Source organism: Zingiber officinale, chromosome 6B, assembly GCF_018446385.1.
Source record: "Zingiber officinale cultivar Zhangliang chromosome 6B, Zo_v1.1, whole genome shotgun sequence".
NCBI lineage: Eukaryota > Viridiplantae > Streptophyta > Magnoliopsida > Zingiberales > Zingiberaceae > Zingiber > Zingiber officinale.
The window spans coordinates 76,835,831-76,907,919 of NC_055996.1; the positions used below are offsets into that span (position 1 = coordinate 76,835,831).

The window sequence follows — 72,089 nt, forward strand, 5'->3', positions numbered from 1 at the left end:
TTCACCCCTAACACACAACTCAAGTTCATCGATAATAACTCATTCCACTAGAGAGTTATTACCGCACTACCGCACCAATCCCAAATTACATTATGGGCTCCTTCTTATCATGAGTGTGTTAGTCTCCCTGTGTTTAAGATTATGAATGTCCACTAATTAAGTAAGTTACTGACAACTCACTTAATTAATATCTAGCTCCAAGAGTAGTACCACTCAACTTTATTGTCATGTCGGACTAGGTCCACCTGTAGGGTTTAACATGGCAATCCTTATAAGCTCCTCTTGGGGACATTCTCAACCTAAATAACTAGGACACAGATTCCTTCTATAATCAACAACACACACTATAAGTAATATCATTTCCCAACTTATCGGGCATATTGATTTATCGAGCTAAACCTCACCCTTTGATAAATCAAAGAAATAAATATTAAATATATGTGCTTGTTATTATATTAGGATTAAGAGCACACACTTCTATAATAACTAAGGTTTAGTTCTTTTACTAAGTCAGTACAAAAGAACATACCTAAATGATCCTACTCAATACACTTAAAGTGTATTAGTGTAATTTATTAGTCAAGATAAACTAATACTTAATTACACTATAACTATACTGATAGTTTGTTCCTTTCTATCTTAGTCGCGAGCAACTGTTTATAATTTATAGAGAACCGACAACATGATCTTCTGAGTGTGACACCACACTCCATGTTATCTACTATATAAATTAATTGAACAATTACATTTAATAAATAAATGCAGATATTGACCAATGTGATTCTTTTATTTTAATAAATAAATGTTTACAAAAGCTAGGCTTTTAGTATACATTTCAACAGCGAACACTTCATAATTTTATTTAAGGCAGGTGACCAACTCTTCCTTCTTCTCCACCTACAGGTCGACGGCGATAAAAGTGGTTGCTTCCGGTCGGCTAGGGTTGATCTGAACCTCCTCTTTTTCTTCATAGACCAATGTGAGAGGCTTTTCAGTGATTGCTTTCACCTTCAAGCGCGGATTCTTCCGAGCACTTCTCGCTTCAAACTTGACCATCTCGACGTAGCATTGTCGAACAGCCAGCTGATCGCCTTTGATTTCGCTTACCCGGTCGTCTACCAAGAACTTGATCTTTTGGCAGTAGGTAGACACCACCGCCCGGAATTCGTTGAGGGATGGCCAGGCCAAGATGACATTGTAGGCTGACGGTGTGTCCACCACGATGAAGTTTATGGTCCTGGTCTTCCTCGGTGGCTATTCCCTGAGCGAGATGGCCAATCGGGCTGTTCGAGCGGTAGTACCTCGTTACCCGTGAAGCTGTAGAGTGGGATCGTTATGGGCAGCAACTCAATTCTATCGATTTTTAATTGATCAAACGCCTTCTTAAAGATAATGTTCACCGAACTCCCTGTATCAACGAAAGTTCGGTGAATAGTGTAATTAGCAATTATCACCCAAATGATAAGTGCGTCGTCGTGAGGGATCTCAACTCCCTCTAAATCGCTGGGGCCGAAGCTGATCTCGGGCCCTTCGGCCTTCTCCATGCTACATCCCACGACGTGAATCTTCAGTCGCCGAGCATACGACTTCTTGGCTCTGTTTGAGTCGCTGCTGGTCGGCCCACCGGTGATCATGCCTATTTCTCCTCGAGCAGCATTGCTTCTGTTTTCTTCTTCCCGAGCGGAAAGTCTATTTCGCTCGGCTGGGGCTCGGGCAAGATCATCATTATCCCTCCCCTGGTGCTGATCGTGTCGTTCGAGCGCTCTTCTTTCGTCCTCTCATCGTCCGACAGATCGTTGTCTATGTTGTCGATCGGGAGTTCGAGATCGGTGGCGGTATCCTCTTGGCGTTGATCGATTATCGATCAACATTAGATCATAGCAATCACATGTGTTGTGCGTTGCCGACTAATGAAAGGAACAGAACATTGGCGTCCATACCTTTCCTCTTGTCGTCTTTGGAGACCACATGCTGCATGGCATGTGTCCTAGCCTCGTAGTGTGGTCGTGCTCCCTCCACTCTTGGCCCTTTGGGCGGTTGGTGTTGCTCGTCGGTCCCTGCTCGGGCGCCTGCATGGGTTCGACCGACGTTTCCTTCTTCCTCGCTACTTGGGCTTCTTCCACGTTTATGTATTAATTGGCCTTCCTGAGCAGGTGGTCGAAGTCCCTGGGCGGCTTCCGGATGAGCGATAGGAAGAACTCTCCTTCCACCAACCCATGAGTGAAGGTGCTCATCATCATCTCGAATGAGACTGAGGGGATATCCATGTCTACTTGATTGAAACACCTGATGTACGCTCGAAGCACTTCTTTGGGCCCATGCTTTAGGGCAAAGAGGCTAACGCTCGTCTTCTGATAGCGTCGACTGCTGGCAAAATAGTGCTGGAATGTAACTCGGAAGTCCTTGAAGCTACGTATTGAGCCGTCCGACAGTCTTCGAAACCAACGCTATGCCGAGCCGGAGAGAGTAGTGAGAAAGACTTGGCACTTCACTCCATCCGTGTACTAGTGCAACATGGCCGCATTATCAAACTTATCCAGATGATCATCTGGATCGGTCGTTCTATCGTATTTCCGGATCACTAGTGGGACATAGTGCCTGGGTAGGGGGTCACAAAAGATCGCCTGAGAGAACTGCAGATTGATCCGCTCGGGCGAAGCGTGACTTCTGGGCGCCTTCCTTTTCGCGCATCCCGAACGTGAGCGTCGTCCAAAGATGACCCCCTCTCCTGGTTTTCCTGAGCTATTTCTGAGGGGTTTTGGAACAAAGCATGATGAAATGGGATGAGTGCGGGCGGCGCTTCACCTTGCATGCCGGTCAGCCCTCTATTCTGCCCCCATATGGAAACTAGTTCCGATCGGTATTCCAGTCCCGCTCGTCCTACTATTGACGTCGCTGGCTGTTGTACTAGCCAATTAGCTAATGCCTGCTGTTGCTACTGCTCGAACATCTTCGTCACTCAGGCTTGTACGAGCATGTCGAGCTCCTCTTTGGTGAGCGTCACGGTTGTGAGTCGTCCAGCAACCTCCATCTTCTCAACTCGGATGCAGGTTAAGTTCTCACAGACGGCGCCAAGTATGATCCTGTCCAAAAGTCAATGAGATGGAAAGCTGGGGATGTGGCGCTCCCATTAACCGCCTGAAGACTCCACTCGGACCGCAACACAAATTACGTCAGTGCCAAGCTATGGAAGGGGTCCCCGGCGTTGGCCCTCCAACGCTCAAGTCAGTCACCGACGATGAAGTAGAAGGCGGAGCAAAATGAACAGTAGCGAGAATAGTGTCTATCGCATGTTGCGTACCTCCGCCGATGCTTGGACCCCCCTTTATATATACCTCCTATAGCACACGTGCATGCTCTCCAAGGCGAGCATGCTTTCCAAAGTTTCCCCTGAAAAGACTTGTCAGTAAAGTGTCCCTGACACAGTACCTTAACGGGTCGAGCATATCTCTGAAGTGACAGTAGAAGTTTCCGTCGTACGATCTTCTGGTTGTCTATGGCCGGTGTCGACGACACTAACTACCAAAAAAATATCGATGGATACCAAAAAGAGTATGCTGCTAGTGTTAGAGTGTATACTAAAAGCCTAGCTTTTGTAAACATTTATTTGTTGAAATAAAAGAATCACATTGGTCAATATCTGTATTTATTTATTAAATGTAATTGTTCAATTAATTTATATAGTAGACAACATGGAGTGTGGTGTCACACTCAGAAAATCATGTTGTCGGTTCTCTATAAATTATAAACAGTTGCTCGCGACTAAGATGGAAAGGAACAAACCATCAGAATAGTCGTAGTGTAATTAAGTATTAGTTTATCTTGACTAATAAATTACACTGATACACTTTAAGTGTATTGAGTAGGATCATTTAGGTAAGTTCTTTTTGTATTGACTTAGTAAAAGAACTAAACCTTAGTTATTATGGAAGTGTGTGCTCTTAATCCTAATATAATAACAAGCACATATATTTAATATTTATTTCTTTGACTTATCAAAGGGTGAGGTTTAGCTCGATAAATCAATATGTCCGATAAGTTGAGAAATAATATTACTTATAGTGTGTGTTGTTGATTATAGAAGGAATCTGTGTCCTAGTTATCTAGGTTGAGAATGTCCCCAAGAAGAGCTCATAAGGATTGCCATGTTAAACCCTACAGGTGGACCTAGTCCGACATGACAATAAAGTTGAGTGGTACTACTCTTGGAGCTAGATATTAATTAAGTGAGTTGTTAGTAACTTACTTAATTAGTGGACATTCGTAATCTTAAACACAGGGAGACTAACACACTCATGATAAGAAGGAGCCCATAATGTAATTTGGGATTTGTGTGGTAGTGCGGTAATAACTCTTTAGTGGAATGAGTTATTATCGATGAACTTGAGTTGTGTGTTCGGGGCAAACACGGGATACTCAAGCTCATCGGAAGGCCAAAACCAATTTCTACTCTAGGTCCCTGTAGTAGCCTCATTATAGCCTCAAGTCCATCCAAATGTAAGGCTCTTTTTGGTGTCCAAGAAGTGGGCCGGTCCAATGCTTGGTGACCAAGCAAGGGCTGGCCACATCCTCTCCTATAGGGGTCGACCCTTTGCTTGGTGACCAAGCATGTAGGGGTCGGCCAGAATATTCAAACAAGGAGAGTTGTTTTTGAATTTTTAAAATCTTCTCTTTGTAGAAAACTATAAGTTTTAAAAGAGAAATTTTAATTTTTTTAAAACTTTCCTTATTTGAATTTGGCCACATGTTTTAATAGAGGTTTTTAAAAGTTTTAAAACTTTCCTTTTTTAACCATCCTCATGGTTTAAGAAAAAAGGGAGATAAGTTTTAAAATTAAAATTTTCTATCATCATGTTAAAAAAGGAAATTTTATAAGAGAGTTTTAAATTTAAAACATGGTTTTAATTTTTAGAAACTTTCCTTTTTTAACTCCTACTTTAGGAAAGAGAGCTTGTAAAATTTTATAAGAGTTTTTTCTCTTGTAAAATTTTATAAAAAATTATTATTCCTTTCCTAAATATGATGGCCGACCACCTTGCTTGGTGCCCAAGCAAGGGGTCGGCCAAACTTAATCCTAAACCATATAGGATTGATCACAACCATTGATTGGTGATTGATTCAATCAAGAGGAAAGAAAAGGAAAAATAAAAAGGGAAAAGAAAAAACTCTTGGATGATTTTATTTTTTGTAAAAGGTTTTTCCTTATTTGCCTTGAGCAAGTAATATAAAATAAGGGGTGAGAGGGATTTATGAGACACAACTCTTATTCTATTGCTTGGAGGTCTTTTGATGGCCGACCCTCTCCCTTCTCCCTTTCCCTTTGCTCTCTTCTCCTTGGTGGTGGTGGTGGCTGAATCTTAGAGGAAGAGGAAGGTCTCTTTTGGGTGGTGTTCATCTTGGAAGATCGTCGCCCACACGACGTCCAAGGTGAGGCGAGGAATACGGCAGAAGATCTCGAGGTCATTAGCTTACAAAGAGAAGGTATAACTAGTAATTTTCTTCCGCATCATACTAGTTATTTTCTTTGTAAGAATTCTAAATACAAGAGGTAATTAGATCTTGTTTATCGAATTTATTTTTCGATTTTGTGTTTTCTTCTTTTTTGAATTTGTGATTCGATTGTTCTTTTTGGTTAACCTAGAGTTATTTAAGGAAATAAATATTAGCTTTCCTTAAAAGGCTTTGCCTAGGCGGTGGTGGTTGCTCCCATATCCAAGAAGGTCATGTGCCTCACCAGGCAGTCTTGGAAGCCAATTTTGGAAATTAATATTTATGAAATTAATAACTTAGGTAGATTTGAATCAATAGTGTTAAGTTCCACTTGCAATTCAAATTTAAACCATTAAGAACAGATAAGTTAAATTTGGAATCAATGATGTTAAGTTCCATCTGCGATTCCTTATTTAACTTCTGAATAACACAATAGGTTATTTAAGGAAAGGTTCGACATTTGTACAAAAAATTTTATACAGTATAACCGGTATGTTTTCCTAGGATTAACTAACAATTGATATCAGAGCTAGGGTTTACCTCTGTGTATTTTTAGAATTCAAATAGGTTATGCACATGTCATACATAATTTAGGCAGGAAAATAGTAGGATGTGCTAACTCTTTGGTTGCATGCTCCAACTATTATGACTTATTGATATTGTGTGTGATTGGACCCTTGGACATGTCAAGGGCATTATTTGTGTGCATGATTGTATGTATAAAATACAGCAGGAGTTGTATTATTTTTAGAATTTTATTTTTTTTATCTAGAATACATGTACATTCCCTCGTGGAATATAGGATCGATATATGTAAAATTCTATTTTTGTTGCGGATCGGATTCTTGCGAGGCGTGGTACTTTTGGTGCACCAGAGGCGCAACGGAATAAGAAGCAAGAAGGATGCGACAACTCGACCCAATGGCGGTGGCTAAAGATGGCAGCAGCTAGGGTTGGAGTATATTGAAGACAGTGATGGAAAATGTCATAATAGTTGGAAAATTAATTTCCAAATTTATTGCTTTTATTTACTGTGATATTTATATGCATGTGATGTATGCTAGGATAGTTTAAAATTCCTTATTTTAAATAACTAAGTGGGAGAGAGATTTATTTTAATAAATTCCACGGTCTCCATTACTGGTTTGTAAGTGATGCAAGCAAACTTGCGCGTTGGCTCTGAGTGCCTTCCTCCATATCGGATGAGTTTTTTTGCGGATCACTAGATCAAACTTCCATTTCGGATGACTATAGGAAATTAATTAAGAGCACAATCTTCCCCATCGGAAGGGGCATAATCTTATTAATGGACTTAGTGTCAAGTAATGGTATACACTTAGGCACGTCTAATAGTATCCTCCCCATCGGAGTCACTGCTATTATTTGTGTGACCGAAGGAAACCAACTATTAATTTTATTTGTCAAAAAGTTAGATTGACAAGATAATAAAATTAATGGGTTACACCCTCCTTTTACAAATGTTGAATTTGTATACGTCCACACTATCGTGGCATACAAAATTCATGGTGTTTTGAGGTGTTGGTTAATTTAAAATAATATTGTTTGAGGAATCAATATTATTCTAAATTTAGAGTCCTGACCAAAGTTATTTTTGTGATTCTTAGGATGTCTTTCAACCCACTGGCCATTATACTGAAAGAGAACAAACTTACTGGACCTAACTATATTGATTGGAAAAGAAACCTGGGCATTGTCCTTACTGCAGAAAGCTATAAGTTTGTACTAACTAAGGCTTGCCCTGATGCACCTGACGGTGACTCTACCCCAGAGGAGATTGAGTATCATAAGAAATGGGTAAAAGATGATGAGATGGCGTGGTGTTACATTTTGGCATCTATGCCAAATGTATTGCAACATCAGCATCAAGATTTACCAACAGCTTATGATATAATGAACAATCTCAAAGAACTCTTTGGGCACCAGAGTCGGACTACTAGGCAAGAGGTAATGAGAAAACTAATGACAGCCACCATGTCTGAGGAGACACCCGTAAGGGATCATATCCTCAAAATGATGGCTTATCTGAATGAAATACAAGTCCTTGGAGGAGAAATCGATGGGGAAACCCAGGTCGATATAATTCTCCAAACACTACCCAGAAGTTTTGAGCAGTTCCGCCTAAACTATAACATGAACAAAAGAGAGTATACGTTGGCGGAACTTCTGATAGAACTACAGACAGCAGAAGGTATATTTCGTCAAAGTTCTCAGATTCACTATACTGAAAATGGTTCTACTTCTAAGCCGAAAGGCAAGAAGAAGAAGAAACAGGTCTTTTCAGCGAAGAGAGTGAATAAACCTCAAGGACAAAAAGCTGGAATGAAGAAGCCGAAAGGCAAGTGCTTCATCTGCAAGCAGTCTGGACATTGGAAGGCGGACTGTCCTCGTAGGAATCAGAACAATAAAGGTATATCTCATACTCTAGTTGTTGAAACATGTTTAGCGGTGTTATCTACCAGCACCTGGTGTAGATACGAGAGCCACTGATCATGTCTGCAATTCCTTGCAGGGGTTCCAGGAAACCCGACGATTAACTGAAGGAGAGATTACCGTCTACATGGGCAATGCTACTAAGGTGGCGGCTGTTGCAGTGGGAGACGTCTACTTATCTTTTAATAGGAATAGAAATTTGGTTTTAAGAAATTGTCTTTATGTACCCAGTTTTAGAAAGAATTTAATTTCAGTTTCTAAACTGTATTTGGATGAATATTCAGTTTCTTTTAGTAACAATGTGGTTATAAAGAGAAATAAAGTGATTATCTGTTTTGGTGCATTGGTTGGAAATTTATATACTTTAAATCCAATTTCTCCCACAAAGCAAAATATGAAAATTAATAACACATCTTCTAACTCTAATAAGAGAAAAGAACCTTCGGAAATGAACCAAACGCATCTTTGGCATCTAAGGCTTGGTCATATTAACTTAAGTAGGATCCAAAGGCTTGTAGCCGATGGACTCTTAGGTCCATTAGAGTTCGAAAACTTTCCAACATGTGAATCCTGCTTGAAAGGTAAAATGACCAAGAGACATTTTAAGGCCAAGGGGTATAGAGCCAAAGAAACGTTAATATTGGTTCATTCTGATTTGTGTGGTCCTATGTCTATCCAGGCTAGAGGTCGTTTTGAATATTTTATCTCTTTTATAGATGATTATTCAAGATATGAATACATTTACCTAATGCGCCACAAGTCTAAGTGTTTTGATAAGTTCAAAGAGTACAAGGCTGATGTGGAGAAACGTCTGAGTAAAAGTATCAAGACACTACGGTCTGATCGTGGTGGCGAATACCTCTTAGGAGAGTTTAGGAATTACTTATCAGAGGCTGGGATTCAATCCCAATTGTCCGCACCTGGTACACCCCAACAGAATGGTGTGGCAGAACGAAAGAATAGGACTCTTATGGAGATGGTTAGATCGATGATGAGTTATTCAGAATATTCAAATTCGTTTTGGGGATACGCTCTGGAAATGGCAGCACACATTCTGAACTTAGCACCTTCTAAATCAGTATCTTCTACTCCCACAGAATTGTGGAATGGGCGAAAGCCTAGTCTAAGACATATTCGGATTTGGGATAGTCCAGCACATATGCAGAAACCAGATGCTGATAAGTTAGAATCTCGTACAGAAGTTCATGTGTTTGTAGGTTATCCTAAAGGAATGAAGTGTGGTTTATTTTATAGTCCTAAAGACCAGAAGGTCATTGTTAGCACCAATGCCCAGGTTTTAGAAGAAGACTATGTAACGACCCGCCTCCTACTGACTAGGCTGCGAGGCCGGACCGTTACGTTATACTGTGCTAAACTACTATTGCGGAAATCTGGATCTATTAAAATTTTGCTAAGCTGATTACTGTACAATCTGAACTTAACATTCTAGGTGTACCTAGAAGTTGTACACATGCTAGGGAAGAGAACCTATGCCTCTCGGATGACCTGCTAGCTGTAATCAGGCATTTCAATCGATCCATGGATCGATTGGCCTGTCGGATCGATCCAGTGATCGATCCAGCTTGATACTGGCACGGAAACAACCCTCTGGATCGGACGGCTGACCGATCCATAAGCTGTCGCTTCTGTACGCGGCTGGATTGGTCTACCGACCGATCCAGGAGCACACTGATCGGTCGGCTGACCGATCCAGTGGCTCACTGATCGGTCGGCTGACCGATCAGTGAGCTTCTGATACGTATTACTACTGCAACAAACTGTAAATTCATTTCACGCTTCTGTATGCGGCTGGATCGGTCTACCGACCGATCCAGGAGTACACTGATCGGTCGGCAGACCGATCAGTGAGCTTCGGTACTCTCTGTTCGCAGACGCCAACTCTCTGTTCGCGCATAGATCGGTCAGCTGACCGATCCTGGCGCACAACCCACACTCTGATCGGTCTGTAGACCGATCTGGGTTCTGATTTCACCCTGAAACTCTGATTTCAGCACTCTGGCGTGCCAAAACCTCACACAACAATTCTAAAATCAATGGGAATATATTCTAGCAACTATTAACCAGCATTCTAACATAATTACTAACAAACTAAATAAATCTCCCATGGTTTAAACATTCTAAGGTCTAAAAAAAAATGCATGAAAGAAGAAATACTAAGAATTCAACTATTTAAGCTTGCTAAAACCCCTGAGGATCTTTTATTCCAGTTCCTGCCACACACACCATCTTTGCATTGAACTCCAGCTTCCTCTGCTAGTCCATTTTCCCTTTACCTTTATCTGCAGTATAAGGAAAGTAGAATCTGTAAGCTTAAAGCTTAGTAAGAAACCATCTACCTCACAAAAACATGCATACGGTGCTAATAATGTTTTTAAAACATGCTTATTTAAAACATATGTTGAACATGTAAAAGATGGCATGGCATACAATCATCCAAACATGTATATCAAACTGAACATAGAGTTATCATGCATATTCACAGGGAAAAACTAAACTGGAGCATGATACTGAAACTGAAACTAAGCTAAAACTGATCTTAAACTATAATCACTTAATTAGATTATGAGTTTGAAAGCTATTATCATAATAGATTAAAATACTAATCATGCTGCTGTTTGGGCCCTGCAACTGTACTTGCTATGCGCGCATCTCTAACTAGACCCGGGGTTGCAAGTCCCTAATTTAGTAGAGCTACTAGGTTATCTAAACCTAGAACTAGGTTATCTAAACCTAGGGACCGACTATGGGAGCCCAGCCCAGTGGATATCTAATCCAGTACAGTGCCCCTGAAAATAAAATACTGATATAGCTGAATTTACTTATCTTGCTATCACTAGGTTATCTAAACCTAGTGCTAGGTTGTCTGAACGTAGAGGCGACTGTGGGAGCCCACCCATTGGACCGTAGTCCCATGAAAGCTGTAGTAAGGCTAACTAAGCTATTTTAAATGCTCCCATTGCATCTTCTGAGCTATCAAAAATGCCTAAGTTGCATCTTTCTAAGCTAGTCATTTAATCGAACACCTAGTGTGCTTTAACTCCCCTCTCCATTAGGGAGACTACCTTTAGGCACCCAACAGCATCTAAACCTCCAACTGAAGGGAAAAAGACGTGTCCGGCCCATCTAAAGGTACTCACTAAATCCCTAAACCTGCCAGGAGGGTTAAATACACCCTATATGTCGAAAAAAATCTACATATAACTAAACTAATGCATAGAAAACCCAAACGGAGCTACTTATACTGCAGGTGAGGGGTTTCTTACCTCGTACGCTAATTTCCTTACAATTCTATTCGCTAGAATTCCGGTGGAGACGACTTCTCGACGATCTTCTCGCGTCTAAGCGTTCCCCTCGCGAAGGAGAGCGTCCTCGTGCCGGAGTTATCGCCGGAAGATGTCCTTGGGGCCCTAGGGAGAGAACCCTAGGTCTTCCTTGTGGTTGGCGCCGAGAGAAGGAGAGAAGAAGGAGAGGGGCGACGTGTAAGGTGAGGTCTCGGTGGAGAATTCCCGAACCAAAGAAAAATAAACCAAACCCCACTTAAATTTTCTATTTATATCAAGTGGGTAACTCGGCCCAACTTAAATATAAATATTATTGATTCCCTCTTCTTTCAACACGGCCCTGTTGGGTTCAACTGGTTACTAACATTATCCCTAAGCCATAGGTCTCGGGTTCAATCCCCGCTTAGGCTATTTTACTTTTCTAATTATTTTTGCTACTTCCGCTACTCTAAAAATTCCGGAAAAATATCTAAAAATTCCAGAATAATTATAGAATATTTCTAAAATAGTTTTGAGAATTTTCGGGTGTTACAATCCCCCATACCTTATAAAAAGTTCGTTCTCGAACTTAGAATAATTCTGGGTACTTCTGTCTCATGCTGGCTTCTGTCTCCCAAGTTACCTCTTCTGCTGTGTGACTGTGCCAAATAACTTTGACTAATGGTACTTCCTTGTTCTGCAATTTCTTAACTGTTCGGTCTATTATCTGAATAGGGTCATAGTCGAGGTCTTGCGGATCTGACTGGGGCTCAATCACCTGGTGGCATCTGGGTATGCTTCTTCAGCACAGAGACATGAAATCGTTGTAGACAACTGACATTTCCTGGGGTAGCTCTAGCTCATATGATACCTTGCCCACTCTTCTTGCGATAAGGTATGGTCCCACATATATGGGACTTAGCTTGCCCTTCTTCCCAAAACGCATTACTCCTTCATGGGAGCTACTCTGAGAAACACTGAATCCCAATGAAAACTCTAAGGGTCTGTGTCGTGTAAGCTCTTCGGCGGCTCTGAGTTGTCTCTATCCTCTGGCGGATCTGTGTAGGCTGTGGTATCTGCTACTAGATCATCTGAAGCTCTAGTTCTTCTGTTCACCACTCTCAGCTGATTGGAGATCTACACCTCCGCCCATAGAGAGCCTCATAAGGTGTCATACCGATAGTGGCACGATAGTTGTTGTTGTATGCAAATGCTAGACTCGGATATTTGCACCAACTTCCTTTAAAATCTAGGGCACATGCCGGAGCATATCTTGATGCACGATTTACTCGCTCCATCCATCATGCGAGGATGGAAAGCTGTGTTGAACTTTAACTTCGTGCCCAAAGCTAACTGTACACACTCCCAGAAGTGTGATGTGAATCTACTGTCCCTGTCTGAAATAATGGTTCGTGGGACTCCATGCAGCCTGACGATCTCCTTGAGATACAACTGAGCTAACTGCTCCATGGAATAGGATATTCTGATAGCTAGGAAGTGGGATGATTTAGTCAACCTGTCGACTATTACCCAGATGGTATCAAAACTATTTGTGGTCCTGGGTAATCCCACTATGAAGTCCATGGAAATATCCTCCCACTTCCACTCTGGGATCTGGATGGGCTGCAAAACTCCTCCTGGTCTCTGATGTTCTGCCTTAACCCTCTGACAGGTTAGGCAGGTGCTGACATATCGAGCGATGTCCCTCTTCATCCCAGGCCACCAAAAATGTTTCTTCAAGTCCTGGTACATTTTGGTGGAGCCAGGATGCATCGCATAGGAAGTCTTGTGAGCCTCATCTAGGATTTTCCTCTGTAGTTCCTCCTGATCTGGAACACATAGCCTGTCACCGAAATACAACACCCCGCTATCTGATATTCTGAACTCTCCACCTTCTGATTCTGCTATACCTTGCTTGATTCTCTGAATTTCAGGATCCTGCTCCTGAGCTGTCTGGATGTCACCAAGCAAGGTAGACTCTAATGTCATAGTAGAGAGCTGCCCAACTATGAGTTCGAGACCAAAATATGTGATCTCTTTCTGTAGGGGTGATGACATGGCTGCTAGGGATAATAAGGTAGCACTGGACTTCCTGCTAAGTGCGTCTGCCACCTTATTGGCTTTCCCTGGGTGGTAGAGGATGTCTATATCGTAGTCCTTGACCAGTTCTAGCCACCTGCGCTGTCGCATATTCAGATCCTTCTGAGTGAAGAAGTACTTCAAACTCTGATGATCTGTATACACTCTGCACTGAGCTCCATATAAGTAATGTCTCCAAATCTTGAGAGCGAACACCACTACTGCAAGCTCAAGATCATGAGTAGGATAGTTCTTCTCATAATCCTTGAGTTGTCTGGAGGCATAGGCGATTACCTTGCCGTCTTGCATCAGCACTGCTCCTAGTCCCAACTTAGAGGCATCACTATATATATCAAAGCTGTCTGTGTTCTGGTAGAGCTAGAATAGGTGCACTGGTCAATCTCCTCTTTAGCTCGCTGAAGCTGTTCTCACAGTCCTCTGTCCACTGAAATTTTCTGTTCTTTCTGGTAAGAGCTGTCAGTGGGGAGGCTATCCTGGAGAAGTCCTCTACGAATTTTCTGTAATAACCTGCTAATCCCGGAAAGCTTCTGATCTCACTGGCGTTCTTGGGTCTTTTCCAGTTACTTACGGTTTCTATCTTACTGGGGTCTACCATGACACCATCCTTTGAGATGATGTGACCCAGGAAGGCTACCTGATCTAACCAAAATTCACATTTTGTGACTTGGCGTATAACTGGTTCTGCTGAAGGGTCTGCAATACTATCCTCAGGTGCTCTGCATGTTCTTCTTGAGTTCTGGAATAGATAAGGATGTCGTCGATGAACACGATAACAAACTTATCTAAATATTCCCTGAATACCCTGTTCATGAGGTCCATGAAAGTAGCTGGAGCATTTGTTACGCCAAAGGGCATGGCTACGAACTCATAATGTCCGTATCTGGTCCTGAATGTTGTCTTGGGTATATCCCCTTCTTTAACCTTCACCTGATGATAACCTGATCTGAGGTCTATTTTAGAGAACACTGCTGCTCCCTTTAGCTGATCGAACAGGTCATCTATTCTGGGAAGAGGATACCTGTTCTTGATTGTGACCTGGTTCAGTGTCCGGTAGTCTATACACAGGCGCATGCTCCCGTCCTTTTTCTTCACGAACAATACAGGCGCTCCCCATGGTGAGTGACTAGGGCGTATGAAGCCTTTGTCAAGTAGCTCCTGTAATTGCTCATGAAGTTCCTTCAGTTCTGCTGGAGCCATGAGATAAGGCGCTTTGGAGATAGGATTTGTACCGGGAATGAGCTCTATCTCAAATTCGATCTCCCTGTCTGGTGCTAGGCCTGGTAACTCTTCAGGGAAGACTGCTGGGTAGTCACATACGACTCGAACCTCTGTTAGCTGTTGGTCCTTGTCCTGACCGGTACTGACTACGTGTGCTAAGAACCCCATACATCCTGAATCCATTAATCTATGTGCCTTCATAGCTGAGAGAAACCTCTTGGCCCTTCTCTTGGGTTCTCCGACGAACTCGAACTGTGCTTCTGCTTCAGGTTGGAATACGACTTTCTGTTTACGACACTCTATAGAAGCGTCGTATCTGATTAGGAAATCCATTCCAAAGATGACATCGTAGTCAGTCATATTTAGCACTATCAGATCACAAAAGAGTTCTCTGTCTGCTATAATGACTGGCACTGCTCTGAGCCAGTGCGTGGATGCCATAATTTCTCCTGAAGGCAGTGTCATCAGAAACTGACTACTAAGTACCTCTGGAGGTATTGCTAACTTCTCGGCAAATGCCCTGGATACATATGAATGGGTTGCCCTAGTATCGAATAAGACAGTTGTACTTTGCTGTAAAATACTAATCTGACCTGTAACAACTGTCGAGGCGTTTGCTACGTCCTCTCTGGTGAGTGAGTAGATCCTCGCATTGGTCATAGCTAGAGGAGCTTCTAATCTGCCCTGGCTGATGTGTGGACCATCTAAAGCGGCCTGCATCTGATGTAACTGAGCTGGCTGGCCTCCGTACTGAATCGGCTGTGGCTGAAGAAGACTGGTCTTGTTTGGGCACTGCTTAGCCATGTGCCCTTCTTGTCCACATTCAAAGCATCCTCGTGTGCCCTTACGACAAACTCCAGGATGGAATTTCCCACAAGTAGCACACTTTGGATATCTGGGCTGCTTGTTGGCTGGTCCTCCTTTTGGGTAACTTCCTGGTTTGCGCTTGTTGCTGGAGTTCCCTTTCCAGTTAGAGCCATGAGAGCTGTGGCCCTGCTGTTTCTGAGTGCCTGAGCCTCCTTGACCTTTAGCTTCTAAGAGGACTTGCTTCTGCTGCTGATTAGCCCTAAGGGTGGCTATCTCCTATTGCTGTTCAGCTAGCTGCTGCTGTAACTGAGCCACTAACGCTGTAAGGTCTGGGGGAGGCACTGAACTGCCTGCCTCATGCTGGGGCTCAGTAGCTGGTGTCCTTCTAGCTGGGCGTCCTCGTGCCATTTCTAATGACATAGCGGACAGGACTTGCATAACTAATACAATCATAATTGTATAACTATTGCTATCATGTTATATACTATCACATACTAACATGCATCAATTATTTATAAACATGAACTATAACAAGAAAGCAAGAAACATAATTAAAGCAGAGGTATTCTTACTTGGAAGCTGCAGGTTCAATCCTGATGTGTATGTAGGAAGTATGGAACACTGCTCTGATACCACTCTGTAACGGCCCGCCTCCTACTGACTAGGCTGCGAGGCCAGACCGTTACGTTATGCTGTGCTAAACTACTATTGTGGAAATCTGGATCTATTAAAATTTTGCTAAGCTGATTACTGTACAATCTGAACTTAACATTCTAGGTGTACCTAGAAGTTGTACACATGCTAGGGAAGAGAACCTATGCCTCTCGGATGACCTGCTAGCTGTAATCAGGCATTTCAATCGATCCATGGATCGATTGGCCTGTCGGATCGATCCAGTGATCGATCCAGCTTGATACTGGCACGGAAACAACCCTCTGGATCGGTCGGCTGACCGATCCATAAGCTGTCGCTTCTGTACGTGGCTGGATCGGTCTACTGACCGATCCAGTGGCTCACTGATCGGTCGGCTGACCGATCAGTGAGCTTCTGATACATATTACTACTGCAACAAACTGTAAATTCATTTCACGCTTCTGTATGCGGCTGGATCGGTCTACCGACCGATCCAGGAGCACACTGATCGGTCGGCAGACCGATCCAGTGGATCACTGATCGGTCGGCAGATCGATCAGTGAGCTTCGGTACTCTCTGTTCGCAGACGCCAACTCTCTGTTCGCACATGGATCGGTCAGCTGACCGATCCTGGCTCACAACCCACACTCTGATCGGTCTGTAGACCGATCTGGGTTCTGATTTCACCCTGAAACTCTGATTTCAGCACTCTGGCGTGCCAAAACCTCACACAGCAATTCTAAAATCAATGGGAATATATTCTAGCAACTATTAACCAGCATTCTAACATAATTACTAACAAACTAAATAAATCTCCCATGGTTTAAACATTCTAAGGTCTAAAAAAAATGCATGAAAGAAGAAATACTAAGAATTCAACTATTTAAGCTTGCTAAAACCCCTGAGGATCTTTTATTCCAGTTCCTGCCACACACACCATCTTTGCATTGAACTCCAGCTTCCTCTGCTAGTCCATTTTCCCTTTACCTTTATCTGCAGTATAAGGAAAGTAGAATCTGTAAGCTTAAAGCTTAGTAAGAAACCATCTACCTCACAAAAACATGCATACGGTGCTAATAATGTTTTTAAAACATGCTTATTTAAAACATATGTTGAACATGTAAAAGATGGCATGGCATACAATCATCCAAACATGTATATCAAACTGAACATAGAGTTATCATGCATATTCACAGGGAAAAACTAAACTGGAGCATGATACTGAAACTGAAACTAAGCTAAAACTGATCTTAAACTATAATCACTTAATTAGATTATGAGTTTAAAAGCTATTATCATAATATATTAAAATACTAATCATGCTGCTGTTTGGGCCCGGCAACTGTACTTGCTATGCGCGCATCTCTAACTAGACCCGGGGTTGCAAGTCCCGAATTTAGTAGAGCTACTAGGCTATCTAAACCTAGAACTAGGTTATCTAAACCTAGGGACCGACTATGGAAGCCCAGCCCAGTGGATATCTAATCCAGTACAGTGCCCCTGAAAATAAAATACTGATATAGCTGAATTTACTTATCTTGTTATCACTAGGTTATCTAAACCTAGTGCTAGGTTGTCTGAACCTAGAGGCGACTGTGGGAGCCCACCCATTGGACCGTAGTCCCATGAAAGCTGTAGTAAGGCTAACTAAGCTATTTTAAATGCTCCCATTGCATCTTCTGAGCTATCAAAAATGCCTAAGTTGCATCTTTCTAAGCTAGTCATTTAATCGAACACCTAGTGTGCTTTAACTCCCCTCTCCATTAGGGAGACTACCTTTAGGCGCTCAACAGCATCTAAACCTCCAACTGAAGGGAAAAAGACGTGTCCGGCCCATCTAAAGGTACTCACTAAATCCATAAACCTGCGAGGAGGGTTAAATACACCCTATATGTCAAAAAAAAATCTGCATATAACTAAACTAATGCGTAGAAAACCCAAACGGAGCTACTTATACTGCAGGTGAGGGGTTTCTTACCTCGTACGCTAATTTCCTTACAATTCTATTCGCTAGAATTCCGGTGGAGATGACTTCTCGACGATCTTCTCGCGTCTAAGCGTTCCCCTCGCGAAGGAGAGCGTCCTCGTGCCGGAGTTATCGCCGGAAGATGTCCTTGGGGCCCTGGGGAGAGAACCCTAGGTCTTCCTTGTGGTTGGCGCTGAGAGAAGGAGAGAAGAAGGAGAGGGGCGGCGTGTAAGGTGAGGTCTCGGTGGAGAATTCCCGAACCAAAGAAAAATAAACCAAACCCCACTTAAATTTTCTATTTATATCAAGTGGGTAACCCGGCCCAACTTAAATATAAATATTATTGATTCCCTCTTCTTTCAGCACGGCCCTACTGAGTTCAACTGGTTACTAACATTATCCCTAAGCCATAGGTCTCGGGTTCAATCCCCGCTTAGGCTATTTTGCTTTTCTAATTATTTTTGCTACTTCCGCTACTCTAAAAATTCCGGAAAAATATCTAAAAATTCCAGAATAATTATAGAATATTTATAAAATAGTTTTGAGAATTTTCGGGCATTACAGACTATATAATGGACCACAAGCCCAGTAGCAAAATTGTTCTAGAAGAACTTAGAGAGGACACGTCTACTTCAGTACCAATAGTACAAGATGAGGTACCACAAGAGATTGCAACACGTGTCACACATGATACACAACCACAGACGGTGCCTCGTCGTAGTGGGAAGGTTGTAAGGCAGCCTGAGAGATTCATGTTTTTGGGAGAGTCTTCGGACTTGATCCCGGGTAAACATAAACCTGATCCCCGGACATATGACGAAGCACTCCAAGATATAGATGCAGTATCTTGGCAAAAGGAAATGAATTCTGAAATAGAATCTATGTATTCTAATAAGGTCTGGGAGCTTGTAGAACCACCTGATGATGTAAAAGTCATTGGATGCAAGTGGATCTACAAAAGGAAAAGAGGGATAGATGGGAAGGTAGAAAGCTTCAAAGCAAGGCTTGTTGCGAAAGGGTATACTCAGAAAGAGAGAATCGATTATGAGGAGACTTTTTCACCGGTAGCCATGCTTAAGTCTATCCAGATACTCTTATCCATTGCTGCTTATATAGATTATGAGATTTGGCAAATGGATGTCAAGACAGCTTTCCTTAACGGAAGTCTTGAAGAAAACATCCATATGAAGCAACCAGAAGGGATCATTGAAAAGGGCAAAGATCATCTAGTGTGTAAGCTCAATCGATCCATTTATGGACTGAAGCAAGCTTCAAGATCTTGGAACATCCGGTTTAATGAAGTAATCCAGTCATATGGATTTATTCAGTATTCGGATGAGTCTTGTGTATACAAGAAGTGTAACGGAAACGTGGTGGTATTTCTTGTACTATACGTAGATGATATTTTATTAATTGGCAACAATGTCAAAGTATTATCGGACGTAAGGGTATGGTTGTCCAAATAATTTGATATGAAGGACTTAGGAGAATGTGCACACATTCTAGGGATCAAAGTTATAAGGGATCGCAAGAAAAGAATGTTGTGTCTATCCCAAGCTTTATATATAGATACAATCCTTGCTCATTTTAACATGCAAAACTCCAAGAAAGGTTTCTTACCTTTTAGGCATGGAGTAGCCTTATCTAAAGAGATGTCCCCGAAGACATCAAAGGAGATTGAGGACATGAAAGCAGTTCCTTATGCTTCGGCTGTAGGAAGCCGTATGTATGCAATGCTGTGTACGAGACCTGATATCTGTTTTGCCGTGGGCATGGTTAGCAGATATCAGAGTAACCCTGGACAAGGACATTGGACTGCTGTGAAGCATATTTTATAGTACCTGAGAAGGACTAGAGATTATATGCTAGTCTACCAAGCAGATAATTTGCTCCCTGTGGGTTACACGGATTCAGATTTCCAATCAGATAGAGACAATAATAAGTCTACGTCAGGCTATGTGTTTACTCTAGAAGGTGGAGCCATTGCATGGAGGAGTGTTAAGCAAAAATGCGTCTTAGACTCAACCATAGAAGCTGAGTATGTGGCAGCCTCTGAGGCAGCCAAAGAAGTTGTATGGCTCAGGAACTTTCTAATGGACTTAGATGTGATTCCTTGTTTGCCCAAGATCATCACAATTTATTGTGATAATAGCGGTGCAGTTGCAAACTCGAAGGAACCACGAGCTCATAAGGCAAGTAAACATATAGAGCGCAAGTACCACCTGATACGGGACATCGTCAAGCGAGGAGAAGTTGTCGTCACCAAGATTGCATCAGAAGATAACCTAGCAAATCCTTTCACAAAGGCCCTTCTGGCGAAAGCTTTTGATCTGCATGTGGAGGGAATGAGAATCAGATGTAAGACAACAGATATGGTAGCTTAGTCTTTTAGTATAAGTGGGAGATTGTTAGAGTGTATACTGAAAGTCTAGCTTTTGTAAACATTTATTTGTTGAAATAAAAGAATCACATTGGTCAATATCTGCATTTATTTATTAAATGTAATTGTTCAATTAATTTATATAGTAGACAACATGGAGTGTGGTGTCACACTCAGAAGATCATATTGTCGGTTCTCTATAAATTATAAACAGTTGCTCGCGACTAAGATGGAAAGAAACAAACCATCAGAATAGTCATAGTGTAATTAAGTATTAGTTTATCTTGACTAATAAATTACACTGATACACTTTAAGTGTATTGAGTAGGATCATTTAGGTAAGTTCTTTTTGTACTGACTTAGTAAAAGAACTAAACCTTAATTATTATGGAAGTGTGTGCTCTTAATCCTAATATAATAACAAGCACATATATTTAATATTTATTTCTTTGACTTATCAAAGGGTGAGGTTTAGCTCGATAAATCAATATGCCCGATAAGTTAGGAAATGATATTACTTATAGTGTGTGTTGTTGATTATAGAAGGAATCTGTGTCCTAGTTATCTAGGTTGAGAATGTCCCCAAGAGGAGCTCATATGGATTGTCATGTTAAACCCTGCAGGTGGACCTAGTCCGACATGACAATAAAGTTGAGTGGTACTACTCTTGGAGCTAGATATTAATTAAGTGAGTTGTTAGTAACTTACTTAATTAGTGGACATTCGTAATCTTAAACACAGGGAGACTAACACACTCATGATAAGAAGGAGGCCATAATGTAATTTTGGATTGGTGCGGTAGTGCGGTAATAACTCTCTAGTGGAATGAGTTATTATCGATGAACTTGAGTTGTGTGTTCGGGGCGAACACGGGATACTCAAGCTCATCGGAAGGTCAAAACTAATTTCTCTTCTAGGTCCCTATAGTAGCCTCATTATAGCCTCAAGTCCATCCAAATGTAAGGCTCTTCTTGGTGTCCAAGAAGTGGGTCGGTCCAATGCTTGGTGACCAAGCAAGGGTCGGCCACATCCTCTCCTATAGGGGCCGACCCTTTGCTTGGTGACCAAGCATGCAGGGGCCGACCACAATATTCAAAAAAGGAGGGTTGTTTTTGAATTTTTAAAATCTTCTCTTTGTAGAAAACTATAAGTTTTAAAAGAGAAATTTTAATTTTTTAAAAAAATTTCTTATTTGAATTTGGCCACATGTTTTAATAGACATTTTTAAAAGTTTTAAAACTTTCCTTTTTTAACCATCCTTATGGTTTAAGAAAAAAAGGAGATAAGTTTTAAAATTAAAATTTTCTATCATCATGTTAAAAAAGGAAATTTTATAAGAGAGTTTTAAATTTAAAACGTGGTTTTAATTTTTAGAAACTTTCCTTTTTTAACTCCTACTTTAGGAAAGAGAGCTTGTAAAATTTTATAAGAGTTTTTTCTCTTGTAAAATTTTATAAAAAATTATTATTCCTTTCCTAAATATGGTGGTCGGCCACCTTGCTTGGTGCCCAAGCAAGGGGCCGGCCAAACTTAATCCTAAACCATATAGGATTGATCACAACCATTGATTGATGATTGATTCAATCAAGAGGAAAGAAAAGGAAAAATAAAAAGGGAAAAGAAAAAACTCTTGGATGCTTTTATTTTTTTTAAAAGGTTTTTCCTTATTTTCCTTGGGCAAGTAATATAAAATAAGGGGTGAGGGGGCTTCATGAGACACAACTCTTATTCTATTGCTTGGAGGTCTTTTGGTGGTCGGCCCTCTCCCTTCTCCCTTTCCCTTTGCTCTCTTCTCCTTGGTGGTGGTGGTGGCCGAATCTTAGAGGAAGAGGAAGGTCTCTTTTGGGTGGTGTTCATTTTGGAAGATCGTCGCCTACATGACGTCCAAGGCGAGGCGAGGAATACGACAGAAGATCTCGAGGTCATTAGCTTACAAAGAGAATGTATAACTAGTAATTTTCTTCCGCATCATACTAGTTATTTTCTTTGTAAGAATTCTAAATACAAGAGGTAATTAGATTTAATTTATCGAATTTATTTTTTGATTTTGTGTTTTCTTCTTTTTCGAATTTGTGATTCGATTGTTCTTTTTGATTAACCTAGAGTTATTTAAGGAAATAAATATTAGCTTTCCTTAAAAGGCTTTGCCTGGGCGGTGGTGGTTGCTCCCATATCCAAGAAGGTCATGTGCCTCACCAGGCAGTCCTGGAAGCCAATTTTGGAAATTAATATTTATGGAATTAATAACTTAGGTAGATTTGAATCAATAGTGTTAAGTTCCGCTTGCGATTCAAATCTAAACCATTAAGAACAGATAAGTTAAATTTGGAATCAATGATGTTAAGTTCCGTCTGTGATTCCTTATTTAACTTCTAAAAAACACAATAGGTTATTTAAGGAAAGGTTCGACACTTGTACAAAAATTTTTGTACAGTAGAACCGGTACGTTTTCCTAGGATTAACCAACAGCTAGGCCGAGAGGGTTGGCCGCTTGGCCAGAGCTTCCCTATTCTTGTGTCCCGTTCGCTCAGTCGGGGCTCCACTGTGTTTAGTCCGCTCAGCAATAATTCTGCTGTTCCTGTGTCTCGTCCGCTCGGCAGTAACTCCATTGTGCTTGTGTCATTTCGCTCGGTTGGAATTCCGAAGCTCCGTTCTGCCAATGTCGAGTCTTGCTACCTGCCCGAGCGGGGTAGTCGCTCGGCTCGGCTTCTACACATCGTTTCCTTCGTCCGACGTCCGATACTTCATTGAGTCGATCATTTGACACCTCTCCGTGTCGAAGGCGGGATCGGACTAGGATCTTCTATCTCCGATCGGGGCATATTCGTTCAACCGGTCGATGTTATCTGCGCATTCACCGCTTTAACTTTTACTTCCATTGTGATAATTATCCTCTACGGGATGGAGCCCCTTCTCATCATCGCATCAAGATCCATAATTTTTAAAATTATCATCCCACCTATAATTAAAATTAGATCTTCAAATACCTCATAAATCTAACCGCTACAGCATTAACCGACGACGACAACGTGTCTCATGTTACCATGAGTATGTCTAATTAGTTAGGGAGTGAATTTTTATTATAATAAGATAATAACAGTCCGTTTATAGGGAAAAGTGAAAAATAAAATTAAAGAAAAACTTATACAGTAAAATAATTTTCACCGTTCATTTTATTAAAATTATATCATGTATTAAAAAACAAGATATATATTTTTTTTATTTAGAAAATTAAGACATATATCCATTTTAAGAATTTAAGTTGAGTAATATTAGAAATAATGAGAAAATTATTAAGATAAGAGATGATGAATTATTTAAAAATGAGAGATTTAAATATTTAGAATTATTTTTGTAAAATGATACAGAGATTGTGAGAGATGTCTTACATAGAATACAAATAAGATGAGTGAAATGGAGGGGAATAACTCAAGCACATGAATAGAAGATGAGAGTTGCAACAGGGTCGGCCCTGACTTTTGGAGGCCCTTGGGCGAAAAGAGAAAAGTGACCTCTATAAAAACATTTTTACTAACATACAATTTGAATATAGTTTAATAGAAAAACTTAAAAATCAATATATTCATTTAAAATAGGATAAACTCCATACAAAATTTATTTCTTCTTCAAAAAGTGCAACATCATACAAAATATGTTTCCTAAGTTTCTCCAAAAAGTATAATACCTAAAATAAAAAAATAAGTATGAAATCATCATTGAAAAAATCTATATCTTCTAGCATTTTTGGAAGCAAAATCATCAATAAAGTCTTTAAAATCAAGTTTTTCTAACACCTCTACATAAAATTGTCAAGTTATTTACATTCAAATCATTATCATCATTTTCTCTCAATTCTTTTCGTTGCATGATTATGATCATTATTTTCTCTCAATTCTTCCCGCTCATTGATTGCATGATTATTTAATTATTCTTGATTACTCGATTGATGCTCATTTGTTATATGATTATTTAATTCTTCTTGACTTTTTTCTTGCAATTCATCAATTGAATTTTCAATTGAAGAGTTAGCTTTAAAAAAATTACGAAGAACACCTTTGTGACTTTTAATAATTTGATCCACTCTTTTTCTTTTGTTTCTTTTTCTAATTCCAAGATTGATATTTTTTTTAGAAACATGTTTGTATTACAAATTTCAAGTGTAAAAATAAAACATAAGCAGTGAAAATAATAGTCAAAGAATAATAAAACCTGATTTGTACTTGAAGCAATCGATATAACTTATTCTATGATGATTAAAATTGGGATGATTTATTTAAACTCTTTCAAATCGGTAAGAAAAATTATAAAATATTGACTCCAATACAATATTAAAAATTAAACTTCTTAAATTTAATTAGAAAAGATTCAAAGGAGAAGAAAGGAGTAAATTAGCGTTCAAGATTCATACTTTACTCTTTAGAGTCTTATGACTTCTGTAAATAAATTAATGAAGAAAGAATTGTACAAAAATAAAATAAAATATTGGAAAGAGAAAAAGGATAATTTACCTTCCTTCCTTTTTTTTTCTTTTTTTTTTAGATTTTTTTATTAAAATAATATATTTTGTGGACCTTTATTAAAAAATTCAACAATATATATATTTTTGGACTTTATTAAAATAATCCAATTAAATATATTTTTTAGGTTTTTATTAAAACAATCTAAGTATATATAATATATATTATATATGAATGTCAAATTTGGGAGCCCCTAAAAATCGGGGGCCATTGGCCATCGCCCCCGGTGACATGCCTCAGGGGCGGTCTTGAGTTGTAAAGATGAGGATGTTAAAGTGGATGTGTGGACATACGAGGATGGACAAAATAAGAAATAAGAGCATTAGAGAGAAAGTTGGAGTTGCATCTATCGAGGAAAAACTCCGAGAGAGACGTTTAAGACGGTATGAATATGTATTTAAACGATCAATAAATGTTTCAGTTAGACGATGTGAAAATATGATAAACATACATATCAAAGAAGAAGACAAAAAAAAATTTAATAAATATAAAATAAAATAAAAATTATTTAAATATAAATAATAATATAATAAAAAATAGAACTAATGACATAATAAGATTCATAAAGTCATCTCAACTAATGGAAAGAAATTTAATTGTTGTTGTTATATATCTATTTTTTTATAAAAGAAACAAACATATGAAAAAACAGAGATTTCTTTAAGCTTTTACTCTTCAGCATAATTTTTCATCGTTTCTTTCCTCTTTCGTGCTTTATGCTTCCTCTTTCGTGCTTTATGCTTTATATACTCTGATGCGTGGATGAAGGGGAAAAAGAATTTCTAATGAAAAATTATCTTCGGAGAAAGAAAAGAAAAAGGATGAAAAAATCTCTTTTTTTACATGTTTATTTATCTTGATAAAGAAAGATAAATTCATGCAATATAATTTTATAAATAAAAAAAAATACATGTGTCATTTTATTAGGTACATGATGTAATTTTATGAGTTAAAAAGGATATGTGTCATATTATTTTGATATATTATATAATTTTATGAATGAAAAGAGATACATATGTTATTTTTTTTTTTATCCATTTGTTTTTTATCCGATTTTAAGATAATTAATTTTGAATGACGTAAAAAAGGATGAAATTTTTTTCTCTGTAAAAATTAGTTTTAGTTTCAGGCCTTTCCAGTAAACTGATAATTAGAGTAAAGGAGAGGAGAGCAGAGGAAAGGGTCAACTCATGTTCTTGAAAAAAAAAAAAATCTTAATTAATTAGCTGTCGACTACAAATTGGGCATCTCCTCTCTCTGATCAGCTTTTGCTACTGCTGTTCTTCTGTCATCAAGAAAACGTGACGGATACTTCGTCGAGAGAGACGGGGAGGAGGGAACGGTCCTCTGCTTCGTTTCCGATCCGATTAGGGTAACAGATCGCGATGGCTTCGACGAGGAACTGTGATGGCGTCGTGGTGTTGTTTCCATTCTTGGCGCATGGTCATATGAATCCTTCCCTCGACCTCGCCCGCCTGCTCTCCACACGCTACCCTTCCCTTTCCCTCATCATCCTCACCACCAACGGCAATCTACCCCACCTCTCCCGCCGTGGCCTTCCCCCGTCCATCCGTCTCTCCGGCCTCCCTTTCCACCCCACCGATCACGGGCTCCCTCCTGACGCCGACACCACCTTTGCCCTCCCTCCCCAACTCGTCACCCGATTCAACCACGCCATCCAGGACTCCCTCCCCGCTTCCTTCAGCGCCTACCTCTCCTCCCTCCTCGAAGCCGAGCTTCCCCTGCTCTGCCTCATCGCTGACATGTTCCTCGGCTGGACCGCCCCCATCGCGGAGCAGCTCGGCGTCTTCCATGCCACCTTCTACACCTCCGGACCTTACGCCATGTCTATCTACAACTCTCTATGGATCAACCTCCCCCACGTTGATGGCCGCCACGGAGACGACGACGAGATCGCCGTCCCGGGTGTACCCGGGATCACTGTGCGCCGCCGCCAGCTGTCGCGAAACATGCGCTCAGCCGCGTCGAATCCGGATCACCCCAGCGGCCGGTTCGTGCGTCGCCAGGCGGAGTGCTGCCGCCGCTCCCGCGCCACTCTGTGGAACACCGCGGAGGCCCTCGAGAAGCCGTTCCTCGAATTGTGGGCTGAGTCAACGCGGCAACCGGTGTTCGCCGTGGGTCCTCTTTTCTCCGCCGCAGGAGGTCGAGGCACCGTCGTGGACGACGGAAGCATCGCCGCGGAGTGCTTCGCGTGGCTTGACCGCCAGGCGCCTGGATCCGTGGTGTACGTGTCGTTCGGGTCGCAGAACCGGTTGCCGCCGGAGGAGGCGGCCGACCTGGTGGCGTCGTTGGAGAGGCACTCCAGGCCGTTCCTATGGGCCGCACCGGCGGCAGACCAAGCCCCGCCCCAGGACGCGATGAGACAGGGGATTGGGATGGTAGCGAGCGGGTGGGTGCCTCAGGCGGCGATCCTAGTGCACCCGGCGGTGGGGGTGTTCGTGAGCCATGGCGGCTGGAACTCGACTCTGGAAAGCCTCGGATCCGGGGTCCCAGTGGTGTTCCGACCGATAGGAGGGGAACAGTTCTTCAACGCGAAGTTGGTGGTGGAATTGCTGGGGGCGGGAGCGGTGGCGGCGGCAGGTGGCGCCGAGGCAGCGGAAGCGGTGGAAGAAGTGATGGCGGACGAGGAGAGAGGTAGAACGGTGAGGCGCAGGGCGAGGGAGATCGCGGCGGAGATTACGGCGGCCGTGGCGGAAGGGATCAATGGCATCGGTGAGTCGCTGCGTGCGTTGGATGAGTTCATGAGCTTAGTCACCCGTTGATGTTGATTTTCATTCTCAAAACACGGAAGAATATATGAGAAATTAATTTCATTCCGAGTCCCGACTACATAATAAATTCTCCTCCAATAAATTAAATCATATTTTTATTGTATTATTATTATTTATTAAGCAGGCATTCAGGAATTTATCCGATATTCTTTCTTTTAATTCGTTTATCGGAAAATTTAAAATATTATTTATACACATTTAAACATTAATTTTTAAAATATTCATTCTATTTGAAATTTTAATTTCGACCCCTTTATTATTGTGTAGAAGATAAAGTAGCTTTTTATAATAATTATTTCAATGACTCAAATACTACTTTCAACGTCTCATTAGGTGATAGGGTATTTTTTCAATTTTTCGTGTATTTAAAGATCGAGTTAGTCCTAGCAAATTAACGGATGAATTATATAAAAATGTTGGACTGATGAGTTGTTCGTTAGACGTAAGTTGAATATTCAAAAAAGAAATTATAGAGTTGGACTGTTGGACAGATGATTCATAGTATTAATTAATTTAAAGAGCTGGATATATAATATCAACTTACAAAAAATTAAAGGGACAAACATTTTAAATTATATAAATCAGATTATTTTATAGTTAAAATAAGATCTAATTATATTGTTTATCTTCTAAAAATTACTACTATAAATATTTTAAAATGATTTTAATGATTTAAGAACATTCACAATGGGAGCTCCCCTCATATCTAACAAGAAGCAGCTTGCTGTTTAGGGAGTTGTTTCTTCCCTATTCTATTTTAATTTTTTAATTAATGTTTTAAGTTTAGTTTATTTAAGTAATAAAATATTAAAAAACAATAATTTATAAGAAAATGTGGAATCTATAAGGATGTTGTTAGGCGTTTTTTTTATAGCGGATAAATGTATGATGTTTTTTATTTTTGACGTGGTGCGGATGTGATAACGAAGGAGTTCATGTAAAGGTTCAACGATTTTAGATGCCCTAACTAAATTTTATAACTATATTGAAATAAAAAGATATTTTTAATTGCTTTTTCCCGTCAATGCACGTCCCCTCCACCTCCCCTCCAAAAGACGCATGTAACCTCCTTTTAATTTTTTTATTTATTTTTTATTTTTTTAATTTTTTTAATTCATACTTATATATTCATACTTACATATTTTTAATTTTTAATTTTTATTTTTAAATTAATTTTTATTTTTTATTTTTAATTAATTTTATTTTTAATTTTTTTTATTCATACTTATATATTTTTAAATTTTTATTTAGTTTAATTTTATTTGATTTTATTTTTAAAATTAATTTTATTTTTAATTTTTTTCATTCATACTTATATATTTTAAAATTTTTATTTAGTTTATATATTTTAAAATCTTTATTTAGTTTAAAGTTTTAATCAATTTTATTTATTATTTTTCATTAATACTTATACATATTTTTAATTTTATTTAATTTTATTTAATTTTATTTTTTTAATTAATTTTGCTATTGCTCATATTGGCAATCACTTCGTACAAGTTTTCTTATATCCTCATTATCCTGTACCACACATTCCAACTTGGTAGTGCCAACATTCATCGTATGAAGCTAAAGGATGGGTCACTCGTTACAGGATACGCGCTCATTTGTGATACGAAATAATAGGTACACCACCACCAAATGCATCGGGAGCAGAATTTGGAGGAAATATTGATTAAGATTTCTATTTTTATATGTTTTTATATTTTTTTTGTATTATTACATGTACTCTTCATTTGGAAAAAATATGTTTGTTCCACTTATGAATGTGTTCATTATTAATTGGTAGTATTTTTTTTTAGTTTTAAATATAAACTAAAAATAAATAAAAGATTATAAATATATAAAAAAATTATTGAAAAAAATAAAACTGATAAAAAATTGATAAAGAAATTGATTAAAAAAATTAATAAAAAAATAAAATTTTAAAAAATCAATTGAAAAAATATAAGTATTATGAAAAAAATAATAAATTAAATTAATTAAAAAACAAAATAAAATTAAAAATATAATTGTATGAGAGTTATTTTTAAATAAAATTAATTAAAAAATTAAAATTAAATGAGAATTAAATAAAATTAAAAAAAACAAAAAAAACAAAAAAGAGGTTACATGCGTCTTTTGGCAGGGAGAGAGAGAGAGGGGAGGTGGAGGGGTGCGTTGACTGGGGCAGGGAAAAGCAGCTCTCTTGTTCTTTCATTCTTCTTCGAGGACAACCTGATGTGGACTGACGTGGATCAGTGGACCATGAACCTGCAGCTTGCTTTTTCTTGTTTCCTCCAAATTAAGGCTATCGACAGAACCTCACTAATGACCTCATAGACAAAGTGCCATACGTCCCCAGCTGCATGCCTTCAAATGCATGGTTGTCTTCTTATGTTTGGTGCACTTATGGCAGCTTAGCTGCAATCTCGGAGCTTTCACGTCTGTGCTTGTGTCCATGGATGTGAGAAAATACAAATTAGAGATCCAAAAGTCAGTAAACAAACCAGAACTATGTTTGAATTCTAATAACCAGATCAGAAAATGGTTTTCCAGACTTGCTGTTCAGCCATTTGAAAAAAAAATTGTGAGTAATTTTTAATATTTACAGAGGAATTTTGTTTTTTTGAAAGAATTTTCTTTTTTTTTCCATCCATTTGTAGTCATTTGAATGCATTGGGCCGGGCGGGCCGGGCGGACCGGTCCATACACAACTCGTTTGGGTTCATGTTCATTAATAAAATTCTCAATTTGAATTATCAAACCCAATAATCAATCAACAAGTAAAAATTTTAAACAATCAAATAAGTTTAAATTGAGAGCGCGATAACATCTAAACGAACTAAGCTCAAGTCAAACTTGAATTATTAGCTCGATAACATTTAAATGAACAAAGCTCAAGTCAAACTTGAACCAAGCTTAAGTTCATAAAAAATATATCAAGTCAAACTTGAATAATCATTTCAAAAGCTTGATTCATTTTTGACTCAGCTTGACTTAGCTCGGTTAGCCTATTAAACAAACTTGAGCACTCAAAACTTAACTCGTCTTGGCTTATTTACTGCCAGGGCTAGCCCTAGACTCTGAAGGACTCGGTGAAAAAAAAACCTTTTGTATTAATAGAAAAAATAATAAAATCCATATTGTAAAAATAATTTCATTAATAGAACATATTTATAATAATGAAAATATTATAATCCATATTACTAATAATCAGTATCATTACATCATAGAAAATGGAAAATAACTATTACAATTATCTATGAAAAACTAATCTTCTTACATTTCTATCTATAAAATCATCAATCAATTTTTTATAATTAAGTTTTTCTAAAAACTCACTCTCAATCGAAATCATAGCTAATGCATTTAATCTTATTTGGGTCATGTTAATCTCAAACAAGATTTCAACAACTTCAATTTAGAAAAACTTCATTCTGTAGATGCAACAATCAACTGAATAATCAATAATATCTTATATGAAATGAATGAATTCGGGAAACAATTCATTCTTTGCAAAAAACTTAGTATCTCACTTAATGTTTTTATTTCCTTTGGTAGAATATGTTATATGATTTTCAATTCTTGATATAAGTCATCTTCATCCAAATATGAAACATCTTGTTGTACTTTCTTTTCTTTGTAGTTTCCTTTCAAGATTCTTGCAACGAGATTTTAAGTCCTCATCAATCAATGAATTCAACTTCTTAGCAGTGAAAATGAATCCAAAAGGATCTTCATATTCCTCATATTGCTCAAACTTTTTCTTCAATGATCCAATTGTTTGATCTACTATATATAAGAAATAATGAACTCTAAAAGCTTCCTTGGTAGATTCTTATGGTATTTTGAAAGACGCACATGTAACCTAATCAAAATATCTTTTTCTATATATTTGTCTCTTTTCAAGAAAAACATGATCAATCTCCATTGTTGAAGCAAGTTCTTTTGCTATATTGATAACTTGTCCAAATCTAGATTCTCTATACTCTTCAAAAGAAGCAATTAGCCCCTTAATCTTAGTCATATCAACGTCAATAAACATGTTTTCATATTGTAAGCTTTTGCTAATAATGTTAACTTTACCCAATATGTCATACTAAATAATCATACCCACTAAAAACTCAAAATTTCTAAATTTAAATGTTGGTAAAAACTTAGTTTCACTTCTTATTTTAGAGTCGATGCATTTTTTTTCTTCTGCAACTTGAAGTAAGGCTTCCCTGATTTGTTGAGCTTGAAATACCACTGCTTTCACACTTTCAATACGACTTTCCCATCGAGTGATTGACAATGACTTGAGAGTTAAACCTTTTATCGTCACATGATCCATCAAAACCTTCCACCTCTTTGTAAAATGAGAAAATATTGTATAAATTAGTTGTATTACTCCAAAAAAGTTTTTCGCTTTTTCACAAGAATTTGCAATGTCACAAAGTGTTAAATTCAAACAATGACAACTACATGGAGTGTATAATGCTCTAGAATTTATATGCAATAGTTGTTTTTGTACGTCTTGGTGTCTCCCTTTCATATTTGCCCTATTATCATATCTCTACCCTCTCACATTATCAATATCAAGATTAACACTTTTCAATACATTTTGTAGTTTTTCAAACAACCCTTGTCCTGTTATATCATCCACTTTCAAAAATTCTAAAAAGTATTCTTCTACTTTCATTGGGTTGGTAGAAACATTAACACATCTTATAACAAAGTCATTTTCTCTTGCTTACTAACATCAGGAGTGCAATCAAGAATTACATAAAAGAACTTAACTTCTTTAATGTTTTGAAGAATAGAACTCTTGCTTTTAGAAGCTAACAAACATATCAACTCATTCTGAATTTTGTGACTAAGATAGTGATGATGTGTATTTCTTTCAAAATGCTCCTTCATCACCGAGTCCCACTCGACAATCATCTCAACAACAGTCATAAAATTTCTATTGTTATCATCATAAAACTTCTCATTACTATCGCGAAATGCTATGTTTTGTTTAGCCAAAAATCTCACAAGTGAAATTAATCGTCGTAATACCTTCCTCCAATGCTCTTTTGCTTTCTTGATTTGATCTTGAATAGCATGATCAATTGTTGTGCCCTTCACTAACCTGATACGCAACTCAAATAAGGCAGCATAATAATTGATATGTTCAATATTTGTCTCATGTTCTTTAAGTTTGCTACTAAGATGCCCCCAATCACAGTACCCTTCATTTGTTAGTTGACTTAGTTGAGGTCCCCTTTTAAATAACTTCCAACAAAAATAAAATATTTTATCAAGTGCTTTCGAATAGACCAACCAATCTCTATGGTGTTTTTGACCATTTGGCAAAATCCGAGTATAGGAATCAGAAGAGAATCATCTATTTGATTTATCTTTGGGAACTTTCCCCGTTAATACATTTCTTATAGGATCTTTTTCCACTAATTGATCCTTCCACTTAAGATCTAAATTCTCCTAGTTTCTAGGATCAAAAATATCAAGTGGAATCGATAAATTTGACTCTTCATTCACTACATTAATAGCAGAGACGACCTTAAGACGGTCATGGTGGGACTGTTGCATAAGGCTCTACCTTTGGCTGGGCTCATTTTCCTTTTTTTTAATAATTTTTTTAAAAAATAAATAGTCGTAATGAATTACATGAAGTCTTAGCGATTGAAAATGATGTAGATGAAGATGTGAATGAGATTGAAGGTAATGAAGATGGTGATGACTTAGATTTTGAATATAATTATTTTGAAAATGATGATAACACTAATAATGCAGTGAATGAAGAACCAAATTATGCTTTTATGAAAATGATGATTATACCATTAATGCATTGAATGAAAATGATGATAATGCTATTACCGCCTTACATTTGACACCCCTAATGTGCTTTTCTACTGGATGCTTGTGACATAATTGTGATTTTTTTTTTATTATTTTTTTATATGAGGTATCTAGATTTAATAATTCAATTAATTCTAAAAAAAGCTTCTGATTATCAATCTAAAACCCTTAACGATGTTAAATTTGTTATTCGATGGGAGGAAATTATCCTACAACGTATCCTAGTAGGGATTTGAATCTCGAGTGTCTCATTAGTTATCGAAATGTCGGCACCAAAGTCAAGGGATTGTGCATCAAATTGTTTTCCGTATTACAATCCGTGCCATGGTGGATGAATCTTAATTATTATTATTATTATTATTATTATTATTATTATTTATAGTCCATATATTTATTTTTTAAACCAATTAATATATAAAAAATACCTGATTCGATTTTATAAAATTTTTTTATTAATCATTAAAATAAATAAAAAATTTTGAAGACATATCCAAATAGTCAATATTCTATTTTTTATTAAAGGAAAAACGTTCTTACGATATACCGTAATTAAAATTAAAATTTTAAATTATTTATTAAAGGATCTCACTATTACATCATTACTCAGGAGGTATGAATCTTAATTATTGGTAGAAAGAGGTCATATGCTGACCTTGTGTATAGTGGGTCTACCAAAACGTGGGCTGTCATTATTATTTTTTATTTTTTAAAATTTAATGAATATTTAGAAAAGTTAATGAGAAAAGAAATATTTTGAACTATGAAAATTTGGTCTATAAATATTGCGATCTAAACAATTTAAAGATGTGATATTCGAAAAGGGATCATGTGGAAGACGACCAAAGATTTGCGGTGACTAAGTTAGTAATTTTACAAATCTACCTGATGCGCCATTAGTCAATTCCCGTATTTTCTTGATGCACGCACTATGTTGTCGTTTGGGAAAAACAGTCGAAGTACATCGATTACCACGTAGCACTACCATTATTATTATTATTTTTTTTAAAAAAAAAAATCATACATTTTTTATTCGATTGCAATTTTTAAATGGCTCCAAATTTTATTGAGAGGAAAGCCATGTTCCCTGAGCGGCTGAGCCACGTTTGCCATACCATGCCAACATCACCTGGCGATATGCGCCACGAAGGCATCCAGATCGGCCTTGGAGCTGCCACCCTCCGACGTCGACTGCCTCACCTCCGCCGCAAGCTCCCTCGCCCGCCGCTTCACCTCCTCCCCTTCTTCACCCATCAGTTGTTCCACGGCATCCCTGACAGCCTCCGCTGGCACCAGCTCAGCTCGCGTTTCCCAGTTGCGCGCCGGGAACCCGACCCGAAGCAAGTGCGTCACCAGCAACGCGTTGCGTGGCTGGTCCGAGTGCATCGGCCACGCCAGGATCGGCACGCCGGCGGCGAAGCTCTCGATGCACGAGTTCCACCCGCAGTGGCTCATGAACCCTCCCGTCGCCGGGTGCGATAGGATCTCCACCTGCGGCGCCCAGCCCCTCACCACCATCCCCCGCCCCTCCACCCGCGCGTAGAACTCCGGAGGCAGCCTCTTGTTCTCTGCATCTTCCGAGAAAATGTCGCACCGGTCGGCGGCCCGAAGGACCCACAAGAACCGCCGCCCGCTAGCCTCCAACCCAGCCGCCAGCTCAGCCACCTGCTCGTCCGAGAAAGTCGACGTGGTGCCGAACGAGACGTAGAGGACCGAGCCCAGCGGCTGCTGATCCAGCCACTCCACGCAACCGTGCCGAACTCCCCTGTTTTCGCTCGCGGCGGTCTGGTGCAGCGGCCCGATGGTGAATGTCTTCTTGCCCTCCCACCCTGGTTCGCGCGCTATCAAGTCGATGAACAGGTCCTCGATCGCCCGGCACGTGTTCAAGAGGCGACCTTCACCGTCGGCGAACATGTTCCTTTGGCTATGGAAGAAGTTCTTGAATTCCTCTGTTATGCAGCCTTCGTTAGACACGCGGGGAAGCTTCAAATGTTCGATCGCCTTCTCCCGCGGACTTCCGCTCCCCTCACAGCGGTATAAGAAGCCAGAGATGGCGGAGATAGTGTGGAAGCAGAAGCTCTCGACGTTGGGGAGGGAGGCGCCTGCGACGGACGTGAACGTCATGGACGAATCATGGATGAGAACGACGCGGCGGGAGGAAGCGGCGAGAGAGCGGAGGAAGTCAGCGAGAGGGGTGAACACGTGGAGAGCCGCGTCGAAGGCGGGCTGAAGATGGCCCGGAAAGTTGACACCGGCGTCGTAAGTCGGTGCAGGTGAGGAGAAGTGAGGCAGCGGGAGGTCATGGAAGTAGATCCCGCCGGCGCTGCCGAGGCTGTTCTCGGCGCGTTCACGGACCTGACGATTATGGGTGGCGGAGCCGACGTAGTGAACGGCGAGACCGCAGGAGACGAGGACGCGGGAGAGGTGGAGGAACTGGTTTAGATGACCCTGCGCCGGAAGCGGAACCATTACCACGGCCACATCGTCGGTCGCCATGGCGAACAAGGAAACAGCTGGACACCAGCAAAAATTAACAAGTAAAGAATATTATATAGATGAAGAAAACACAGCGAGCGACAATTTTGGATCAGATGGATCAGAGTTAAACTAGTAAATCCGAATTCAGCAAGTTTTTTATTCTCCAAAATTGTTTCATATATAAAATATTCGATAGTCGTTCTAATTCAGCTTAAAGTTTTTTTTTTTTGACTACTTTGTTTTCTTTCATTGTACACAGATCGATATCAAAGCAGCAGAGACGTGAACCAGAATCACGACAAGCAAAAATCAAATTAAACTTATAGCCTTTCCAGTGGATCGCATCGATCAGTTCCCGTTCTAGCACCGCACCAACCGCGCGCAGACTGTAAAGTTCAAAGGAGCTAGGGACTAAAATAAATTAAAACCGTTCATTCTTAGTTCATTTATCCTAATAAAAAGGTTCTCAGGATTATGATGTCACGGTAGGATATTTAAGTTATCGTCCAAATATTTACGATTCGAATATCAACGATGTATTTGTAAAATTTTTTTCATTTCACCTAATTAAAGGAGAATGAGATACGAATTCAACCATTAACTGATATAATGCGTACACGATCAGCTCACTATATACAAAGAGAAAGGAAAGCTATGGATTGGGTAAGAGTTGATAGGAATAACCCCGCATGCATGTGCTTGTTTCCTCTGCAAACAAAAAAAGGCAACACCAACCACATGTATGCATGCTGTATTTACGGGTTGTAATTAGCTTTCGTCTGTTAGTTACAAATTAAAATGAGTCGAGCATTTTATGTGCGAGTCTGATATATACTTTTTATAATTGTTCTTTTCGATTGAGATTTTATTTATCGTGTTGTAGATCGCCTAGTTCAAATCTCCACTTACAAGGCTCAATGCCTCAATTCATCGGTCGGTCGATCGATCGATCCATTGAATCCAATTCACCTCGATGTACTTCTGATATGTTAAGGGAATTGTTTTAGTTAGCTGAACACCGAACCTACCCTTATGTTGCACTTAATTGTAGGTAGCTCACGACGGATCAATGCGTGATGGGAACCCAATAAATTTGACAGTATTAACGATCGAATTATAAATAATAAGTGATGTTCCTTTTTGTGATGCAAAGAAAACAATTATATTCCATGGAAGAGAGCATCTCCCCATCTAGCTCTGATTAGCTACCTAGCGCTAAGGTTCGCTGGACCAGCCTCGTTGAATTCCAAGCTGTGCGGACAAAAGCCAATTGGCCATAAAGCCGGTCAAACATAAGGTTTCAGTACTTTACTCTTGAACAAGAGAGACAGTATGTTCGATCACTCAAAAGCCAATCCAGTTTAAGGATAGTCGTCCTTACAAGTCGACTGGAATGACTGGCTCACCCCACATTCGACCAGCTATAGACCTGGTCGAAGGGAGGGTCAAACTCCTTATTCTGTATGAGCCTCTTTACATACGTCCGGTCACCTTGATCGCCGGTCAACCTTATGAGTATCCGTTCAATAAATAGAACCGAACGATTTTATAGGACTCTATACTCATCTCTTCTATGCCTAAATGTGAGATAACTTTATAAATTCAATCAAAATGCTAAGTGCACTTTACCCACAAGTTATTATAGCCCCGGCCAGATAAGGGTCTGACTAGGCCTAAGACACTTTGGCTCAAAATACTGATCGAACTACTCAAAACACAATTTCATTTCTCCAGAAGCCCATTATAGGCCTGGTTGAACAAAAGATCGGCCGGGCCTAAGACACTTAACTTCATATTGTTGCCCGGACGGATCTATAACATGTACATGTCATCAGATGGATTTCTAGCTTGCACAGGTTACCATATTGTTTCTCAAGTAGGCTCCTAACATGTTTAAGACATTATATTTCTAAATAGCCTTCAATACATAACAAAGCGGCTTAATGCGAGAACAAGTATGAAGATGGCTGATCTTATAAGTAAGTCGGGATATATTTAGCTGATAACATGAGCAGAGAATCTCAACTGTTGGTGCGGAAAGCATCCGACGATCGAGCCCGAGTTTTGATAATGGCAAAGGATTCAAAGTTAAGATTATTTGTTATCTAACATGTGCGAATGAGCTTGCAGGAAAGTCCTAACTGCGGTTAGGCAGGTGGAAAACCCTAAGGGGCGGCAACCTTAGGTCCTAGGGAGTGGTAACCCTAGGTGGAGTAAAAACCCTAAGGGGCGACAACTTTAGGTCCTAGGAGGTGATAACCCTAGGTGGTGGAAAACCCTAAGGGGCAACAACCTTAGGTCCTAGAGGGTGGTAACTCTAGGTGGTGGAAATCCTAAGGTGGGGGGGGGGGGGGGGGGTGGTAACCCTAGGTCCTAGGAGATGGTAACCCTAGGCAGAAAGTCCAGTTGGTCTGGAGGACCGGACTAGCATTAGGTATGCTCTCCTGAGTGGAGTAGGTGAGGACGAGTTCCCTAGAAGAGGGAACAGTAGGCGTCGGTTCGACCTAGAGTTTCCGGTCGGAAATCCGAAGTTAGAACTGGACAGTCCGTGACTGTCAAACTTTCATATTATTATTATGTTTATTTTGTGTGCTAACTTTGTTTTGCAGGATATGTGGTTGGTTTGTCGACTAACATGTTTTGCAGGGACAAAGGAGCAAGATTAGGCTCGGATGAACAGTACTCGAGGCACCCTCATAGAGCTTGAGGCGTCTCGGGTGCAAAGGAGCAGAGGGTGCGCGCTACGGAGCTGGAGGCACCCTCATGAAGGCTTGAGGCGCCTCAAATAGGCTTTGAGGCACCTTCAAGGGCGATGGAGGCGCCTTCAACTGGATAAGTTGCGACCATTTCAGTTCTGATCCGTGCGACTGACTCGGTGATTGGAGGCGCCTTCAAGGAGGTTTAAGGCACCTTCATTGAGCTTTAAAAGGGGTCTCGACCAGCAGCTTTGCAACATCAATTCTCAAGTGTTCTAACTCCCGTGTGCTGCTAACAAGGCAACCCAGAAGTGGTGTTACCAGTCCCCGACGACCCGGAGCTTCAATTTCTGAATTTGGTTGTTGGTATTGTTTAATTTTCAGCTGTACTTATTTCATAATTGTACTCTTTCACAATATTATAGTGATTGCCCAAAGTAAACAGTCAACGAGCGTGGACCTTGGAGTTGGAGTCGCTCAAGGCTCCGAACCAAGTAAAATACTTGGGTCCTTCTGTGTATGTGTATTTTGTTTTATTCCGCTGCGTTACTCGTTACGATTTTCGATTACGAAAGTGAAAGCCACGAGCGCTATTCACCCCCTCTAGCTCGTATCGATCCAACAATTGGTATCAGAGCGGGGTCATTTCGATCTGGTGCAACCACCAATCAAGTACTTTTCCATGGTGTTTTTTAATTTTTTTGGAGTCGATCGGAATCGATATTCTTGCTGACTTCCGATCTAGTTTTTCGTAATCGGATTCTTTTCTCGAAGTAGGTGCAACACCACTCGAGATCGTATTTTTCTATTCTTAAACCGCACTGCTAATCCAGGATCAAGTCCTGGGACTCGTTTTCTTGTTCATTTTTTTGTGTGCTAGATCTTCAATGGCTCTTCAAGAAGGGTATAACACTGCTCGCCCACCGCTCTTCACCGGAGACAACTTCGATTACTGGAAGGGCCGGATTGAGGCGTATCTCTAGACTCACTTTGAAGTCTGGATGATCGTCAAAATCGACCTTGAACTTCCAACTGACGGCGTCGACAAACCGATACCTTGCGAGAACTGGGATGCAACCCTAATCAAGAACGTAGAAGCAAATGCCAAAGCGACCTGCACCCTCCAGTGTGGCCTGACAAAGGAGGAACTCAACAGAGTAGGACCTTTCTCAAGTACAAAGGAGCTGTGGTAAAAGCTGATCGAACTACACGAGGGTACATCAGACACAAAGGTAAGCAAGAGAGATCTTATTTTAAATAAACTATACAACATTAAATTGCAGAAAAATGAAACGGAAAGACAACTGCACGCTCGCATACAAGACCTATTGAACAGACTCCACGTAATCGGCCAAAGGGTGGAGAACAGAGACGTTATAAGGTATGCACTCAATGCCTTTCCTAGGAATATCTTATGGGCATCTATGGTAGATGCTTACAAGGTATCCAAGGATCTCTCGTCAATAAAGATAGATGAACTTTTTTCTGAGTTTGAATTACATGAGCAGACTAATGCACGCCCAGCCGAGAAGGGTATAGCTTTGGTTGCAGGTACAAGCAGAAGGCGCAGAACCGAACCAGAGTCGGAAGAAGAACTGGATTCGGATGACAACGACGACGAGCACACAGCCGAACTTGTCAACCTGGTGAGAAAACTCTACAGAAAGAAGAGGGGCTTCAACAAGAAGGATGTCAAAAAGGTAATCCAATCCAAGGAGGTCCAACCAAAGGTGAAGTTCGAGGTGACATGCTACAGATGCAACCAAAAGGGGCACATCAAGGACAACTGCCCGAACCAGAAAGATGCGAAGAAACCAAGAAGGAAGAAGGCCCTGAAAATAACTTGGGACAAGTCTTCTTCGGAAGAGTCTGACAGTGAAGAACTCGAACAGACGAGTTTCCTCGCAATGACGGCCCGGGACCAAATCAACGAATCCGGAAGCGAGGACGAATCGGAAGCTGAGTCTAAGAGAAACCACGGATCCATATCCATTTCCGAAGGGCCGAACTCCTCTGTAAGTAAATTTCATTTGTATAATTTAATAAATTACTTAATGCGTAAACTAGCTAAGTCTAATATTCGGATCAAGTCGCTTCTAAAGGAAGTAACAACCCTTAAAGAAGTGACTAATACTGAATCCTTGGTTGACCCTGTTCAGACTGGAACCTCAACTCAAGTCCAAACACTTGAGGAAGAGAATTCCAGCCTGAAAATTCAAGTCAAGGATTTGAAAACTGCATTGGAACGGTTCTAAGAATCTTGACTTGATTCTTGGAAATCAAAAAGCCGTATACAATCGATCCGGACTAGGATTTAAAGCTAAAAGAAAATATCGGTCTTATTTATCGCTTGTTAACAGACCGAATAGAAAGATAGTCCAAGCATGGGTACCTAAGTCAAACTTGGTCAATCAAGTTGGACTTGGTCAATATTAGGTCCCCAAGGATCAAGTACATTACCTTGATAGACCATATCAAGGCTATGATCCAGGGGTAGCTAACAGAAAAACTATCTTAATAAATAGATAAAATTGTTTGATGCATGTTTATTTTTTTTTGTAATATGCATGTTTAGACTAGGATTGATTAAGGACCTAGGCGTAATTTACACTTGTTTAGTTAAATCTAGGAGTTTCAAAAGGGAAATTAAATATATATTTTCTTTGAAAGACTTTGTCTAGAAGTGGTGGATGATCCCATACCCAAGAAGGTCTAGTGCCTCGCCACAGCCTAGGAGCCAATCTTCGAAATGTATATTTAATTAACCAATTGTAAAATCTAAGTTTAACTCAAATGTAAATTAATCCTTAGAAATAATCTAAATTAAAGATAACCATCTCACAAAACTACTTAAGATTCCCTGATTGATAACCTAGAATCGGGTGAGATGGAACTAGGTTGAACTTAGTCCAAGTTAACCAAAATCTAATTAATCAACTTAATAATTTAATTAACTTAATAATTAACCAAAATCTAATTAATCAACTTAATAATTTAATTAACTTAATAATTTAATTAACTTAATAATTAACCAAAATCTAATTAATCAATTTAATAATAATTAACCAAAAACTAACTTAATCAACTTAATAAACTAAAGTAAATTAACTTAAACCAATTAACTTAATAAACCATCTCACAAACACCCATAGAAATACCATGGTTGATCATCTAGACTGGGTGATGTTGGGGTTGCAAGGTTACAAACATAGTCCCATATTGGAAATACATGGGAAAGATCATGGGTTTATAAGAGAAAAGATATCTCCATTGGCATGAGGCCTTTTGGGTAGAGCCCAAGAGCAAACCCATGAGGGCTTAGGCTCAAAGTGGAGAATATCATGTAATTATGGAGATATCTAAATTCTTTTCGATCCTACAATTGGTATCAGATCCCGGACTGCCAGAAGGTTTAATCGCCGACTGTGCACAAGAGCTATGGTCTGATTGAGCCATGTGGGTACAATATTGACCTCAAACAAAGAAAGTGGGGGCTCCTATGTTCGGATCAAGAGGACCAGACACCAGGCAAGAAGTCCTAGTAGGTTGGGTGGACCGAGGGGCAGGAAGACCTGGTGGGTCGAGGAAGTCCTAGTAGGTCGGGTGGACCGAGGGGCAGGAAGACCTGGTGGGTCGAGGATCGGACGTGAGAAGCCTATGGTCCTTTGTTTGAGGGGGGGATTGTTGGGGTTGCAAGGTTGCAAACATAGTCCCATATTGGAAACACATGGGAAAGATCATGGGTTTATAAGAGAAAAGATATCTCCATTGGCATGAGACCTTTTGGGTAGAGTCCAAGAGCAAACCCATGAGGGCTTAGGCCCAAAGTGGCCAATATCATGCAATTATGGAGATATCTAAATTCTTTTCGATCCTACAGGTGAGATGTGTTGGAACCAAATATGTAGCTAGAGGGAGAGGGGGGGGGGGGTGAATAGCTCGGCACGATCTCGTGCTCGTTGTTGCTTGCTTCTTGTGATGAAATGCAGCGAAAAATACAAAGAAACAACCACACAACGCTAACTCGTAGATTTACTTGGTATCCACCTCAAGAAGAGGTGACTAATCCAAGGATCCACACACTCACGCACCCTCCATTAATAAAACACTCCTTTACGGTAACTACCGAAGGCAGAGAAGCCCTACAATCTCACAGTACAAGAAGAAAGGGAAGGGAGATACAATACAAGCAAAAGCTTACAAGATATGTACAAGGAACCCTAACCCTAGCTTCTTCCTCGCCTCTTGACTTGGACGTGCACCAGCACAAGCCTCCAAGAACCTTCAAGATTTGGCGTGAGAGCTGTGGAGAACTGCTGTGAAGATATGCGTGTTGATCGGAGATGAAAGCCGAGAGTTCTGTTGAGAGAAAAGCTCGCCAACAGCTAAATACGACGCCAACGGTCGAATCTCAATCGATTGAATTGCTCTCAATCGATTGGGGAGGCTTTGGATCGATCGACCGATTGATCCAGAGCGCCTCTGTGCTCTCTGGAATTGCCTGGATCGATCGGTCGATCGATCCAAGGCTTATCGCGCGAAATCGCAGCTCCCAATCGATCCACTGATCGATTGGGGGCTATGGATCGATCGGTCGATCGATCCAGAGCTGTTCTGTGCGATCACGCACTTCTCCCAATCGATCCACTGATCGATTGGGAGGAGGCTTGTCGCGAAGACTCGCCCAATCGATCAGCCGATCGATTGGGCATGAGCCAATCGATCGGCTGATCGATCCAGCTCATGATTTCGCCCAAAATCAAGTCTAAAGCCTCCTAAACCAACATCTGGTCAACCATGACCTGTTGGTCCATCATGCCTAGCATCCGGTCACCCTTGACCTACTAGGACTCTCTCACCAAGTGTCCGGTCAATCCTTTTGACCCACTTGGACTTTTCTCCTCGTGCCAAGTATCCGGTCAATCCCTTTGACCTACTTGAACTTTCCACCAGATGTCTGGTCAACCTTGACCCATCTGGATTTCCTCGTGCCTGACTTCACTCACCAAGTCTTTCCATTGCCTAGCTTCACTCACCAGGACTTTCACCTAGCTTCACTCACTAGGATTTCCCATCTGCCTGGCTTCACTCACCAGGACTTCCAACTTCTTGGCTTCACTCATCAGGACTTTCCTTCTGCCTAGCTTCACTCACTAGGACTTTCACCTAGCTTCACTCACTAGAATTTCCCATCTGTCTGGCTTCACTCACCAGGACTTCCAACTGTCTGGTTTCACTCACCAGGACTTTCCTGCTACATAGCTTCACTCACTAGGACTTTCCATCTGCCTAACTTCACTCATCAGGACTTTCCAGTCAAGTATCCGGTCAATCCCTTCACCTTGTTGACTCTCCTTCACAATCTCACCGCATGAACAATTGCACCTGCAATCTCCATGTCTTGTCTCCATGTATTATCAAACATCGAAACTCAAACATCAAGACTCGAGCTTGACCCAATTCAAGCTCAGTCAACCAGGTCAACCTTGACCTAGGGAATATTGCACCAACAATCTCCCCCTTTTTGATGTTTGACAATACCACTTTTAAGTTAGGCTAATCCCATAGTCTCAACTCTCCTAATGCCAATATATGAATGATGGTTTCCTTCATTCTTCCCTTTCCCAGAGGGTAAACTCCTTCTTCAGGTAATGAAGGCCTAACTTAACCACACATTCTCCCCCTATTGGCACACATCACAAACTCTCCCCCTGAAGAGTTACCCAACGTTGTTTACAACTTCACTCGTTGTTCACAACATAATAATGAAGGTCTCATACCCTTCATTATTCTTAACGCTCATCCTTGAGCATATACCACTTGGGATATTCACACACGATTTAAATGAAGGTCCCATACCCTTCATTGTCATCAAATGCTCATCCATGAGCATACACCACTTGAATAATGAAGATATCCACTCTCCATTATATTTAAATGCCCACTCTTGAGCATTTTTGCTAATGAAGGTTAACCACCTTCCAAGGTATATGAAAGTAGTTTTCATGCCCTTAATGAGTAACTCCCCCTAAAGACATGCGCGTAACTTCTGTCATTGCACCAACAATGACTTGGAATCTCTAAGACTTTAGGAAACCCAAATTTAGAAGTTTTGAGGTTTATAAATTCAATATTGAAACCAACCCTCAACCTAAACCTCTACTTAGTCTCCCTTAACCAATCTGTCCTTGTTTTCATCATGAAAACTCCCCCTAAATATATACAAATGTATTTTGAGGGGTTAGGAAAGTTTTTATAGACTAAACATGGTTTAGAATGCTGAAAATAAGATTTCCCAGCCAAAATCAGCATCCCCAATCGATTGAAGTTGGGTCCCAATCGATTGAACCTTGCTGAATCGATCCACTGATCGATTCAGACTACTTGGATCGATCGGCTGATCGATCCAGTGAGCTTCTGCTCGAGGGAAAATTCCTCTCAATCGATCGCCCGATCGATTGAGGCACTCCAATCTATCGGGTGATCGATTGGAGTTCTGAAAAACTGAAAATTTATTTCAGTGAATTTCATAAACTTCCCTAAAATTCTACAAAAATCAAAAAATCATGAAAATTCATGTAGACATTCCTTAGGGCATATACTATCAAGGAAAAATAGTTTTCTATGAAAATACTTTCTATTTTCAAATATTGATACAAACTTGGAAACTTGTAAAAACTTTAGTGTTTTCTTCCAAGTTTGTGTCTAACTCTTCAATGATGATTATTATCAAAAAATAGTCTTCATCAAGGTTTTCTAAAAGTATTTTAAAATGATTTTCAAAACTAATATCCAACCATATTCTTTGGGCTCAATGCACATGACTTGTACATTAGCTTTCCCAATGATTGGAAGACACATAACTATGTGTTTTGATGAACCTAAAACTCAAAAGAATACACTAGATCAACATCTTGAGTTTTGTTCATCATCCTAACATCTCACTTGTATCTAATGTGCACTAAAACACATACAAGTCACCTTAAGGTTCTTTAGTGAGATGTAAACCTTGGTTTTGCCCTAATCTAGGGATCATGCATATCTATCTAGGCATTTTGAGGTTAGGAACATCCATTAAGGATGTTACTTGTTAATGAATGCCATTTGTCCTTAATTTGCAAGGAAATAAAAATAATGCATGATGATTTTATGGCATACATCAAAAAGAAGTAATTTTCGGAAGAAAATTTTCTATAACTATATGATGTATGTATGACATGACATAGTATTTTTGTATTTTTCATAATAAAACATGAATGCAAAAGCAAATAAATAAATATGATGTCATGACATATGATAGGCAAACAAGACATGGTAAATTAGCATACTTAAAATACCTAAATTACCTATCCAAGTATCCTTAACTCAAAAATTTCAAACCTAGATTGCCCAAAATGTCCCAAGAAAATGTCAAAAATCCAATTTTGACATTTCTTTTACTTTTCCTAATTTGTGCCAATTTAAATTAGGCATGTTCCTCAAATTTTGGCACAAATTAGTCTTTTAAAGAGTAACAAGTTAAAATATGGCTTAGATTTGCCTTTAACTTCCCAATAAAATGCCAAAATCCCAACTTGGCATTTTATTACACTTAATTTCTTGTGTCAATCAAGATTATATCAAATTTCTCAACCTATGACACATTTTACTCTTATCAAGAGTAAGCCATTGATCCTTATCATTTTCAAAGGTTAACAATAACCTTGAAAATGCTCTTAGAGTGCCAACTTCATCATGATTGGGTTAACTACCCTTTCAATTTAGAGTTGACACTCTCTAACCCATCTAAGGGGTAGAGAAAATGCTCCTAGGAACCCAACACCTATTGGTGCTCCTTGGATGCTTTAGGTACTCACTAGGAATAACTTCCCTAGATACCTTCCTAGTGACCTTGTTAGACTTCTTAGGGGCCTTTGTCACTTTCTCTAGGTCAACCCTAGGAATAACCTCCCTTGTGACCTTCTTTGTGACTTTCTTGGACTTCTTAGAAGTCTTAGTCACATTTGTTGCAAAAATACTCTTAGGGATAACCTCCCTAGTATTTTTGGCTTGACCCTTAGACCTAGACTCGGTTCCATAGCTATACGGAATCCTATGGTAAGAAATTACATCCTTTTTAGCCTTAGGTTTGTATCCCAAACTTCTATGCCCATTGGATGACTTTTGTACTCCTAGACCTAGGCTATGCTCATTTTGTCCTTTTAGGATATTTTCCATCCTTTTTAGGGTCTCTTCCATTTTATCAAGCCTTGACCTCAAGACTTGATTTTCTTCCCATAAATCCCTAGATTTTGATTTTTCCTTAAATCCTTGAGCATTTTTATTTTTAGGCTTATTACTATGGTCTTTAGTGTTATTGCCTAAACTTTTACCTACCTTCCTAACCCTAGGTGTGGTAGTCTTAGCATGGAGAGCCATATGTTTTTCTTTAATGCTATCATGCTCCCTATTTTTATGGTAAATAGCATTAAAATGATAAAAATTGAAATTTGCATGTTTTTTACCATTATTTAAAGGGGTAGGCTCAATAAATGATACCTTTCGTTTTACCTTGGAGGCTCCCCCTTGACTCATGCTTCCTCCTTGAGCCTTGACCGCTTTCTTCCCCTTGGGACATTGACTTCGATAGTGTCCCTTTTGATTGCAAGAGAAGCACACAATGTGCTCTTTACTCTTCTTTGTTCTGGGAGCGATCTCTTTGGGCTTCTCCTTGCCCTTTGGTGCCACTTGACCCTTATTCTTGGTCAATTTAGGACATTTGCTCTTGTAGTGCCCATGTTCCCTACACTCAAAACATATAATGTGATTTTTATTTTTAATTGAACTAGTTATACCTTCATGTGTAGGGATGACACTTGATCCTCCTTTTGATCCGGAGGTAGATGCTTCCTCTTGATCTAACAATGATGCTCCTCCAATAGACTTGACTCGACTTGTGGAGGTGGAAGCTTCTTCATCCTCTTCTTCTCTTGACCCGGATGTGGAGATTTCTTTTTCTTCTTGATCCGGTGTCAACGAAAATCGCTCCCCCTCAATCCTAGAGGTGGAGACTTCATCATCTTCATCTTGTACATGGAACAAAGAGTATGCTCCCTCTTTGCTCTTTTCATTGCATTCCTTTGAAGATGAGGCTTCTTGGACTTCTTCTTTAGAAGTTGAGCATCTCTCAACTTCGGAGTCCACTTCCTCTTGATCTTGACCCACGGAGTCGCCCTCTTTGGATTCTTCTTGAATTGATATAGTGAAGGGGATCTCATGAATCGTTGCCAATTTGCTCTAAAGCTCCTTGGCATCTTTGAACTCTCCGACTTGAGCCAAAATATTGCTTGGCAATAAATTGACCAATAGCTTGGTCACTTTATTATTTGCCTCGCTCCTTTGAATTTGCTATTGGCTCCACTTGCTCCTCTTGAGAGTTTTTCCCTTTGAATTTGTTGGAGCCTCAAAACCTTCCACAAGAGCAAACCATTGCTCTATCTCCACCATCAAGAAATTCTCGATCCTTGATCTCCAAAGATCGAAACTCATCATTGCGAATGGTGGAGGCACCTTTGTATCGAATCCAAGTCCATCTTGGAATTCCATTTGAAGTTGAGCTTGATGAAATTCTTTGACTTTGATAATTTTGCTCCAACTTCTTCACCCTCTAGCTTTTTGCCCCTTCCGGCGATGATTCCGGTAAAGAGCGGCCTCGCTCTGATACCACTTGTTGGGACCAAATATGTAGCTAGAGGGGGGTTGAATAGCTCGGCGCGATCTTGTGCTCGTTGTTGCTTGCTTCTTGTGATGAAATGCAGCGGAAAATACAAAGAAACAACCATACAACGTTAACTAGTAGATTTACTTGGTATCCACCTCAAGAAGAGGTAACTAATCCAAGTATCCACACACTCATGCATCCTCCACTAATAAAACATTCCTTTACGGTAACTACTGAAGGCGGAGAAGCCCTACAAGCTCACAGTACAAGAAGAAAGGGAAGGGAGATACAATACAAGCAAAAGCTTACAAGATATGCATAAGGAACCCTAACCCTAGCTTCTTCCTCGCCTCTTGACTTGGACATGCACCAACACAAGCCTACAAGAACCTTCAAGATCTGGCGTGAGAGCTGTGGAGAACTGCTGTGAAGATCTGCATGTTGATCGGAGATGAAAGCCGAGAGTTCTGCTAAGAGAAAAGCTCGCCAACAGCTAAATACGACGCCAACGGTCGAATCCCAATCGATTGAATTGCTCCCAATCGATTGGGGAGGCTTTGGATCGATCGACCAATCTATCCAGAGTGCCTCTGTGCTCTCTGGAATTACCTGGATCGATCGGTCAATTGATCCAAGGCTTATCGCGCGAAATCGCAGCTCCCAATCGATCCACTGATCGATTGGGGGCTCTGGATCGATCGGTCGATCGATCCAGAGCTGTTCTGTACGATTGCGCACTTCTCCCAATCGATCCACTGATCGATTGGGAGGAGGCTTGTCGCGAAGACTTTCCCAATTGATCAGCCGATCGATTGGGCATGAGCCAATCGATCGGCTGATCGATCCAGCTCATGATTTCGTCCAAAATCAAGTCTAAAGCCTCTTAAACCAACATCTGGTCAACCATGACCTGTTGGTCCATCATGCCTAGCATCCGGTCACCCTTGACCTACTAGGACTCCCTCACCAAGTGTCCGGTCAATCCTTTTGACCCACTTGGACTTTTCTCCTCGTGCCAAGTATCCGGTCAATCCCTTTGACCTACTTGAACTTTCCACCAGATGTCTGGTCAACCTTGACCCATCTGGATTTCCTCGTGCCTGACTTCACTCACCAAGTCTTTCCATTGCCTAGCTTCACTCACCAGGACTTTCACCTAGCTTCACTCACTAGGATTTCCCATCTGTCTGGCTTCACTCACCAGGACTTCCAACTGCTTGGCTTCACTCACCAGGACTTTTCTTCTGCCTAGCTTCACTCACTAGGACTTTCACCTAGCTTCACTCACTAGAATTTCCCATCTGTCTGGCTTCACTCACCAGGACTTCCAACTGCCTGGTTTCACTCACCAGGACTTTCCTGCTACCTAGTTTCACTCACTAGGACTTTCCATCTGCCTAACTTCACTCATCAGGACTTTCCAATCAAGTATCCGGTCAATCCATTGACCTTGTTGACTCTCCTTCACAATCTCACCACATGAACAATTGCACCTGCAATCTCCATGTCTTGTCTCCATGTATTATCAAACATCGAAACTCAAACATCAAGACTCGAGCTTGACCCAATTCAAGCTCAGTCAACTAGGTCAACCTTGACCTAGGGAATATTGCACCAACAAGATGGAACATTAAGTCAATTTCAGTCAAACTATCTTCTTAATCCATTAAATTGACCCAAATCAAATACTTTATGTAGGAACATAAAGATTTGGATCAATGGATGCTAGATAGTAGATGCTCCAGACACATGACTGGAGACAGACTGAAATTCACTAAACTGAAACTCAAGAACCTAGGGTCTATTGCGTTTGACAACGATGGAACCCTTAAGGTAATCAGAATAGGTAATATCCAATTAAATTCTGATTTTTATATTCGAAAAGTGTTATTAGCTAGTTATGTGACTCAGGATACTTAGTCACTTTTTCAAAAACTGAATGCATAATTAAGAATATTAATAATCCTGAAATCACACTTAAGGGAATTAGAAAAAAGAACATTTATACAATAGACCTACCTACCTCTCCACTAGAGTGTCTATTGACACAACAAGAGGAAACCGAGTTGTGGCACAGGAGACTGGGTCACACTCATACTAGACTCATTTCAAAAATGAGTTAAAATGGTTTAGTTAGAGGTCTGCCTAAATTAAAATTTATTGAAAACTCAACTTGTGATGCTTGTCAATAAGATAAACAAACCAAGTCAAACCATAAGTTAACCAACTTAAACAGAACAACTTCAATACTTAAGCTCCTTCACTTAGACTTACTTGATTCAGACGGAGCTAAGTCACTAAGGAAAAATCAATATTGCTTAGTAATAATCGATGACTTTTCAAGATTTACTTGGGTAAAATTCATAAAAACTAAAGATGAAACCGTTAAAGTTTTTAAAATATTTTGCAAATTAATAGAAAATGAAAAGACACTCAAATAAAAAGAATTAGAAGTGACCATGGGGAGAATTTGAAAACCATAAATTTACTGAATTTTATGAAATTAATGGCTATAAACACGAATACTCATGCCCTAGGACCCCCCAACAAAATGGTCTAGTAGAACGGAAAAATAGAGCCCTACAAGAAGCCACTAGGACCATGTTGAATGAATACAAACTATCCAACCAATTCTGGACTGAAGCAATTAATACAGCCTGTTATATATAAAATAGAATTTTACTTAATAATTATCAAAATAAAACACCTTATGAAATATATTATAATAAAATTCTTAACTTAAACTATTTAAAAGTATTTAGCTGTAAAATATTTATTTTAAACACCAAAGACTATTTAGGAAAATTTACGTAAAAAATAACCCCAGGAATATTTTTAGGGTATTCAATAACTAATAGGGCATATAGGGTTTACAACAAAAATGCCCTAAAAGTTGAAGAAACTATAAATGTAATTTTTGATGAAGAAAATAACTTACCTAATGTAGTAAATGAAAATATCAATATAGAAAATATTAACTCAAGAAATTTAGAAGATGATGAAGAAATTCCACTTGAACCTAGTGAATTACAAGAACCAATTACTGACCCAACTATAAGACCAACAAGATCAAATACTAATCACCCATTTGACCAAATTTTGGGTGATCCAACTCTAAGAGTCGGAACTAGGTCATCCTATAGAAACCTAAGCCAAATAGCCCTAATTTCCAAAATTGAACCCAAAACTATAGATGAAGCCCTACCAGACCCAGACTGGATATTAGCAATGCAAGAAGAATTAGCCTAATTTGAAAGAAACCAGGTCTGGGAATTAGTACCTAAACCCATTAACAAGACCATAATTGATACTAAATGATTTTTTAGGAACAAATTAGATGATCAAGGTGAAATAGTTAGAAACAAAGAAAGATTAGTAGCCAAAGGTTCAACCAAGTAGAAGGGTTAGATTATGATGAGACCTATGCCCCTGTAGCTAGACTTGAATCCATTAGGATGTTGCTGGCCTACGCAGCACATAAGGGATTCAAGCTATATCAAATGGATGTAAAATCCACCTTTTTAAACGGATTTATTAAAGAAGAGGTTTATGTAGGTCAACCCCCAGGATTTGAGGACTTAGAACATCCAAATCATGTCTTTAGGCTAAACAAAGCCCTATATGGGCTAAAACAAGCACCTAGGGCTTAGTATGAATGTCTATCCAATTATCTAATATCTAAAGGGTTCAACCAAGGTCAAATAAATCCAACCCTATTTGTAAAACCCTAGAAAATGATATTTTTACAGCTCAAATATATGTAGACAAAATAATTTTTGGCTCAACTAATTCCAAAATTTTAAAAGAATTTACCAAATTAATGGAAAATGAATTTGAAATGAGTCTAGTAGGTGAACTTAATTTTTTCCTAGGTCTACAAATTAAACAAACCAAAGATAGAATTTATATTTTTTAAACTAAATACGCTAAGGAATTAATTAGAAAATTTAGAATAGATAATTCAAAAATTATTAATACACCAATGGCGACCAACATTAAAATTGACTCAGACTTAGAAGGAAAACCAGTAGACTTGAAATACTATCGAAGTGCGATAGGGAGTATACTGTGTTGGGACCTTGACGTCCGCTAGAGGGGGGTGAATAGCGTCTCACCCAAATCGTTGCTTCCTACGCTTGTTAGTGCACAGCGGAAACAAAAATACTAACAAACAAAAGGAAAGCTAACCCTAGAAAACAATAAACAAGAAGCAAACTCAATGACACGCTGTGTAACGTGGTTCGGAGATGAAGCTCCTACTCCACGGCTGTCCGTAAGGTGGATGATCCCGATCCGTCGGTGGATGACTCCTCGGAAAACCTCCGGCTAGCTCAAGCTCCTTGTCGATGGAGAAACCTCACCACAAACACTTGAATACAAGCACACTGATCACACGAGGGCTTGGGAGACTCTAATAGGCTTTAACCAAGTCTATTTCGTCAACCATGTCCAAGCACCTCGGGCTCTATTAAATAGAGCTCGAGAGGAAAACACTAAGCTGTTTTCCCGCTACCAGTCGACTGGTGTATGCACCAGTCGACTGGTCCTTTAAGTGAAGCTGACCATTACCCAACGTTCGGCTACCAGTCGACTGCTACAGTGTACCAGTCGACTGCTACAGTAACCAGTCGACTGCTACAGTGTCACGACAGTACTGCTACAGTGTCACAACATTACTGCTACAGTAAATCCTAAAACACATAGAATTTTACCCTGAGTACAATCACTCAGCACTTGTCGTCGCCCGACCAACCTAGACCTAGCCTTCTAGCTTCTTCCATCAGCCTTGCGTCCCTCGGATGCCTCCCCATCCTTCACGTCTTACCTTCTGGAGCTTCCTTCGGCTTTGTCCATATTGTCGGGTCTTCCTTTGCCAAGAGGCTCCTCACCTCCGGGACTTCATCCATTGCCAAGTCACACTTGGACTTACGTTGCCAAGACTACATGCTTGGACTTACACCGCCAAGACTCATTCTTGGTCTTTCCTCATTTGCCAAGATCACACTTGGACTTTCCTTGTTGTACCTGTATCCTGCACACTCACAATGCATATCAAATACAACAATAAACCTAACTTAAACCTTTGCCCAAACATCAAAACCTAGGGCACCTAGATTTCTCCAACATACTGTACCTAACTATGAGTCGACCAAACATTCTTTTTACAGTAGGTATGTGTGCAAGATATCAATCCTGTGCAAAAGAGTCACACTTAACATACGTTAAAAGAATACTTAGGTATATTAAGGGAACCCTAAATGTAGGATTATGGTACCCTAGGTCTTGCACCCTTGATCTAACTGGCTATTCTGACTCAGACTATACCTGGTGCAAACTAGATAGAAAAAGCACAAGCGGTAGCTGTCAATTTCTAGGTCAGTGCCTAGTAAGTTAGTCAAGCAGGAAGCAACATTGTGTTGCTTTATCTACCACTGAAGCTGAATATATAGCCCTGAGTGAATGTGCATCTCAATTATTATGGATGATGTATACCCTAAAAGACTATCAACTAGAATATCATAATACCAAAATTTCAATCGATAATATTGTAACGACCCGACCCTTTGGCCTCTTGGGCGGCTCTTGCGGCGGCCCACTGGTGGCCCCTTATGTCGTCGGCCCATTTGGCGACCTCTAATGTCGTCGACCGACGACCCTTGGCCGTGCCGTTACTCACTAGGACTTTTCACCCCTGGCAGTGGATTTTTGCCTTCCCCGGGATTCGAACTCTAGACCTCCAGGCTAAGTAGTAGAGCTTATGAATCCTGGTAGCCAAGTGAAATTTGTATATTAAACACTATAATTATTATAATAATATAAAAATACTTTAAATAGTAGAAGATATAGAGTTTACAATAAAAATACTCTAAGAATTGAGGAAACAACTAATATAATAAAAACACTAGAGAATATTTAAAGTAATAAATTTCAAACACTAGGACCTCCAGCTATTATAATAAATTACGTAATATAAAATACTTTAAAATATTTGGGTGTCCTATTTATATATTAAACACTAGAGAATATTTGGGAAAATTTATCTCAGAAGTAGAAAATGAAATCTTTGTAGGGTACTCCCTAAACAGTAGAGGATATAGAGTTTACAATAAAAACACTCTAAGAATTGAGGAAACAACTAATGTATAATTTGACGAAATTACTAACTCTAAAGAACCTAACCCAACTCACCCTCAATATCAACCAATTGATTTCACTAGAGCTAGCACTAATCTAGGGGGGGGGGGGGGGGGGGCAAGTGATAATCTAATAGACGAATATAAAGGTGAACAAAATTAACCACTAGAACAGTCATAGCCTAGAATAATAAGAGTCAGATCAGACCACCCAATTAAATAAATTATAGGTGACCCAGATCTAAGAGTTCAGACTAGATCATTCTTTAGAAATCTAAGTCAAATATCGTTAATCTCTAAAATTGAACTCAAAACTATAGAAGAATTCTCACTTGACTCAGACTGGATTATAGCCATGCAGGAAGAATTGGCCCAATTTGAGAGAAATGGAGTCTGGGACTTAGTACCACTACCTAATAATAAAAGGTAATAGAAACAAAATGGGTATTCAGAAATAAACTAAGTGAAGGTGGGGAAATTGTTAGAAACAAGGATAGAATAGTAGCTAAAGGGTTTAGTCAAGTAGATGGACTTGACTATGATGAAACATATGCTCCTATAGCCAGACTTGAGTCAATTAGAATGTTGTTAAGTTATGCAGCTCATAAAGGATTCAATCTTTATCAAATGGATGTTAAATCCATCTTTTTAAATGGACTAACAGAAGAAGAAGCTTATGTAGGTCAACCACCTGAGTTTGAAAGTATAGATAATCCTGACCATGTCTGTAAACTTAAAGAAAACCCTATATGGTCTTAACAAGCACCTAGGGCCTAGTATGAATGGTTGACCTCCTACCTAATCTCTAAAGTGTTCAACTAAGGTCAAATTGATTCAACTCTATTTGTAAAGTTAGTTAAACAAGATATCTTTATAGCCCAAGTTTATGTAAAAAATCTTTGGCTCAACCAATTCAAAATTTCTACAAGAATTTATTACCTTAATAGAACAAGAATTTAAAATGAGCTTAATAGGTAAACTAACTTACTTTTTAGGACTACAAATTAAACAAACTAATGAAAAAAGTTATGTTTACCAACAAAAATACATCAAAAAATTACTTAAAAAATTTGGAATGAAGAATACAAAAGAAATAAAAACACCAATTGTAACTAACACAACCTTAGATAGTAACCCAAATGAAAAATTTGTAGACCTAAAGCATTATAGGAGTGCCATAGGCAGTCTTTTATACTTAACTGCAAGTCGACCTGATATCTTATTTGCAGTTAGTATGTGTACTACATACCAAACTTGTGCTAAGGAATCCTACTTAACTAATGTCAAAAGAATTTTTAGATATTTAAAAGGAACACAAAATGTGGGAATTTGGTATTCTAAATCACCTAATTTTGAAATAATTGCCTACTCAAACTCCGATTATACTGGTTGTAAACTAGATCACAAAAGTACAAGTGACGGATGATAATTACTTGGGTCATCACTTATTAGCTGGTTTAGTAGGAAATAATACTGTGTTGTTTTATCTACTACTAAAGCTGAGTACATAGTAATAGGTGAGTGTATAGTACAACTGTTATGGATGATGCACACATTAAAAGACTTAAACTTAGAATATAAAAATGTAAAAATCTATATTAATAATATCAGCTCAATCAACCTAACCAAAAACCCAGTGCATCATTCAAGAACCAAACATATTGAAATAAAATATCACTTTATTAGAGATCATATCGCCAAAGGAGACATTGAACTCAACTACATTGAGTCCAAATCAAATTTGACTAACATTTTTACTAAACCACTACCAGAATCTGAATTCGGTAATTTATGAAGACAACTAGGAATGTGCACAATAGACTAGGACATTTATTATCAAACAAATTTTCAAGCAAATTTTCAAGTCCTAGGAAAATTATACTTTTCAAAACTCTCCCATTTCTCTAGTATTACAAAAAATTATTTTAGCCTTAGCCTAGATTAAATTCAAGAAAGCATGATCCTATAGATCTAAGTAACGAGCATCTCACAAACACACTAGGTATACCTTGGTTGTGTATTCAAAAATATAGAATGGCGTGAGATGCGTATGCCTCTTTTCTGAACTTCAGATGCTTATATCAGTGTATCAACATAAGTCTGGGCAAAAAATACTATAATACAGTGATCAAGTTAAGTAATCCTCCTTAACAAACAATAAGTTGGATCAAATCTTGCTTAACTTGACTAAGCAGGTGGATAGTACTATCTTTTGGTAGATAGTCAATAACTAACGGTTAAACATGCACTAACGATTCTGGTAATCGAATGTTTATTTTTTGAGTTATGTTATCAGATTAAAGAGGAGGATTTATTTAAATAAATTATAAACATGATCTCACTATATGTTTTCTTTAAAACATTTTTTTTACTTTGAAAATTCTTCTCATTTTTTTTGGAAGCACTTTCAAAATTAGCCTTACATAGTTATATTTTTCAAAAGTACTTTGGATTTTTGAATTCAAAAATGTTTTTGACAAACTTACCTTGAAAAATATTTTTTTTGGATGTTTTGAAATGTTATTCTGTGTAAAAAATTACTCTTAAAATGTTTGAAAAATTAAGAATTTCTTTATTATCTTTTCTCTTAAAAATCTTTATTAGAAAATTTTCTTTCCAATTACTTTTAGAAAAAAAAATTTTGGATCACTTTGAAATTGTGACTTAGACAATTTTGTTTAACATTGTTTTGCCAAAGTTATTTTGAGAATTTTTTGCAAAGCTTTACATTAAAAACAAAAAAATTGAGAAATTTCTCTTTAAATCCTCTTTGAAAATCTTACTTAGAAAATTTCTCCTTAACTTTTCCGTCCAAGTTCTTTAAAAAGTCCTACTTAGAAAAATTTAAATCTTTAGAAATTAATTTTTTAAAAAAATTTAAAATATTTTTGAAAAGTTATTACTTTTGAAAACTTACTTGCAAAATTTTTTTGCTCCTCCCTCAAATAAAGCTAAGTTTTTAGTTAAACCCATCACTTTGCAATTCTTTTAAGTAGTTGCTTGAAAAACTTAGATTGCAAAATTTTTACTCAAATTGTTACTTAGTTATTTATGCTTCCTGCATGTAATTTTTTTTTGATATATGAAAAAGGGGAAGGATAGTGGGTTAGGTTAGAAAAATCTACTCACTTTAAACATTTTATGCTTTATTATTTTATTGCATTTTTTCTAACTTTAACCTGGGTTGTCATTACATCAAAAAGGGAGAGATTGTTGATGCAGATTGCACTAACAGTCTAGTTTTGGTGTATGACAAATAGGTTAAAGTTAGATGGGTTGTTTGTCTAACGCTTCTACCAAGTGTGCAGGAGTTGACTGGTCTAAAGGACCTAACACTAGGTTGAAATCCAGCTAGGTCCGTGGGACTCGATAGCTCGTACGAAGTCCAGATAGGTCTGCAGGGTCCGATATCTGGCAAGAAGTCTGGTTGGGTTCGCGGGACCTGACAACCGGACCTAAATAAAGCCTACAACGTACTAACTTACAACATTATTAATCTTTTTATTTTAAATAATGCCTTAAATTTATTTTAGTTGTATAGATTGTAGCAAACTTGCCAATTTAGGGAACTTCAATTTCCAATATTTCATTCGATGGTAAGCCATTTAAATTTTAGTATTAATTCCTGTACTATCTGTTACAACGTGTAGCAGCTACTTTGACAACTAGCTTCTACAAGTGGTAGCAACTACTTGGATAGCTAGCTGCTACAACATTGTATCAACTACTCGGAATATTAGCTGCTATAACGTTGTGGCAGCTACTTGGAATGTTAGTTGCTACAACGTTGTAGCAACTACTTTGACAGATAACTGCTACAATGGTGTAGCAACTACTTTGACACTCCAAACAACCTTTTTTAACAATTTTTTGTTCTATAATTTGCATAAAACTTGTCAAACATCATTTTCCACAAACTATTTAATGGTAAGTCTTTTCAAGTTAGCTACTTAGATACTACTAAATAATTAATAGACATTTATATTTGTATGGGTTTTAATTTTTTATATCTAGTATTATAGTTCGCATGTTTGATATATTTTAATATTTTATGATTTAAGTTAACTGCTACAATGTCACACCCAAAGGGTAAGGTTATCTGACAAAAATAGGACAACACCTCCCTTGTAATAATGACAATTGAAATATGTATACAATGCCACAAGACTACTCATAAGCTAACAACAGTCGACATGGCTAATGTACACATAACCATGCAGTTTATAAGCAGCCCACCCGACTGGAACAAGAAAAAAACAAAATAAATGTCATAAGAAAAATATAAAAATGATACAAGTGATTACGAGTCAGCTCGGCTTGACACAATAGGTACATAACCAAATAAAAACTCATCACAAATGGAGACCACAATCAAGTTAATTATTACACAACCAAGTCTGAAAACTTGAACAAAAATAATAATAGAAATCACATGGAAAACACGATCTCGAGTGTGATGTGGGACTGGCAGCCAGGACCTCCGAGTGATATGACACATTCTCTACCTGCTAACTTGGAAATAAAGGGGAAGCAAGGGTAGTGAGTACAAAATACTCAGCGGGTAAGAAGAAGATAGTGCATGATACTATATGAATGTAAGGAGATCAAGGAAGCAGTCTTAGAAGAAATACTTACCATACAATTAAGAGTACCCATATAATCATCTGCTAAGTAAAAAACATACCTTATAATATAACCTCCACTAACCTACTTAACTAGGTGTAATCATTAAATCAAGAGTACCTACAGTACGTCCAAACCTTGCACAAACAAATGCATAATTAGAAAATGACAAGTCCTGGCTGTCTCAACAATATACTACCACGAATGGTCTCGTGGTAGTCAAGGTATATAAATAGTCACTATCCGCGGGATAACGCTCTATCACGGATGGTCCCGTGGACGAACAGGATAAGGTAGCTATCTAGCATTTCAGCTACTAACTGCGGGAGAACACTCTACTACGGATGGTCCCATGGGCAGTCAGGGTATATAAACAGTCACTGTCTGCGGGAGAACGCTCTACCACGGATGGTCCTGTGGGCAGACAAGATATATAAGTAACCACTATCTGCGGGAGAACGCTCTACCACAAATGGTCTCATGGGCAGATAGGGTATATATAGATACCCAACCATAATGGCAAATAAGCAATAACAATCCATCCGAGGATAATGCTCTTCAAGCTACCCTACGGTCCAAAATCAATAGCAGATAGACATGAGCATAAATAATAACTAAGGGTCTAATAGGATACTCAATATCCTACATTATGGTATAATCTTACCAATGTGTAGGCTTGAGCCTACATAACAAGTAAAGGGTCTAGTAAGATATTCAACTATTCACTACGGTTTACCTGCGATAGCTCAAGATCACTATCTAGACTAATAGGCAGTTTAAATGCATAGACATGCATTAAATAACAAGTCTAATAACATGTGTTTAGGTACCACAACAGTAAGTACAATAGTAACAATCTCAATCCAAGGGGTTCCTAGCCATCTAGTCATAATATTCCCTCGAACTCCTTGGTATCATCATCCATATAATAAACAACGGGATCAAGATCAAGTAGTCCTAGATGGTAATTCAAAGAGAATAGCCTAATGGGATATGCTACCCCTATGAAGTAATTTCTATCAAGTATAGGTAAGTATGATCTCACTAACATATATACCCTTACACAAGTATACAGCTATAAAACGTATGATATCAATAACCTGTAGGCAAGAGCCTATGTATATAACCATATTATAATATAAATGCATAAATAAAAGTCTATAACTAGACTATAGTCTGGTAATATCATGCATATATATAACAAACCAATCACGAATAACAAACGAGACAGACTATGTAGATATCCAATAGATCAAAATGTAAGAGCAAGCAATAAAGTATCAAACTCAAGAACCAATCTAGAGTAGAGTCAAAATAAGTAAATTAGTACTGCCAAATTTATAAAATAGATCATGTATCAAAGTCAAAGACCTAAAGCAACAAGTCCAGAAGTATTTGCCTTTATATAACTCATGTCTGAAAGAACCCCCATGTCAAACTGCTCGTCATCGATTAGGGTCCTGCGTCACATGTGTAATTTATCTAATTACATATGCTACAAATAGCTGAATCACATACCAAAATAAGATGGCTAACTCCAACTCATTAGTTAACCTTGGTTAATTTCCCTTCTATTGCTCAAATCAAATCCATTTCCAACTCTAGCTTTGTAACAACCCAATTTCCTCATTTCGGATCCTAATAGTAATTAGAAATATTTAGAAATGCTTTAGAAAAATTCTAGAGGTTTTTAGAAATTTTTAGAATATTTTTATGCAATTTTTGGAGTTCGTTTGGTATTTTTACCAAAAGAAACAAGTTGTAAAAAAATAAAGAAATTAAGCCGAGGTTCGAACCGGAGACCTCCGGTTAAGCAAAGCCTTTAGTTGTCTCGGCTGACCAGGAACCCAGTAGGGCCGTGCTTATTAAAGAAGGAGTGGAAATATTTTAACTAATAGTAGTAAATAGAAAATAATTAGGAATAAAAAGGTATCGGCTGAGATTCGAACCCGCGACCTCCGACCCGAATCTTAAGCGGAGCGCGATAGCCAAGTGCCCAAGCGGGCGGTGCTGTTTAGAAAAGATAGCGAAAATATTTTAAGTAGTAGTAGTTAAACAGAAAATATTAAGATAAAAGAGTTGCGGCCGAGATTCGAACCCGCAACCTCCGACCCGGTCCACGCCTTAAGCAAAGCGCAATGACAAAGCGCCCAAGCGGGCGGTGCTGAGCAAATATAGAGCGAAAATAATTTAAAGGATAGTTAGTTAACAGAATATGGGAGTTATAAAAAGGGGATAAGTTGGGGTGATGTTGTCGTGACCTAAACCTTTTCCCAATCTTCCTCTCGCGCGGCGTCGGTCCCAGCTCGGGCGAAAGAGCAAGGAGGAGTTAAGGCATCGTCTCCGATGGTCGGCCAAGGTTCAATCCGAGGGATTCTTCACATGGTTGTGACTCTCTCAGCAAGGTGATCGCGTAGGCACAAGAGGAGGCCGGAAGGCTCGAGCTAACCGGAAACCCTAGAGCTCTTCTTCTCGGTTGTGAGTCCAAGAAGCAAGGTAACTGCTTCCTCACCTGCAGTAGAGTAGTTTCAGATTCATGTGTTCTTGATTTCCGACGCATGCCGCAAAGATTGATGATTTTGAAGGTTTCTTGCCGTGAGTTTCATAAAGAAGATGAGAAGAGGTTTTAATTAATTTGAACATGAGGTTTAGTTTATTCCTTATTGTTTGATTGAAGTTGTTGCCATGAAACGTATTTTAAACTTGTTAGATTTGGATATGAACAAATAGTTTTTAAAGCATGCAATTTAACACATTGCAGATTTTTTGGTTAAGTTCATAGTGCAGTTTCTAGAAGATTATAGTACAATTTGGTTTAGTATTATAGTGCAGATTTTGTAAGCTTAAAGTGCAGATTTTTTGTGGAACTTGTAGTGCAGATTTTTGGTGGAATTTATAGTGCAGATTTTTTGTGGAACTTGTAGTACAGATTTTTGGTGGCATTTATAGTGCAGTTTTTTAAAAAAGGTTATAGTGCAGTTTGGTTAAGTATTATAGTGCAGAATTTATGTTTGCATAGTATATAGAAATTGTGTAGCATAGAATGCAGAATCTTGATTAGTATAGTATGCAGATTTAGTTTTCAGTTTGTGATTTTGGCTTAGTATTCCAGTTTAGATCATGTTGTAACATGCTTAAAGATCTCTATTGCTCTATAAAAGTATAAGCTTTACATAGGTATCAAGCTTTAACAGATTTTTAGTGTGGAATAGATATGTGTAGCATTATAGATTTTGATTTGTTTAGCATTGCAGATTTTGAATTGTTTAGCATGGCAGTTTTGATGGTTTAGCATTGGAAGATCCAATTAGATCTCTAGTAGCTTAATTAGATTTGCAGATTTTATTAAGCTTACAAGTGCAGATTTTATTAAGTTTACAAGTGCAGATTTTATTTAAGCTTATAGTGCAGATTTTAATTAAGTTTATAAGTGCAGATTTTATTTAAGCTTATAGTGCAGATTTTAATGAAGCTTATAGTGCAGATTTTTAATTAAGCTTATAGTGCAGATTTTAATGAAGCTTATAGTGCAGATTTTTATTTAAGCTTATAGTGCAGATCTTAATTAAGCTTATAGTGCAGATTTTTAATTAAGCTTATAGTGCAGATTTTTATTTAAGCTTATAGTGCAGATTTTTAATTAAGCTTACAGTGCAGATCTTGTTAAGTATTATAGTATTTTGAGTTTAAGAAAAGTATAAGAAAGATAAAGAAAAGAAAGAAAAAGGCCAAGGCCTTAAGTAGATCCCAAAGTCAAGACTTTAGGGATTTTGGCACACAAGGTGTTCGTTAAAATGCCGAGGCATTATATATTAGAAGTAATAAAAGATAACAGTATTTTACTTTTATCAGTGGCACTGTGCTGGACTCTTAGTTGTCCTTGGGTTGGGCTCCTATAGTCGTCCCTAGGTTTAGATAACCTAGTAAACCCTACTAGATTCGGGACTAGCTACCTCGGGTCTAGTTAGGGATGCGCGCATAGCAAGCACAGTTGCCGGGCCCATCAGCAACATGATTATTATTTTTATCTATTATGAAAATAGTTTTCAAAACTTCACAAATCAGTTACGTGAATACAGTTCAGATTCAGCATTTGCCTAGCATCAGTTTAGCTCAGCTTATGTATCAGTTCAGTTAAACTTATTATTCTGAAGTATAAAAGTATAAGTTTTGAATAAGTGAAATAAGCTTTACATGTTTAGCATTTCAGCATGTCTTGTTCCTTTTGTTATTAGATGAGCATGTGTAGTATTTCCTTTAAAGCATTCAGTTTTAGATTTATTTTATTCACATGCATATTCGAGTTTTGTGAGTTAGATAGTGCTTACTAAGCAATTTTGCTTATAGTTACATTTCCTCTTACTGCAGATAAAGGAAAGGAAAAGTTATAGCAAAGGAAGGCAGCAAGGAGGTGCGGATGGATGTGTGATGCCTGGACTATAGAAGCCTTGGGATTTAGCATAAGAATTTATTAAGATTGCCATGTATTTAGAATTCTTTATTTAAATTGTTATGCACATTAGATCTATTATCTGAGTTGTATAATGGTTGCATGCATGTCTAGATTAATACATATATTTCAGCATGATTAGATTGATGTATAATTTTAGTTGTGTTCATATGCTGGAGTAGGATGTAGAGATAAGTTGTTCATGTTTTTCGCTGCTATCAGTTGCATGTTTAGAGAGCTTATGGATTGATCTTTACATGTGAACAAGGATAGTTAAGTATAGTTAGTAGTCCAGTAGCGCTCCGCCCTCGCAGACTAGTAGTGAGGAGGATGGGGTGTTACAAGCTTAAACTGTCCAAGTGATTAGTTCACATTAGATCCTCAATTACCCTTAATCAATTTCGATTCCATAATCAGTCACAACACACTTAAACTAATCCTTTTTCTTAATCCAATAACAAATCCATTTCTTAATTGCCAATCCACTACATAATGAAATCAAACCACAATAACCTACTTTGCTAATTCCATTAATCCATCCTTCATTAAACACTATACACAACCTAACCAACTGTGTAATCAAATAACCAATCTAAAATAGAAATGGAACAAATACTCTGATAATCACTCACTAATCAGATCTTATCTCAATCCACTCTATCATTGCTTGGTGAAATAAATCTAGATGTAGTTGTGAGGAAGAAAGAACCCTCCACTTCAGATCTGATGAGGATAGTGTCACCGATGGTTGTCCACTTCTCCAAATTCAAAGGGGCAACGAATCTTCGGCTAATAGCTCAACCGCGTAAGGAGCACAGAACCAATCTGCCTCTCAGTGGTAGCCAGCTTCCTGCACTGCTGGTCTCGACCAAGACCCAACACCCAAAGGAGGTGGCGTAGCATGATCAACAACGTCGGGTGGTGCCCAACTAGCGGTGGTAGATCAAGAGCTAGGGCACAACAGAGGGGGTGACGACAGCTGTGGAAGCAACACATAGCGGTGGCAGTGGATCGACCAGTGGCACGGCAAGTCGACGGAGTTGATCAATTGGGTGACTGATGTGGCACAATGATGAGGGGTCCTGAGAGGTGATTGGCTTGTCTCTGTTGAAAGGGAGAGGACGAATGGATTCGACTAGGGTTCACAAGAAGAGGGGCAATTGGTAGCCTCTTGCTTATGGTTGGAGAGGGATTGGAACGACGCGAGAGGGAGAGGGAGGTTGTCAACATCTTGCTCGCGAAGATCACGACAACTGCTGGATCGGGAAGAAAGAAGAGGCATTGGTGAAAAAAATGAGAGGAGAAGGAGAAAACATTAAGCTTTATACTCAAACAGGCTTTCTCTAAGTCCAATCATTTCATCCCCTTAAATATGTCATACCGATTATGTTTAAATCTTAGAAAATTTCTAAAAATTCATAAAAAATTCAATGAGGTTATTTCTCCAATAACACTTATTATTTAATTGTCATATCTTACATACAACATGTATCAGCTATCAACGGGGTAGATGCAATAACTTATAGCACCTATCTGACACCAGCTGCTACACAATGTAGCAGCTACCCTATAATAGTTGCTCCACGTTATAGCAACTTCCCTACATTAGCTGCTACACATTGTAGCAGCTAGCTGACACCAATTAATATATGACGACTCATGAATTAATATTTTAATGGAGACCTACCTACTCCAATTCATTGATCTATCACTTTCATAGAATAACCACTCATATCTATTATAAACCATGGGCCATGAACACAAGGAAAATCTGACTCTGCTAAAAGGGCAAGTGGGCAACTGTGGGCACGTGATACTCCTGTGCCTAGATTTTATAGCGGCCTTATTTTCCTATAAAATGATGGTGTCGCAAAGGGATGCTTCTCATCATTTCTTCCACATTATCACTCTTTTATGAGCCTTATCACTTTCTCTATCATTCTTCATTTCATGACACTTTTACGAGTAGCATAACTATGGCGCCATCTTCCCTACATCTACACCTACAATACAATAAGATAAGAAGTTCTCCGGCTCGTCATTAAATTCTGCCAAAGAAATACATCAGATCTTAGTAATAATCTTGTTGATACATTAAAATGTTAGTTATCAATCGATAGCAGCTAATTGACCAACTATCTGCTACACGTTGTAGCAGCTAGGGCTTGTACGTTGTGTCATTGTAGTATAAAACCTATTAAAAATAATTTGGCAAATAATATTTTCTTTCATTGTGAATATTTTTGTTTATAAAATTAATTTTTTTTTGTTATATAATATTTTTGTAGCAGCTTCATTTTCTAGCAGATAGTATCCCTAAAAATATTTTTGTTATGTATATCAACTTGGTAAATAATTATTTAAAAGCATTTTAAGCTTTAATTATCACTAATCTTAATATATTATTAAGATTTATACTACAATGTACAGGAACTAACTGTTATTGGTGCAGGAAGCATCCGACGATCGAACCTATATTTTGATTATGTTAAAGGGTCCAAAGTTAAATTGTATTGTTATCTAATGTGTTTGAATGAGTTTGCAGGAAAGTCCTAAATGTACTTAGACAAAAATCCTAGCTGCGGTTAGACAGGTGGAAAACCCTAGGGGGTGATAACCCTAGGTCCTAGGGGGTGGTAACCCTAGGCGGAAAGTCTTGGTGGGTCAAGGGCTCCAGAAAAAAGTCCTAGAGTTGAGGACTCTAGGTGGAAAGTCCTGGTGTCGCGAACCAGTTGAAAGACTGGGCGGGTCATGGAGCGGATGTCCAGCGGAAAGTCCTGGAGCATCGGGCATTGAGAAAAAGTCCAGTTGGTCTGGAGGAACAACTGGCAACAAGTAAACTCTCCTGAGTGGAGTAGGTGAGGACGCGTTCCCCGGTGAGGGAACAGTAGGCGTCGATTCGACTTAGGGTTTTCGGTCGGGAATCCGAAGTCAGAACCGGACAGTCCGGTGACTGTCAAATTCTTATGTTTAACTTATTTTATTGTACTAAATTCTGTCTGGCAGGATGTGTTTTGTATTTTGGACTAACCCATCTTGTAGGGGGTGAAAAAGGAGCAAAATCCTCGGATGAACAGTCCCGAGGCATCCTCTATGGAGCTTGGAGGCGCCTCGGGTCACTAGTTGATGACCTCCGCTCAGCAGGGCAGAGGGCGTCCTCATGGAGCTTGAGGGCGCCCTGGAGGCTGAGTAGAGGCATCCTCTATAGAGCTGAGGGCGCCCTGGACGCAGGTGGAGGGCACCCTCTATGTGGTTGGAGGCGCCCTCAGGCGGATAAGCTGCGAAGTGGTCAGAGCTCATCCATGCTGCGGATTCGGTGTGGATGAGGGCGCCCTCCATGGTGTTGGAGGTGCCCTCAATAGGCTATATAAGCCTGTCTCGAGCAACAGCAAAGAGACAATGCAATTTGACAACCCTTCTTCCGTGTGCTGCTCAAAAGATGATTCGACAAAGCTGTAACAAGACTCCGACGACCAGAGGCTTCAAGTTTACTATTTTAGTTGTCAGTATAAAATTTTTATTACTGCTTTAACATTGTACTTGAAATTGTAAATAATTTCCAAGCTTATAGTGATTGCCCACTGAAAGCGATCAACGATCGCAAACCTTGGAGTAGGAGTCGTCCCAGGCTCCGAACCAAGTAAAAAACTTGGTGTTTGCGTGTTTGCATTATTTACTTTTCCGTTGCGTTTACTCGAAAGTTTTCCGAAACGAAAGTGAAATTCATGAGTGTTATTCACCCCCCTCTAATACTTTCGATCCAACAATTGGTATCAGAGCGGGGTCACTCTGAATCGGTACAACTACCGTTCGAGCAATTTTTGCTTTCTTCGTCCATTTTTTCATTTTTTCCCTCCAAAAATGTTTTTGAAAATTCATTTTCATCTTTTCACTATTGGTCGGTATTAACGAAATATCGTATTTTCAAAAATTTGTAATAATATATTTTTATTAATATTTTATTATTTTCTTTTAAATTTTTTTTTTAGTAAATTTCTATTTTTTTCTCGCACTACTAATCCAAGACCAAGTCTTGGGATATTTGATTCTTTTTCTTTTTGTGTGCGAGAGTTTTTTGCTAAATGGCTCGTCAAAAGGGCTACAGCATAGATCGCCCGCCACTCTTCTCCGGAGAAGATTTCGGATACTGGAAAGATCAGATGGAGCACCAACTGAAAATTCAAGTGGAGATATGGACCATAGTACAGATCAGATTTATTCTCCCCACTGAAGAAGGTGTACCCATCGCCTATGACAAGTGGGATGCACAAATAAGAAGAAAATTCGAGGCAAATGAAAAAGCAACATGGACTCTCCTATGCGGACTAACAAATTCAAAGCTTGATCGAGTTGGAAAGTTCAACAATGCTAAGAAGCTTTGGGAGAAATTGCTCAAGGTTCATGAGATTCCTTCAAAGTCAAAAGATCAAGTCGAACCAGAGTTTGAATCTGAGTATGAATCTCCAGAGTCAACCTCTGAACCAGACTCAGAAGAATCGGATCAGACCGATTTCATAGCACTAATGGTCAAAGAAGAGATAGCTGAATCTGAATCTGAATTAGAGATGGCAACAATCAAGGGGGAGAATCCTATCATGGATCTAAAAGGTAATATTGTAAATTCAAATAATAAATTTCATATAACCTATTTTAAGTGTAGGGAGAGAGGACACTATAGAAACAAGTGCCCTACTCATAACATTCGGCCGGCACAATCGGAGGAGAAGGAGAAATCGATCAAGAAAGGGAAGAAGCACATTGAATGCTCCAAGTACAGACGAACGGGTCACTACAAATGACAATGCCCAGAAAGAAGACCCAAGAATCCAGGGGGAGAAATCAAGGTAAGTAAATTTACATTACATTGAAATTCAATTTTTGCAACACATGTATGTACCCTAGCTAATTCCGCTTACTCTAGTATAGATTTCTCTAGAAAATTATATATGGATGCTAATAATACAATGAATAAATTGGATTCAAATCTAAATAAGAATAACTAAAAATTATTTAATAAAAAATTAACTTTTAGAAAAATAAAGAAACAAGTAATATTTTAAAAGATAAAATATATAAGTTAGAAAAGATTATTAATAATTTAACTCCTCCACAAGATCTAGACTTGTGTTACAAGTCTAAGGTAAAACTTAAACCCTACAAACCAAGCTATAATTAAGTACCTTTTAATTATTAAATTTAAGCTTAAACTAAAGTAAATCTAACTTAAATCTAAACTTAAACTAAAGTAAATCTAACTTAAATCTAAACTTAAACTAAAGTTAATCTAACTTAAATCTAACCTTAAATTCAATTAACTTAGATCTAAACTAAATCAAATTAAAACTCAAAAGTTAACTTAAACTTGTTAGCTTAACTAATAAATTGCTTGACTTGGTTGATCCATGCAAATTACTATGACCATGCATATGCTAAATTGATAAATGTCAATCATGATTGTTAATCTAGAATGGTTAGATAAGGACCTAGGCATAATTTACACTTGACTAGTTAGCCCTAGGGATTTCAAAAAAGAAAATTAAATATCCAATTTCTTTGAAAGGCTTTGTCTAGAAGTGGTGGATGATCTCATACCCAAGAAGGCCTAGTGCCTTGTCACAGCTTGAAAGTCAATCATTGAAATGTATATTTAATTGACTAATTGAAAAATCTTAGTCTAACTCAAATATAAATTAATCCTTAGATGATAACCTAAATTAAAGATTAATTTAACCATCTCACAAAACTATTAAGGTTCCTAAGTGATAACCTAGAAAAGGGTGAGATTGACCTAGGTTTATAATAGTTATCCAAATTCATATTAATTAATTCAACTTAATTAATTTTGAAAAATTAATTTTAAAAGGTTAATTATTTCAAATTCTAATTATTTTCAAAATTTCAATTAATTTCAAAATGTTAATTATTTTTAAATCATAATTAAATTATAATTATTTTTAGATTATGATTAATTTCAAAATCATTATTTTCAAAATTATAATTTCAAAAATATAATTATTTGATTATCGACTTTCAATCATAATTAAATTATTAAAATTTTAAAATCTTAATTATTTCTTAATGATAATTAATTTTCAAATCATATTTAATTTTTCAAAATCTTAATGATAGTTAATATGTAAGATTATAATTTCAAACATTAATATATTTTCAAAATCTCCAAAAATTTAAATGTTAACTCATTTTTTAAATTCAAACTAATTAAAAATTTAAACTTATATTTTAAATCTAAATTTCAATAAAGTTAACTCTGTCTCACATACAATCATAAGTTGAACATGCTTGATAACCTAGAATGGGTGAGATGGAAAATTAGGAAAATAAATAATAACTTTTATATTTTTATACACATGCTTTGACTCTAGAACCCTCAAATATTCTTAGCATTAATTAAGGGGGAGTGCAAAGAAATTTAAAGACTTTAATTTTTAATGTTTTTAAAAGTTAAAAAGTTCAAAATATTTCTGAAAATGGAAGTTTTTTTTTAAAACTAAGTATTTGCTAAAGTTTTTTTTATCAAAATAGTTTTAAAGTTGAGTTTTTATCAAAAAAAATTTTGGCTAGAGCTTTTATCAAAAAAATTTAAGTACTAAATTTATCAAAGTTTTTTTTTAAAAAAACCTAAGTTTTTTATTAACTTATTTTGAAAACTAAGCTTTTTATCAAAGGCTTTTTAAAGCTAAGTTTTGAAAGTACAAAATTTATCAAAGTTTTTTAATCTAAGTATTTTCAAAACAAAAATTTAGCTAAATCTTCTTTGAAAAGGCTATGATAGTTTCAAAATTTACGTTTATCTAAGTTTTTTGAAAAAACTAAGTATTTTAAAAAATCCTCTACCTTAGCTAAGTTTTTTTAAAAAAAATTATTTTCAAAAGCTGAATTTCACTGAGTGCTACCCTTTAGGGGGAGCTTAAAGTTAAAAAGAATAATATTTTTTTACAACCCTCTCTCTATTTATTATGCTTTTTGATTTATGTCAAAGGGAGAGAGAGAAGTCAAAGTTAATAATTAAAAAAAAAAAGAGGAAGCATAAGGGGAGCATAATTTTTTTTCCCAAAATTATTGTATTTATGCTCATGATACTTATGCTTAAATTCCTTCATTTTATTGTTATGTTTTACTTAACTTTGAATCGTGTTGTCATAATCAAAAAGGGAGAGATTGTTGGTGCAGGAAGCATCCGACGATCGAACCTATGTTTTGATTATGTCAAAAGATCCAAAGTTAAGTTGTATTATTATCTAATGTATTTGAATGAGTTTGCATGAAAGTCTTAAGTATACTTAGGCAAAAGTCCTTACTACAGTTAGGCAAGTGGAAAACCCTAGGGGGTGGTAACCCTAGGCGGAAAGTCTTAGCGGGTCGAAGGCTTCAGGCAAAAGTCCTAGAGTCGAGGATTTCAGGTGGAAAGTTCTGGTGTCGTGAACCAGGTGAAAGACTAGGCGGGTCGTGGAGAGGACGTCTAGTGGAAAGTCTTGGGGCATCTGGCACTGAGCAAAAGTCTAGTTGGTCTAAAGGATTAACTGACAACAGGTAAACTCTCCTGAGTGGAGTAGGTGAGGACGCGCTCCTCGGTGAGGGAACAATAGGCGTCAGTTCGACCTAGGGTTTCCGATCAGGAATCCGAAGTCAGAACCGGGCAATCCAATGACTATCAAATTCTTATATTTAACTTATTTTATTGTGCTAAATTCTGTCTTGCCGGATGTGTTTTGCATTTTGGACTAACCCATCTTGCAGGGGGTGAAAAAGGAGCAAAAGCCTCGGATGAACAGTCCCGAGGCGCCCTCTATGGAGCTTGGAGGTGCCTCGTGTCACTAGTTGATGACCTCCGCACAACAGGGCAGAGGGCACCCTCATGGATCTTGGGGGCGCCCTGGACGCTGAGCAGAGGGCGCCCTCTATGGAGCTGAGGGCACCTTGGACGCAGGTGGAGGGCACTCTCCATGTGGTTGGAGGTGCTCTCAGGCGGATAAGCTGCGAAGTGGTCAGAGCTCATCCATGCTGTGGATTCGGTGCGGATGAGGGCACCCTCCATGGTGTTGGAGGCGCCCTCAACAGGCTATATAAGCCTGTCTCGAGCAGCAGCAAAGAGACAACACAATTTGACAACCCTTCTTCCGTGTGCTGCTCAAAAGACGATCCGGCAAAGCTGTAACAAGACTCCGACGGCCAGAGGCTTCAAGTTTACTATTTTGGTTGTCGGTATAAAAATTTTATTACTGCTTTAACATTGTACTTGTAATTGTAAAGAACTTTTGAGCTTATAGTGATTGTCCACCGAAAGCAATCAACGATCGCGGGCCTTAGAGTAGGAGTCACCCCAGGCTCCGAACCAAGTAAAAAAACTTGGTGCTTGTGTGTTTGCATTATTTAATTTTTCACTGCGTTTACTCGAAAGTTTTCCGAAACGAAAGTAAAAGCCACAAGCGCTATTCACCCCCCTCTAGCGCTTTCGATCCAACAACTGCTATACATTGTAGCAGCTACTTGGAAAGTTAGTTGTTACATGTTGTAGCAGCTACTTGGGCAGTT

The 72,089-nt window shown here is 38.7% G+C and overlaps 2 protein-coding genes across 2 annotated transcripts; one reads left to right on the forward strand and one right to left on the reverse strand.

Annotated features, from left to right (window-relative positions):
* Positions 1 to 26,055: 26,055 nt before the first annotated feature.
* On the forward strand, positions 26,056 to 27,750 carry LOC121992766 (crocetin glucosyltransferase 3-like). The gene has a single exon (XM_042547327.1). It carries the CDS (start codon positions 26,229 to 26,231, stop codon positions 27,624 to 27,626), a length of 1,398 nt encoding a protein of 465 aa, XP_042403261.1. The 5' UTR covers positions 26,056 to 26,228; the 3' UTR covers positions 27,627 to 27,750.
* A 6,800-nt stretch (positions 27,751 to 34,550) lies between these two features.
* LOC121990316 (zeatin O-glucosyltransferase-like) lies at positions 34,551 to 35,952 on the reverse strand. Its single transcript, XM_042544471.1, has one exon. It carries the CDS (start codon positions 35,949 to 35,951, stop codon positions 34,581 to 34,583), a length of 1,371 nt encoding a protein of 456 aa, XP_042400405.1. The 5' UTR covers position 35,952; the 3' UTR covers positions 34,551 to 34,580.
* Between the last annotated feature and the right edge of the window lie 36,137 nt (positions 35,953 to 72,089).

Excerpts from the sequence above, each read along its gene's own strand:
- LOC121990316 (XM_042544471.1), bottom strand. The coding sequence starts at position 35,951 with ATGGCGACCGACGATGTGGCCGTGGTAATGGTTCCGCTTCCGGCGCAG.
- LOC121992766 (XM_042547327.1), top strand. The coding sequence starts at position 26,229 with ATGGCTTCGACGAGGAACTGTGATGGCGTCGTGGTGTTGTTTCCATTC.